At 46.2% G+C, this 62,753-nt stretch overlaps 1 protein-coding gene across 2 annotated transcripts; it reads right to left on the bottom strand.

Moving 5' to 3' along the window:
- Positions 1 to 2,050: 2,050 nt before the first annotated feature.
- ADM2 (adrenomedullin 2) lies at positions 2,051 to 43,261 on the bottom strand. 2 transcript variants are annotated; one of them, XM_029615647.1, is made up of 3 exons: positions 43,240 to 43,261; positions 42,206 to 42,768; positions 2,051 to 2,560 (listed from the first exon to the last, which is right to left on the bottom strand). In XM_029615647.1, the coding sequence occupies exons 2-3, from the start codon at positions 42,325 to 42,327 to the stop codon at positions 2,233 to 2,235; spliced, it is 450 nt and encodes a 149-aa protein (XP_029471507.1). In that variant the 5' UTR covers positions 42,328 to 42,768; positions 43,240 to 43,261; the 3' UTR covers positions 2,051 to 2,232. The 2 variants fall into 2 exon arrangements, with proteins under 2 accessions (XP_029471507.1, XP_029471506.1); XM_029615646.1 differs by lacking the exon at positions 43,240 to 43,261 and adding an exon at positions 43,097 to 43,227.
- Between the last annotated feature and the right edge of the window lie 19,492 nt (positions 43,262 to 62,753).

Below are 62,753 nucleotides of genomic sequence, written 5' to 3'. Positions count from 1 at the left end.
GGAATCTGCTTTGGGAGTGATGGGTAGGTATGAGAGGGAGGTTGGCCTGGGATTGACAGGTGGACCTATGGGGGAGATTGGACTGGGAGTGACGGGTTAGTATGTGAGGGAGGTTAGGCTGGGAGTGATAGGTGCAGGTGTGAGGAGAGATGTCTGAGTGAGTGAGGATGGGCAGGGAGTTACAGATGTGACGGAGGCTGTTTTGAGAATGATGTGTAGGTATGTGAGGGAAGTTATTTATTTATTTATTTGTTTTTATATACCGACATTCAAAAATATATCACATCAGTTTACATGACAAGATAAATATAAAAATAAAACAAACATGCAATAAAAGCAGTACAGAGATCAAAAGTTATCATGGGATTGATAGGTGAATGTGTGAGGGAGTTTGGCCTGGGAGTGACAGATGCTTGTGTGAGGGAGGCTAGGTTGTCCATAATGGGAGTGTGTGTGAAGGAAGCTGAACTGGGCGTGATAAATGTGAGAGAGGCTGGTTTGGGAGTGATGGGTAGGTATGTGAGGAAGGTCGGCCTGGGAGTGACAGATACATGTGTGAAGGAGGCTAGATTGTCCATAATGGGAGTGTGTGTGAAGGAAGCTGAACTGGGTGTGATAGATGTGAGAGAGGCTGGTTTGGGAGTGATGGGTAGGTATGTGAGGAAGGTCGGCCTGGGAGTGACAGATACATGTGTGAGGGAGGCTAGATTGTCCATAATGGGAGTGTGTGTGAAGGAAGCTGAACTGGGCGTGATAGATGTGAGAGAGGCTGGTTTGGGAGTGATGGGTAGGTATGTGAGGAAGGTTGGCCTGGGAGTGACAGGTGCTTGTGTGAGGGAGGCTAGATTGAGAGTGACAAGTGTGTGTGCAAGGGAAGTTAGAGTGATAGTGATGGGTTTGTGTGTGAGGGAGCCCAGGCTTGTAGTGAAGGGTATGCTTGTGAGAGAATTTGGGTTGGAAGTGACGGGTGTGTGTGTGTGAGGGAGGTTGAGCTTGGAGTGACGGGTGGGAGTGTGAGGAAGGCTAGGCTGGGAGTGATGGGTAGACATGTGAGGGAGGTTGGGCTTGGAGTGACGGGTGTGTATATGAGGGAGGTTGGGTTGGGAGTGACGGCTGGGAGTGTGAAGGAGGCTTTGCTGGGAGTGACAGTTGTGAGGGAGGCTTATTTGGGAGTGATAAGTAGGTAGGTAAGTGAGGGAGGCTGGCCTGGGATTTGCTTGTGGATTGTGAAGGAGATTGGGCTGGGAGTGACAGCTGAGAGTCTGAGGGAGGCTTTGCATTTCTCAGAACATTTTGTTGAATTATGAATATGATTTGGAAACACAAAATGTTGCCTGAGAGTGACAAAAGTAGAGAGAAGGTGAGCATAGCAATCTTTATTTCAATTTGAAGGACAGGTAGGGGGTAATGTGTACAGGCTTAGATGTGTGCTTTACACATTTGCCTTCCTTGACAAAATGACATAGCTCTGGAGCAGCTCCAACCTCCCCCAGGCAGATTCCTGATCCAGTCCTGGTGCAGCAATGGGTGATTTTCTGAACAGTCTTGCTCTCAGTCCCTACTGGTTGGGAAGATAAACAGACTGCATCTTTCATAACACCTTCTAGGGCAAACATTCCTTTTTTTTTTCTCTTCCCATCTGCCTCTTTGCCGACCTCTTTAACCTTTTACTCTCCCAGCTTGCCTTACCCTGGCCTTCTACTTCCGAGCTGAGCCTTTCTCCCTGCATTCGTTCCTCACCTCTCTTTTGCCCCCGAGCTATTCTTCCTTTCGGCTTTCTTTTCTCCAAGCCTCTCTCTCCTCCAGCCACCTTTTCCAAGCCTTTCCTTCCTCCTCACCTAATCCTTTCTCCCTCCATGCCTTTCCCCGCCTTCACCTCTCCTCTGTCCCTTCATGCCTTCCTATCGCCTCCCCTCGCCTTCACCTGAGCCCCTCTTGCTCTATGCTTTCCCCCCTCCTTCCATATCCTTCCACCTTTAGTCAGACCGTGTTAGGAACAGGCTGGATGCCACAGCGGGGATGGGATGGAAATAGGACACAGAGACTGGTAAACGGTTTGGTGATTTACTCTATGAGCTATTCAATAAAGACTGAAGTTCAGCAGAGAGGAGCTAAGCATACAGATGGCTGGGCAGCAGGTTAGCACTGCTCCAAGCTCACACAGAAGAGTAAGAAGCTTGACCCCCTGGTCCCTCTGGGGCCCTGCCGGCCTGGGCATGCAGGCCGCGACACTCATCCATAGCTGTGGGGGCTGTGGGGGCTGATGCGGGAGGAGTCCTCACGACCCGACTGCCCCACCAGCTGCCACAGCCGGTGGCTCAGGTTCTGGACCTGACACGTGCCCAGCACACAGGCCACGCGCATCATATGGGGGCGATGGTGTGCGTTTCTCTTCTCTCGGAAGTGCGGCCAAGTGTTGGGGAGCAAGCGCGAAGGCCGCGGTCCGGGCGCTGCTGCCTTGTCCGCTCTTGTCTCTGTGGCAGCCCACGTGTGGTTGAGCAACTGGGTCAGCAGTCTTCCTTGTGGGTGCCCATCCTCCGTCACGTTGCCGGTGGGTTCCCTGAGACAAAGGACAGGAGAGGGAGAGAGAGAGCAAAACGCCGTGACAAACTACTCGCTGCATGCACAAAACAAGGAAAAAACTTTAGTACATCTGGCCCATGCAGCATGCTTAACAGGCGCTATATGCACGTGATCACAAACCACGTTTGTGCGCAGACACGTCGCAATGCGTAAAACGGTGTTTTACATGCAGAAATGGCCTTTTACAGAACTGCGGGGAAAACCAACGCACCTATGTCCTGTTTGCACGTTCGTTTACTGGATTGAATAGAGGCATTGGGAGTGGTTCGGATTTACGAACATGCTTTATAAAATTTGACCGTACACGCGTTAAGTTTTCAGGAAAATGTTGTGTGCACCTAACAGCAGGCGTAACTTGTGTGGGGGAGGGTTTTTTTAGAATAATTTTCATAGCAGATTTACGCATGCTAGTTGACTTTGAACACTGGTATAACCTTATGTGCGATGTTTGGAAATTACTCTCCCTTTGGAAACACGCAGTCGGGACATTCACTATAGCAGGGGGGGTCTCAAGTCATTTGGGCGTTTCAGGATATCCACAGTGAATATGCATGAGCTAGATCTGCATGCACTGCCTCCTTTGCATGCAAATCCATCTCATGCATATTCATTGAGGATATCCTGAAAACTTGGCCTGTTTGTGGCTCTCAAGGACCAGCATTGGCTGCCCCTGGGCTATTTAATCTTTAGGACAAAAAAGCTGAAGGCCTTTTCATTCCCTCAGGCATATTGGTCAGATACTTGATACAGTTTGTGATTTGGGGCTGTTCACTCACATAGGAAAGACAGGATATTGATATATTTGTAATCTAAGCCAGAGGTTCCTAAATCTGTCCTGGGGGACCCCAGTCACTCAGGTTTTCAGGATATCCACAATGAATATGCATGAGATAAAATGTGCATGCTATAGAAGCACTGCATGCAAATTCTATAGCATGCAAATGAGGTTCTCCAGGACAGGTTTGGGAACAACTGTATTAGAGTATAACTAATCTTTTTTTAATAGTTCCACTGTTTATTTATGATGCCAGTTTTTGTACATCATTTTTAACTGAGATTGTATTTTACATTTCTTTTGTACTCTGCCTAGAACAAACTATTTTGGATTGGCAGACTAGAAATTTTAGAAATAAATAATTAATTCAACCTGTTTATATACGTACAGAATTCTCCTGCATACACAGATTAAAAAAAAATTGTTAAAACCTCAATGAATATGTTACAAAATGGAAGAAGAAATGGCACGGAACAAGTTATTTACTGTTAAAAAAAAAAGGTTTCACAACTTCTTTATGACCTTTATTTCTACATATTAAGTGGACTGATATTGCACCTACAATACTTTGTTCACAGAATAGAAGAAAATCTGTAAAGCTTAGGTGAGAATCAAGTCAGTGGTCCCCAAATTAGGAAAGTTTGAAGATCCTCAGACGGGGTAGAGAGGTTTGAGGGTCCTCAAAGAAGTGTGCTGAAGGTTCCTGGGCGTGTGGAATCCTCAGAGCAGTGCACAGAAGGTTTCTGATGCCGTTGGAAGGTAGAAAGTTTGATTCGCAGAGCAATGCATGGAAGGTTCCAGATGGGAACTTTTGAGTTGTGGTCACCCTGATATTGCTGTTGATTAGTGGGGGGAGGGTGGGAGGAAAGAGGAAGGAATAATGCATATCATATAGTAACATAGGAATGTGATGACCTGTCTTGTCTGTCCATCCAAATAACTGCTCAGCTTCACCATCCCTACCGCTTCCTCAGTGATTCCTTGTATTTCTCCCATGCTATCTTGAATTCAGAAACTGTCTTCGTCTCCATTGCCCCCACAGGGAGTTTGACCATGCATCCACTACCCTTTATGTAAAAAAAAAAAAAAAAATGTCCTTAGTTACTCCTGTATCTACCCGCTGTCACCCTCCTCCCATCAACTTTCTCTGTTCCACCTCATCCCTGCTAATCCACACTATCTCTCTCTCTCTGCCGCCACCACCATTTTTCCCCCTCTGGGGAAGGCCCTGGCATTCATCACCTTCTTTCCTCCCTCCCAGACCCCCCAGCACTCTCCTTGCTCCCCATCCCCTTATAAATCACAGCTCAGAAACCTGTGCACCTGCACTCTATTCTCAGCTGAGTCCCACGTCCTGGAATCACAGCAGCAGTTTCTCCCCACATACAGTGTGTGTGTGCTCCAGGCTTAATCTCCCCTACCTGCAGGCTTGCTGACGGGAAGTGACTGGAGCAGTAAACTGACAGGCCCTGAGCCTTTCACGGTTTCCCCAGAGACCAGCAATTGAAACAAATTTCCTGAGTCTCTCTGGGACAAATCCTTAGTGTTCCTAGGTATGAGGATGGGAAGGTTTCGGGATCCTGAGAGCACAGAAGATTCCTGTCAAGGAGGAAGGCAGGTTTGGAGATTCTCAGAGCAGTGCACAGAACTAGGGATAGGAAGCTCCAAAACTGGAGTTCTGGTTTTCAGGATATCCACAATGATTATGCATGAGGTATATTTGCATGCATTGCCTCCATTGATATATGTATATCACATGCATATTCATTGTGTTTGTCCTGATAAGCATAACGGTTTGTGGCACTCCAGGACAGGCGTTACCTACCCCTGGCATAGAAAGTTCCTGACAGGGAACTAGAAGATGATCGCAGATAAGTATCATAAGATCTACCTGGTTTACCCATTCTTGATGCAATACCACAAAACTTGAGAGGGATGGAAAGTCTGACACTCCTCAGCGCGATATGCATGCTGTCAAGACAAACTGACCTCACTACTGTGTTGCGCTATATTCCTTGCAGAGATTATTTAAAGTTAAGATGGTTGAAGTTTTGCCCCAGTCAGTCAGGCACTGTCATCAGACAAGATCACTACTTGCTTATTTTTATTTATTTCAAAAGATGTTTAATCCACACCCTCCAGAAGTTCAGAGCAGGCTACGACCTATTACTTCCATGACTCTGACTCCGACTCCAGGGGCTGGGAAGCCATCAGAGATTTCCTCTGTGATCATCACAGCCAAGAGCCACTGGACACTAAACCAGGGGTGTCAAACTGCAATCCTGGAAGGCCAGTCTGATTTTCAGGATGTTTCTACTGAATATGCATGAGATATATTTGTATACAACTGATGCACAAACAGGCCATGCATGCATATTCATTAGGGATTTTGAAAACCAAACCAGTTTGCTACTCTCAAGGAATGCAGTTCGATACCCTTGTGACTAAGCTGTGCCCCAAGCAGATGGAGGTTCTGTGTCCAAGGTCCAGGAGATCCCATGAGCCGCCTGACTGCCAGAGGGAGAGAAGAGCCTTGGAGGCTCTGTTTGGTTTCTCAGGAGACTCCACCACTGTAATTAACACTGACCTTGTCCCCTCTGCAGAGTCATCCCTCCCTAATGATGGGGCCTGAGCAGCGTTTTCCCAGAGAGGGAAAAGCCCCTGAGGATTTGCGAGGTAACTGTCATGAGAGTGTCACTTCCCACAGGGAGGGAGGAAAAAGTCAGCGGAGGCCACAGTCAAAAATCAAAGCTGAGCCCCGCTGCACAAAATGGAAACATGAACCAGCAGAGCGGCTAGGGAAAGGGAATAACAACCATGAAGCTCGGTATAGAAAAATGTGAAATAAATAAATAAATAAATTATCAGGATGACAAATACTGAAAAACGCAAACTTTCCAGACTTCTGCAGGAGGGGATTCGAAAGCTCACAGCTTTAATCATTGCTTAGCCTCAGATTACGGTGAGCCAGCTGCTTTTAGTGAAGAATAGTTTTTAGCTGGGGTAATTTGGCATTGGTTTAAAGTGAGAAGATTCTGTTCCATGGAACAATGGAATAATTTATTTCATGAGGTGAGAGATCACCCTCTCAAGTGAGGGGAAAAAGTAGATGGAGAAAAAACAAACCTCACTTTCCTCCCTCTTCTCCTAACTCTCTCCTTACCTTTCTTCTCCAACATCCCTCTTTTTCTGCCTTCTCACCTCCTTCCCTCCCCTCTACCTTCTCTTTTTCTACCATTCATAAGTCCCTCATCTCCCTTCACCTCCCTCACCTTCTTCTTCCCTCTCCCTCCTTCCTAACCCCTATCTTCTTTCTTTCTCTCCATCCCGCATCTTCCTCCCTACACTCAGTGCCCCTGGCCAGAAGATGAGTGCAGCCCCTGTGATAGCCTCCCTTCCCTCCCCCCTACCACCAGGTGATACACCCATAGCCCTTGCCAGAGCTGAGTTACATCCCCTGGGAAAGTTCCACCTACTCCCTGCCCCTGATGAGCAGGAGCGCACAGCTGCACTAATAAATAAAGCCTCAAACATGGCCCTACCTGCATTTATCCTAGGTTAGGGATACAATTTGTTCAAAAGTACTTGACTATCTTTTAGTCTTTTTGGAAAATAAACTCTTGTATCTGATTTCTGCCCAGCATTCAAACACATCCAGCACTAGCCCCCCCCTGCAGCCTCGGAGTCATAAGCAGCTTCAGGGTGGCAACAGAACACCACAAGCCGATGCAAGCAAACTCTGACACAGCAAAACTGCGTCCCCATGTGCCAGTGACCACACTGAGGAAGAAAGTGCAGCCAAGAACCCTAACGTCCTACGTGTGGCATGAAGGGCAGATTAGTGCGTGCATGCCGCGTACGTATTACCAAAGAAGGTAGATTAGCATGTGACATTAGTGTGTGTGTGTGATACGTGCCACTCTGTATGAAAGAAAGAAAGGAGACGAGGAACAAGGGGAAAGAAAGAGAGAGAATGAATGGAAGAGGAGGGCCGGTGAGTGAAGCAGGGGGAAGGGAGAGCTGAGGTGGCGCAGACCTGCAGTTCCTCACGTACTCGCGCGATCCTGAGAGCTTTGTGGGAAGCCGGGCGGATTACGGAAAAGAGCTCCTGCCGCGGCCGCACAGGTCGCGCGCTCTGTGTGTTTGCTCTGCCGCGGGAGGAAAGGAGAAAGAATCCCCCAGCCGGCACTTTCCCACCTCTGCCCGTCAGGGGGGCCAGCTGTTCCGACCGTCCCGCAGCATCATTTAGAAGTGCTCGCCTCCCCCACCTTTTATGCTGCGCATCTAAAACCAAACTGGTTATAGCGGGAGCCCCTGGCTGGGCCTGAGCTCTACTCCGGAGAGGTCAGGAGTACACCCGTGTCCATTCCGGGGATGAGAAATACACACGAAACGCCCCCAGCAGCCCGCGTTCGTGCAAAGTCCGTGCGGCACTGTTTACCCGCCGTCTTTGCACCGGTTCTCCAAGGGAAAGTTCACCAGGGCTTGCACTTTGCAGAATTGCCCAGGTTACAAAGGAGGCCTTGCGCCCGCTTTATGTGCGGGGGGCGGCGGTGCTAGAAAAGCACGGGTACGGAATTGAAAATGCCGTTTTACCCGCCTACTCCTTCCCGCCCTAACCACCACCGCCCCCCGGAATGTTGCAGAATGGCGCGCAGATATAGCGCCGTAAATTCCAGACGGCCAATATATACAAGTAAAATGCTTTTCACCCACCTACATAAGTTTGAAAATGGCCATCTGGGAAGGCCATTTTCAAAGGTTTGGGGGTTTTTTTAACTTAGGTTTTATTAAATGTTTCCGTCATACAAAGCAAACAGGCAAACATCTTACACATACAATACAAATTATTACCCCCTAACTAAACAAACCAGTTCTCCACCCCCCCCCCATTCTCTAATTCCCTCCAACCCAAAAGGCATTTCTGAAGGATAAAACAATGTGTTCTTATGTAATGTTTTATGTGCAGAAATGGCTTTTCACAAAATTGCTCGCAGGAAAATGTGCACATATGTTCTCTTTTATGTGAATACTAGCCGTTAAGCCTGTAACAACGCACTACATTAAAAAAAAAATTTCAGTCCATTTCCTTCCCTCTCCCCCCTCTAGTTTCCCTCCCTCTATCCTCCCTCCCCTCAGTCACTCCCTCCTCCCTCCCCTCAGTCACAAACGGAAGATCTCCGGGGGAGGTCCCTCCCTCCCTCGCGCGCGCCGCCGCCACCACTCCTCGCCACCGCCATGTTTTCAAAGAGCTGACGCTCTGCTCTGACCGACGTGTTCGCCCGCACATGCGCGGTAGAGCTGCTCTCTACTGCGCATTTGCGGCACGTCGGTCAAGCCTCATTTATCTAATAGAATCCTAGCCTCAGCAGAGCAGCCCCAGAGGCAAAGCTGGGGAGGGGCTTGCACTTATTCTCTTACATTTAGAGTTTCAAAAGTACATTTTCATAGGAAATCTGTGCAGATGTTTTAGCAGGTGTCACTTTTGCAGGTAGATTTAACATAAGAACATAAGATTTGCATACTGTCTCAGACCAAAGAGCCATCAAGCCTAGTATCCTGTTTCCAACAGTGGCCAGTCCAGGTCACAAATACTTGGCAGGGTTCCTACGTTCAATAGATTCCATGCTGCTTTATCCCAGGGATAAGCAGTGGATTTCCTCCTAGTTATTTTTCCCTGTTTTTTGTAACTTTCTCACATCCTAAATATTGTTATTATACCTGTTAAGTTTCATTCTATATGTGACGTTGAATTGGGAAATGTTTTACTATGTTACTCTCTGCCTTTACTCACATTGTTAATTGTAAACCGGGTTGATGTGATTCCATCATGAAACTCGGTATAATAAAAATAATAAATAAATAAATAAATAAATTTCCCTAAGTTCACCTTAATAATTTAGAAACCAAACCAAACATATTTGTGCCTAACTGTAAACCGTTGTGATGGTGCACTACTAAACGACGGTATAGAAAAGTTTTTAAATAAATAAATAAATAATGGTTTATGGACTTTTTTTTCCCAGGAACTTGACTAAACCTTTTTTAAACCCAGCTACACTACCATCTTTCATCACATCCTCTGGCAACAAATTCCAAAGTTTAATTATGCTTTAAGTAAAAAATTATTTTCACCTATTCGTCTTAAATGTATCACGTAGTAACTTCATTGAATGTCCCCTAGTCTTCATACTTTTTGAAAGAGTAAACAACCAATTTACATTTGCCAGTTCCACTCCTCTCATTATTTTATAGACCTCTATCATATCTCCACTCAGCCTTCTCTTCTCCAAACTGAAAAGCCCTAGCCTCTTTAACCTTTCTTCATAGGGAAATCATTCCATCCCCTTTATCATTTTGGTTGCCCTTCTCTGTACCTTTTCTAATTCTGCTGTCTATTTTTAGATGCAGTGACCAGAACTGCACACAATACTCAAGATGAGGTTGCACCATGGAGCAATATAGAGGCATTATAATATTCTCTATTTTATTCTTCATTCCTTTCCTAATAATTCCTAGCATTCTATTTACTTTCTTGGCCACTGCCGCACACAAAGCAGAAGATTTCAACATATTATCAATGCTGAGGTACATATTTAAAGTCTAAACAGCTAAGTTACTTTCAGGCCGATACACTGTTAACCCACATTTGGACGCACGTTTTCGATGCGCTAGCTTTACCCCTTATTCAGTAAGGGGTAATAGCGCATTGAAAACGCGTGTCCAACCCCCCCGAGACTAATAGCGCCCGCAACATGCAAATGCATGTTGATGGCCCTATTAGTCATTCCCGCGTGATACAATAAGTAAAATGTGCAGCCAAGCCGCACATTTTACTTTAAGAAATTAGCGCCTACCCAAAGGTAGGCGTTAATTTCTGCCGGCGCCGGGGAAGTGCACAGAAAAGCAGTAAAAACTACTTTTCTGTGCACCCAACGACTTAATATCATGGTGATAGTAAGTCGGAGGTCCCAAAAGTTAAAAAAAGTTAAAAATTTAAAAAAAAATAAATTTAAAATCAGCCCGCGGCTCGCGGGTTGAAAACCAGACGCTCAATTTTGCCAGCGTCCAGTTTCCAAACCCGTGGCTGTCAGCGGGCTTGATAACCGACGCCGGCAAAATTGAGCGTCGGCTATCAAACCCGCTGACAGCCGCCGCTCCTGTCCAAAAAGAGGCGCTAGGGATGTGCTAGTGTCCCTAGCGCCTCTTTTTACCGCGGGCCCTAATTTAAATATTTTGTTTTACTGTATCACGCGCACAGGACACTGGCCTGTGTGCACGCCAGGAGAGCAGGCGCTCTCCCGCGAACTTTACTGTATCGGCCTGTAAGTTACGTGGATATTCAGTGGCATAGCTATGCCACTGAATATCCGAATAGAAGTCGCCACTTAGCTGGATAAGTTGTATCCGTCTAAGTAACGCATAACTTACCCAGCTAAATCTAAATATTGCTACTTAGCTGTATAAGTTATCCAGCTAAGTAGTGCCGCCTCGATCCGCCCACTGCCTGCCCACAAAGTTCTCTGGCTAAGTCTAGCAGTCGCTGAACTCATCCGGCTATCTGCTGGCTGAATAAGAGGCCCAATTATGCCTAGATCCTTTTCTTGGATGATGACTCCCAAAATGGATCCTTGCTTTAGGTAGCTATAATTTGGGTTGCTCTTCCCTTCATGCTTCACTTTGCACTTGTCCACGTTAAAGGCGCATTTGCTCTGATGCAGCGAGCAGCCAATTTCTAGCGGAAGGAGGAGGTGGCACAAGCATAGCATGCCACACAACGCGGGAGGTGCTTGCAGGAGATGGCACTGGTCCATGCACCTCTGCCACCTTGTGCTTGCAAGCTCCGCTATTATCTCTTCCTCATCGGAAACCCCACTACATCTTGCTACCAGCAGTCTTCACTGCTTTGCCTCAGAGCCTCTGCTGCAGCCTCCTAGTTTGGAACTCCTCGTACTGTGGCTCGGAATTCAGAAGCCCCCACCATCACTGGGGCCTACGTGCCTGGGAGTCCCCACCACCACTGAAGGATCCCTCTCTCTAAAGCCAGGGCCTGCTGACTTAGCAGCCTCCTCCACCACCATCATCATCACTATGGCCACTGAGGCTGGGGTCTGCTGCCTGCCTGAGAGCCCCCTCACCACCACTGAAGCTGCTTCCCCCCACTGCATGTGTGGCAGCCTCTGCCACCTGAAAGAAAGACTGGGAGACAGTTACAGGTAGGAAATATGTTTTGTATGGCAGGAGGTGTCATGTTGGAGTCTCGCATCCCCCAGAAAAACAATATTACTAATGGTGGTGGTGTCTTTTTTTTTTTTTTTTTGGGAGGAATGAGGCCAAGAAGTGTTTTGGTGGGGACTCATAATGCAAACTGCAGTGCATTACTGAAGAGTAATGAATTGTGAAAACTGGTCGCTTTATTCTTGCTCAGAGTAGGTTGGGTGGAAATATCGGGACAGCCAGCCTTGACTTTTGCCCAGGGTCCGAGAATCACTAAGACTGTCCCTGACACCTAGAGCCTGTTACTACGGATTGGAGTGCTCATTGCTGATTATATTGTGGTTATTGTCTAATTATTTCTGCTTGTATTTGTATCAAATAGTAATTCCTTTGCTTCCCTGCTTTGGTGGAAGGTTCAAGATTGTTTAGTCCCTCTACATAGCAAAACTGAAATTGCTTTTCACACTCTTAGCAAGCAATGGGGTTATGATGCGCAGCTCAACAGAAGCAGATTCAGGGGCAATATTAGAAAATATTTCTTCACAAAAAGAGAGGTAGATGCATGGAAAGGCCTCCTTGGGTAGGCAGTGGAGGCAAAATAGTACCAGGAACTCGAGAACACATGGGACAAGCACAGAGGATCCTTAGTACAGGAACTCGAGAACACATGGGACAAGCACAGAGGATCCTTAGTACAGGAACTCGAGAACGCATGAGACAAGCACAAAGGATCCTTAGTACAGGAACTCGAGAACGCATGGGACAAGCACAGAGGATCCTTAGTACAGGAACTCGAGAACACATGGGACAAGCACAGAGGATCCTTAGTACAGGAACTCGAGAACACATGGGACAAGCACAGAGGATCCTTAGTACAGGAACTCGAGAACGCATGAGACAAGCACAGAGGATCCTTAGTACAGGAACTCGAGAACGCATGGGACAAGCACAGAGGATCCTTAGTACAGGAACTCGAGAACACATGGGACAAGCACAGAGGATCCTTAGTACAGGAACTCGAGAACGCATGGGACAAGCACAGAGGATCCTTAGTACAGGAACTCGAGAACGCATGGGACAAGCACAGAGGATCCTTAGTACAGGAACTCGAGAACGCATGGGACAAGCACAGAGGATCCTTAGTACAGGAACTCGAGAACGCATGGGACAAGCACAGAGGATCCTTAGTACAGGAACTCCAGAATGCATGGGACAAGCACAGAGGATCCTTAGTACAGGAACTCCAGAATGCATGGGACAAGCACAGAGGATCCTTAGTACAGGAACTCCAGAATGCATGGGACAAGCACAGAGGATCCTTAGTACAGGAACTCCAGAATGCATGGAACAAGCACAGAGGATCCTTAGTACAGGAACTCCAGAATGCATGGGACAAGCACAGAGGATCCTTAGTACAGGAACTCGAGAACGCATGGGACAAGCACAGAGGATCCTTAGTACAGGAACTCCAGAATGCATGGGACAAGCACAGAGGATCCTTAGTACAGGAACTGAAGAATGCATGGGACAAGCACAGAGGATCCTTAGTACAGGAACTCGAGAATGCATGGGACAAGCACAGAGGATCCTTAGTACAGGAACTCGAGAATGCATGGGACAAGCACAGAGGATCCTTAGTACAGGAACTCGAGAACGCATGGGACAAGCACAGAGGATCCTTAGTACAGGAACTGAAGAATGCATGGGACAAGCACAGAGGATCCTTAGTACAGGAACTCGAGAACGCATGGAACAAGCACAGAGGATCCTTAGTACAGGAACTCCAGAATGCATGGGACAAGCACAGAGGATCCTTAGTACAGGAACTGAAGAATGCATGGGACAAGCACAGAGGATCCTTAGTACAGGAACTCGAGAATGCATGGGACAAGCACAGAGGATCCTTAGTACAGGAACTCCAGAATGCATGGGACAAGCACAGAGGATCCTTAGTACAGGAACTCGAGAACGCATGGGACAAGCACAGAGGATCCTTAGTACAGGAACTGAAGAATGCATGGGACAAGCACAGAGGATCCTTAGTACAGGAACTCGAGAACGCATGGAACAAGCACAGAGGATCCTTAGTACAGGAACTGAAGAATGCATGGGACAAGCACAGAGGATCCTTAGTACAGGAACTGAAGAATGCATGGGACAAGCACAGAGGATCCTTAGTACAGGAACTCGAGAACGCATGGGACAAGCACAGAGGATCCTTAGTACAGGAACTCCAGAATGCATGGAACAAGCACAGAGGATCCTTAGTACAGGAACTGAAGAATGCATGGGACAAGCACAGAGGATCCTTAGTACAGGAACTGAAGAATGCATGGGACAAGCACAGAGGATCCTTAGTACAGGAACTCGAGAACGCATGGGACAAGCACAGAGGATCCTTAGTGCAGGAACTCCAGAATGCATGGAACAAGCACAGAGGATCCTTAGTACAGGAACTCGAGAATGCATGGGACAAGCACAGAGGATCCTTAGTACAGGAACTCCAGAATGCATGGGACAAGCACAGAGGATCCTTAGTACAGGAACTCCAGAATGCATGGAACAAGCACAGAGGATCCTTAGTACAGGAACTGAAGAATGCATGGGACAAGCACAGAGGATCCTTAGTACAGGAACTCCAGAATGCATGGGACAAGCACAGAGGATCCTTAGTACAGGAACTCGAGAACGCATGGGACAAGCACAGAGGATCCTTAGTACAGGAACTGAAGAATGCATGGGACAAGCACAGAGGATCCTTAGTACAGGAACTCGAGAACGCATGGGACAAGCACATAGGATCCTTAGTACAGGAACTCGAGAATGCATGGGACAAGCACAGAGGATCCTTAGTACAGGAACTCGAGAACGCATGGGACAAGCACATAGGATCCTTAGTACAGGAACTCGAGAATGCATGGGACAAGCACAGAGGATCCTTAGTAGAGGAACTCGAGAACGCATGGGACAAGCACAGAGGATCCTTAGTACAGGAACTCGAGAACGCATGGGACAAGCACATAGGATCCTTAGTACAGGAACTCGAGAACGCATGGGACAAGCACAGAGGATCCTTAGTACAGGAACTCGAGAACGCATGGGACAAGCACAGAGGATCCTTAGTACAGGAACTCGAGAACGCATGGGACAAGCACAGAGGATCCTTAGTACAGGAACTCGAGAATGCATGGGACAAGCACAGAGGATCCTTAGTTGCAGAAAACCAAGGATTAAGATGAAGATTGTTAAAAGAAGAGCGTCCCCTGTGTCTAATTACAGAATAAATACCAGCTTCAGACGGTAATAAAGAGAGAGGTTTATTAATACAGATAAGTAAATAGAGGAAGGCGGATAATTCCTCTAGGAGCAGAAAAATACAGAAAGAATTTAGTACAAGCAAAGGTGTACAAGGTCTGTTTAAAATCTGCTCAGAGCTCTTAACGTGTGCATCAGCTTATAAAGGGTCTGGGGTCTGCTATTATCAGTCATCTGCATAATCCACACCCTTTACCTTTAATAGCCAATCGATATATATTTTAACATGTGTACTTTAGCTTGCTCTCACTATAGGCCACAGGCCTCTTCTTATCAGTTAGAATAACAAACTTAGTTCCATCCTTCCAGGAATGATGTCATCTGTGCTGGATAATTCTCTGGCAAGTTCAGTAATCAGTGCTTCATAGTGCTATAACTACGTATGTGCAGGATATATGCAGTGCACTATTCTACAAGATCCAGAATAATTTGCAGTATACCACAGGAAGAGAAAATGAACAGACTAGATTGGTCATTATCTTCCATCATATTCTGTCTTTCTTTCTTTATAAAATCTCCTTTTTATTGGGAAATATATCCATAGAAAAGAGCATTAACTAGGTTCTGAGGTGTGGGGAGTGATGGAAAGCTCTGTCAAACTGGAGAACACTGGAAACGAGAATGCTAGAGTTTCCAGCAAAATCTTGGAAGTTATGTTTGTGGCTTCCTCTTGGAAGTCACATGTGCCACCTGACCCAGAAGGCTCACCACCTTCTTATAGAGTAGAAAATTATTTAACCTTTAACTCTAAACTTGGACTTTTTAGTGGAGACTCCAGCACTGTAATTCTACTTTCTTTATCTGCCCTGTTTCCTAAACTACCTTTATTGTCTGGGATGTTTTGTCCCAGTGGCATACTTTTGTCTCGTTTCTTTCAATCTTTTGTTTATTAAGACTGAGAAAAATTCAAAACATCAAACAGGAACATTATACAACTAACAAACAATGAATCCAGTTGACAAAAGTACAGAGTGAAAGCCCTTAAATTGATAAATGTAAGAATAGTCAGAGAGATACAACAAGCAACCCAATCCCTAAAAGACCCATAGAAAACCATTTCTATGAACATAAATGGGATTCAGACTTGCAAATGGCCTGATCTAATGTGCAGGTTTAGAAAAGCACTTACAACATCTCAGTGTGTACCACCCATCTTGATATCCAATATAAAATCCTTTATCCCTTTGATTTTACCTTTGCCATTATACCCAGGACATGGAAAGAGACTCCTCATACATGCTGGTTGCACACGTAGGCATATATGGTGGAACTGTGCTCAGATTCAGAGTTCTTGGAAGCAAGTATTACAGGAAGACAGCTTCTGTACACGTGTTCCCTGATGTTGCTTGGTTATAGTTTTGGTCAGTTTAATATGGAGACTTAAAAATATCTACTTTTGGAAGCGAAGTTGGCCAAGGCATCTATGTAGAAGCATATACATCTGCCAAGCCTTGGATTTTAGCATACTAAGATTTGGCATCCTAGAAAGAGAATGCCCAGCTTTCTTAATTAAAGGGGATTTGGCCTCCTTTAATTTAATCTGGTTCCTCTTTTTACGCCAATGCTGAATGGAATGCTTTGACCCTTGCCACCTCTAACAATACATAATATTTATTTATTATTGGCTGAAGAAAACAGAAACAAAAGGAGTTTGAATATAGCTTCTGTTTGTAGCAATGTTTCTAAAGCGTTTAACTGCCTAAGAAAATAATCCTTTTAAGTGTTAAGAAAGTGCTCAAATTGAAGGAAGTAAAAATAACAAAAAAAACAACACCCCCCCCCCCCAGGAATTACCATTTGACCATTCTTAGCTTTAATGGCATTTCTTGAGAGAAACAAAGATCACATCACAAAATCCATAGCTCTACGCGTGCCATCGTCGGTGAACCACTGGAATCTGACTGGACACTCAAATCCGGGGCCAATAAAAGATTGTGGCAGGAGATAAGGAAGCAGGGACCTTTCGAAAGTGACAAACTTTCTCCCAAACAGAAAGCACCATCTGAGCCAGTGGGATTGAATACAAGAAAGATCTTAAGATGATCCCTTATAAAAAAAAAAGAGCACTACCCAGCGTGGAAGGATGAACAGAATGATTTTCAATCTCTGCTCAAAAAGAGGAAAACTAGGATAACCACACTCAGCTGGGGAATCCCAAACAATACCTTTTAAAATTGAGTAAAGCTAAGTTTGGGGAGCACATAACAGCTTATCTGTTAGTCTAGCACATTTACCATTGCAAGTATGTAGAAAGAGGATCCTATTTAATTCAGCAAAGAAGCAATCTGGTGTCATACAGAGACACATGGGAGATACATGTAGCAGTCTCACTGTACATTAATCCTTGTGTTTAGCGATTCATAAGGACCTTCATTTTCATTTTTTTTTCCCTTGTAATTTCAATGTTAGAACAAAAATCAGTGGAAAAAAATATGATTTTGTTATATAAAAACCATGAGAAAAATAATTTTTCCATTGATTTTTCTTTGCTACAGCATTAAATTCCCATGAATAAGTAAAATACAAACTGGAACTGAAGGTCCCTAGAGGTCCTACAATGCATGACCATCCCTTTTCAGGTGAGCTATATAATAGGTGGGAAATTCAGCTTATACAGATCTTTTAGCTGAGTGGGGTATGTTAACCCCCAGAATTTGGAAGCTATCACACTGCCCAGAAAGTTGGAGGGTATATTCGACATCCGTGCATCTAGTAAATTAAAAGGAATCAAAAGAGATTTAGAATCACTGAATTTGTAACCAGAGAGGGGTCCAAATTCTCTGCAGGGAGTTAACTAATGAGGTAGAGACACTGAGGGTTTTCTTTAAAAAAAGGAAAGCATCATCTGTGAAAAGTGCAATTTTATGAACTGGATCTCCAGTTTTAATACCAGCTATATCTTTGCTAGCATGAACTGCCTGAGCCAATAATGCTAAGGATAATGTGAATTGCAGCAATGGGAGGGGACATCCTTGTCAGGTCAGTCATCCTTCTGTCTTTTTTCTGCTTTCATTCTGTCTTCTAATAACTCCTTTTCCAGGTTTTCTTGCTTCATCCTTCATTCTGTAACACCCCCTTGACCGCTTACAAGTGCACAGTGTTCCTGGGTCTGGGACCGACCTGGCAGGAACCCTGCCAGGACAGACTCCGTCACTCCTTGCGTTCTTGGCCCCTGGTGCCTCAACCTGGGGAAGAAGGTGCTAGTGGGTGGGATTTCCCTCTCTTCACCCCAGGAAAACAAATGGGCCTATGAACAGGGCTGGCAGTATGAACAAATATATACAGGTTTATTAGACTATATGATTATATACACTTCTACATGACTGTATATCACTAATAGGATTTCAAACAGCAGACTTATCTACTCACGGTTATTAGTCTCAGGCCATTCAACTATACACATTTCTACAAGTCAGAAAGAACATTAATATTTGGCTATTTGGGGGTGCTGGTTTCCATAATATACCACCATATAGAATAGGAGGAACCTTTTGCGTTCCCACTTAATCAAGTATTATTATTATCCTCTCCCCTTTTATCCCAAGTCTCACCCATCTGTTAAGATGGTGGGACGTGCTGGTTGAGGGAAAAGTCTATTGTGTCTTAACCGCTGCCGTCTCCTCTACGCCAGTTCCACTCTGCTGACAGGTCCGTGCCTTCTTTAGGAGACTTAATGCCACCTCCCAGTCTGCCGCTGAGGTCCGCATCCTCTAGGGAGGGACCTAGCTTTGTCTCCTGGTACGTGCCCTCCTGGGGTACCTGATTCCGCCTCCTGGTCCATACCCGCTGGGGGACTTGACTTTGCTTCCTGGTCCACAGCCTCCTGGGGGAATCCAACTCTACTTCCTTGTCCACACCCTCCTGGAGGACCTGACTCCAACTCCTGATCTGCCAATGGAGTCCACATCCTCAAGGGGGGAACCCAACTCCACCTTTGGATTTGCAACTATCCTGAGGCTCTTCTTCCTTGATAGGAAAGTTGTCTGTTGTTTGGGTTCACAGCTCCACTCAGCTCATGGCTTGCATATTACTCATAAAGTCAAGCTTTCAGCAATTCTAGCTTGGTTAAGCTCATAGCCAATCACTTGCTGTTATCCAGCCTGGAGAGATCACCTCCTCTCAGCCAAAAGGCCAAGATTCAAGCAAGGCTGTGGAAAGAAAATATGTGCAAGTGCTTCCAACCTGCTTAGATCTTTTTTCTCTGTTGTCTGAGAACTAGGAACCCAAGGTTTCTGACGCCCCCTTGTTAGTCAGGGTGAGAATCTGTTTGCTTTCTAGGACTGTTTTTCAATACATTTCTCTCACCAATCCCTCTCTCAGTGAGAATTCTGCAATGCAAGACTTTTTCAGTCAAAGTTCTGTAACTTAGGATTTTGTTATCGTTTGTTTTTAAAGTGATGTTTCACTGCAAGTTACCAGCAGTAGTCAAGGGGCTGTGACACGCAAATCTCCTGAGTTCTGACTCATCTATTCAATAATCATTTAAGCACCTTCACAGTAAGGGGTCTGGCAGCCTTTTCAATCTCACTCTGGTTTTTCTGGGCTGGCGGCTCATGTTACAGAGCTGCATTGTCCTCTTTATTTTCTCTGCTGCAGTTCGCTTAAATGGTAGCATGCTCTTTAACCTCCATCTCCCTTGGTGTGTGTGTGTGGGGGGGGGGGGGTTCACTTCCATCTGTCTTTGATGTGTGGTTTTCATCTCATTTCCCTTTCCCTATTGTTCTCTATCTTCACCATCTCTTTCCTCTCCATCACTTTTTCTTCTCCCTCACCATGTTTAGTGTCACTCTTCTATCTCCTCTTTCTCCATCTCTATCTTTCTCACTCTTCCACCTGCCCATCTCTCAACCCCATTGGCCCTCCATTTCCCCCTCTTTGGCTTTCCCTTTCAACTTGCCATCTGTACCGCTCTTGCTTCCCCTCCCCTTTCAGCTCTCCATTCCCCGAGTCCACCATAACACCTCTATGACCTTCTCATCTTGCCTCCCTGTTTCTCTATCAATCTTCAGCTATCCATCCCCCTCTCTGACTCCTCTGCAGCTATCCCCCCTCAACTCCCTTCAGCTCTTTGTCCCACTAGCTGGCTCTCCCACCTCCTCTTTACCTCTCACAGCTCTTCTGTGATCCATTTAAGTTCTCAAGCAGCTCCCCTGATCACCTTTCAACCCTCATTGCCCCTGGACCTCCCTTGCCCCAACTCCTCATGCTTGGTGATGGCAGCACAGGGTTCGAGACCAACCTAAGAGCTGCATGCACTTTTCCTGCACCAGCAATTCTGCACTCTGTCATATGATGGCCCTGTCTCCTCCTCCCCCCCACTTTAGATGCATGCTTAACTAAGACCCCGCCCCCTTCCCCCCACTGGCGAGAGATAAATACAGCTGGGAAATGTTCCCACAGTTTAGCCAACAGCGGGACCTTCTGCTGGCTCATGAGTGGAGCTGATGTCCCTAGACTACAAGGTTAAAAGCTCTAGTGGTCCCACCTCAGTTACTTTCTCATAGTGAGGGGGAGGAGAGGCAGGAAACAGAAATGAAGAACACAGGAAAAAGTAGGGGAAAATATGGACAGGAGGAGGGGTCGGGGAGGGGGGAGAAAAAAAAGAGCAAAGGAAATGAAGAAAAGGCAATAAATCAGAACCAGAGAAGAGCAGCTGGAAGGCTTTCACTTTCCAAAGGTTTCATGGGATCTGGTGCTGTCTGAACTTAAAGATTGTTTTTCAGAATCATGATTGGTTTTCCCCATCCTTTTCCTCCTCCTCTTTTGGGTTTTCAGCTCTATCGGAATTGGCCTCTGCTGAGCTACAGGGCCTATGAGCTTTCATTTACAGTTAGCCAAGGATGTACCCCTATTTTTGTATTCCCCCCTCCTAACTTGGCCCAGCCTTTGTGGTGTCAGACTTTGGCCGGGTGGGGGGGGGGGGACGGGAGTCACAAACAGTAGCTCCCTCCAGAAATCAGCTGATATGGCCGTTAGGTGTCACTTCCAAGCTACCGCTGAGATTCCCTCATAGCAATTGCCTCCGAGTCAACTCCTCGACTCATGCTTCAAAGTTATCTTTCAAAATCATTTTTTGGGGGGTGAAGCGTGTTTTGGTTTTTTTTTTACTGGTCACCCCCTTAAATTTGCTCAGTGAAACACACCAGGTCTTTAGCACTTGTAGAAGCTGTGAAGGGGCCATGGGTTCTGGACACTCTTTTCCCTTGTAGTGGCATTAACAGCTTGCAGATATTGTTGGCATGTCGGACGCTTCCGACTGTTCTGATGATCTTCATCAAGACTTTCCAAGCGGCGCGCATCCACCTGCGCACAAAGATGTGGCTACTTCAGATACTTTTCGCTGGCTGGTTCTTAGGTACCACTCTTAAGAACAGGATCTACTCTCCCTCTCTCCAAGGCCTGCTGTTGTTCATCCCTTAGGGCTGCGAGTCTCCACTTCCGGAATCCATCTTTAGTTAAACCTGTCTCCTGCTTACTTCATCTCTCTGCTTGTTTCCCAGCCAACCCACCTTCTCCCCTTCCCTATCGGTGTTTAGTGAAGAGGAAGGGAAACAGAAAGGCCCAATTCCAGAGGCAAATATAAACAGCTGGTGTGCTGGAAAAGCTGACATCTTCACTCCATGTACGGGGCTTAGAAAAAGAGAGGCCTGTTCAGCACAAGCTAAATACCAGTGAACTCCAGTTACCAACAGTCAACAGACCACACCAGGCAATTACTCCTCAGCAGACAACCCATGCATTACTGCACTCTCCAGTCCTTACGTTCACTGTATCAGCACATCCCGTGCTTAGCAAGCACTCAGCATGCACTGCTCAGTCACACCATATTATTAACCTTACCTCCATATCCAAGGTCCAAGCAGTGAACGCCCACAATACACTACTGCTACTCAGTTGCATCATATTAACCACCAGCACGCCACACTGAACATAATATGGGTTTTTGTGGAATATAAGAGAAGCTAAATAAATAAAAATGAACTTTCAGTGCACAACCAGCAAACATCCTCAATACACAGCTCAGTTACTCCCTAATAACTTAACCTATACGTCTAAGGTACAGCATCATTGTGTATTTGTTCTTTGTTTGCTGTGTATGTTGGTTGTTACTTGCTCAGACTGGTGGATCAGCAGGCTATAAATATTTAAATAAATAAACAAACAAACATACATAATCAATCACTTCTTATTAGCTTTACCTGCACATCCAGTACAATAATGCACTGTTCACTCTTCAATCAGTAAACACCTACAATGAATCGCTTCCACCCACAAAAAAGTCATACAGCTACCCACAAACCACCAAATCCTGCTCAACCAAAGAAATACCCAGAATACACTACTTCTTCCTACTGTATTACCATTATGGAAAATATATTAATAGGATCACTTTGTATAAGGGGCATTCCCAGCGACTGTATTCTGTGGGACCAGGGAAACATCTCAGTCAGAAAGAATTTCCTGCTGTCAGCTAAACCTCCATTAAACAGCTTTTTTTACCACAGTAAATAAGGCAATAAACTTGAGTAAGAAACCTACATTAATGATAACCCTGAGTGTTTTTGTAATGCTTTCAGCCTGAGCTCCGTGCGTCACGGCCATGCACAGGAGCGGATTGCAGGCAAATAACAGCCTGGGGGATTTTTTTTCCCCCAAAACTAGCCCACGGGATATCTGACTCTCTCGTGCACTTTCTGTGTGACATGTGCCTTAAAAGCTCCCAAAAGCACACTGAGCTAATCACTGAAACGTACACCATGTGACCTGAGCCTGGCAGAATTTGGAAAAAATTTCCAACATAAATTTCATATTTTTCTTAAACTAAGCAGAGCACATCCTGACCAGAGGTGAGGAAAGTGAGCTGCAGTCCCCCTTTTCATCCAGGCAATTGGTTGGGCCCCCCCCACCCCCACAAGTCTGGTTACATCTCTCATATATCCTGGATTCCTGGTCTGGTGTTAGTCTTTTGCCAACCAATCAGCTCTTGAAACAGTTGCCAAGTAGTGAGACAACCACACTGCCAGCCAGTGGTTCAAACACACACAGACGTTTGCTGTTGTGCTGCTTCTCTTGGGTTCATTCAATGAGTGTTCCCCTGCCCCCAGCACTGCTGCATCACTGTGTAAAAGTTGATGCTGAGACGGCTGAGAGGGGATATGATAGAAGTGTTTAAAATCATGAGAAGGGGGCAAGATGGCCGCCGTGGTATAGGACCGCTGGAGATCACCGGAGGAGAGGCTTTGGTGTCTTATTAAATTCTTTTTTTCTTCTGCTAAATAAATAATGCCGCATACAAAAAGAAAGGATAGACTAACAGGTGAGAATATCAACTCACTCATAGTCGATCCCCGACAGCCTCAAATCTCCGGATTCTTCGCGGAAGCTGCATCCCCAATGCCGGGGAGCTTGGTCACTGGGGGAACGGCTCAGGAGCGTGCGCCGTCCCCTCTTGACCCATGACGCGACTAAGCCCTGGAGCGCCGTGCAAACCCGCTCACCCCGGAGACAGCGTTCCACCTTGCCCTGCCTCGGTCGAGGCAGGAGCGGCCATGGTGATGGCCAGGGACAGAAGCATCGGAGCCAAGCGTGTCGGAGCCCTGGGAGAGGGCAGTGAGATACAGCGGCTGGAGGAAATGAGGCCAGGAAGATTGGAGAGACCTGCAATGGCCTCCACACCGCTAGCGCAAGATGCAGCTGAACATCTGTCGGTTCAAGGTACAGGGTTGAGTGGGGAAACTGTTGAGGAGGAGGGAGTAAACCAGCTAAGAGATCTTTTAGTGAGCCTCCCAACAGTTAGACCTGATATCATAACTTTGGATGGGATATGGACTATGCTTAATTCAATTGAAAGCGCCATTAGAACTTTATCACAGGCCACAGTTGATATAAAAAAAATCAAACAGTGATAAATAATAACTTAATAGTAAATTTTAGTAACAAGGTGGAAGAATTCGACAGGAGGATGACATTGGTTGATACCAAGCAAATAAAACTGATTGACTCAGAAAGAATTATATCCAAAAGATTGGAAACAGTGGAAAATGCCCTAAGGGCACATAACCTCAGAATTTGAACTTTCCAGTAATAAAATCAATCTCGCCTCTTGAGTTATTTAAGACTTAAATGAAACAAATATTGAAAATTCCTGAGCCAGCCTTCTACCTCCAGCAGAGTAATCAGGTGGAAGAACAAAGCCCTCCTTTGGACTTGACTAATATTTTGGAAATGTCCTTAGAGCTAGGGATTAATCATAGAAAACCTTTACTTGTTTCTTTTGCTTTTCTTTCAGAACGAAATCATATAATGCGCCTTTTTTTTCAGAAATAGACAAGTTTCCTTTTATGGTAGTCCTATATGGATATTTCCTGATGTTATTAAAACTACCCAGACCCGTCGAAAGGATTTCCTGTTGATGCGTCCTGAGGTACTTAAATTGGGAGCAAGGTTCATATTAAAATATCCCTGTAAGGCCTGTATTAGGTATTTGAATGTCAATTCTATTTTTCAGGAGCCTGAACACTTAAAAGCGTTCTTAGTGGGACGCTCCTCCACTATAACCTCATCAGGCCCGGCTTAGAAAATAAAATAATTAGGTTGTAGCATACCCGGCGAGTCTATCTTATTATTGTATTTCTTATAATTTTCCAATGTAACTTGTTCCTTTCCGCCTCCCAAGCCTTCATTTTCTTATAATTTAAATGTCTGTAATTTACATATGGAATGGAATATATATGTATTCTATTTGAGTGAAAAGTGCTCAATTGCTAATTTAAATGTCTGTAATTTACATATGGAATGGAATATATATGTATTCTATTTGAGTGAAAAGTGCTCAATTGCTAATTTAAATGTCTGTAATTTACATATGGAATGGAATATATATGTATTCTATTTGAGTGAAAAGTGCTCAATTGCTAATTTAAATGTCTGTAATTTACATATGGAATGGAATATATATGTATTCTATTTGAGTGAAAAGTGCTCAATTGCTAATTTAAATGTCTGTAATTTACATATGGAATGGAATATGTATGTATTCTATTTGAGTGAAAAGTGCTCAATTGCTTGTTTGCCTGTTTTAAGACATTGAATTTTCTGTATAGGATTGTTCCTGGGATCATTTAAAAAACTGAAAATAAAGAATTAAAAAAAAAATCATGAGAGGTCTAGAACGGGTAGATGTGAATCTGTTATTTACTCTTTCGGATAGTAGAAAGACTAGGGGGCACTCCATGAAGTTAGCATGGGGCACATTTAAAACTAATCGGAGAAAGTTCTTCTTCACTCAACGCACAATTAAACTCTGGAATTTGTTGCCAGAGGATGTGGTTAGTGCAGTTAGTGTAGCTGTGTTTAAAAAAGGATTGGATAAGTTCTTGGAGGAGAAGTCCATTACCTGCTGTTAATTAAGTTGACTTAGAAAATAGCCACTGCTATTACTAGCAATGGTAACATGGAATAGACTTAGTTTTTGGGTACTTGCCAGGTTCTTATGGCCTGGATTGGCCACTGTTGGAAACAGGATGCTGGGCTTGATGGACCCCCTTGGTCTGACCCAGAATGGCACGTTCTTATGTTCTCGTTGCCAGCCCTTCCTCAGGCTGCAGCAGCCTCTTCCCTTTCTCATTCTCACCCCTTCTTGGCACCCTCACTCTCCAGGAGACTCACTAGATCAACAGCCAGCCAGATGTCCCTCTCAAAATTCAGCCCAGCCACCTCAGACAGCTGCCTCACTAACACCGCGCAGGCACCTCCTTTTCGCCCCCCTTTTCTATTGCCTCAACTTCCCAGGGCTTCCCACACTCCTACACAGTCTGCCTTTTTTTTTTTTTATAGTTCCCTAGCCTCTGTTCTGCCTATTTGCTCCTGGGGAGGGGGGACCAGAGATGATCCCTACTGCCTGCTTCCTCCAGGGTTAAAAAAAAAAAAAGAAAATGAAGCCATGGCCAAGACTATACCCATCACTGCTGCTGCTGAGGCTAGGGAGACAGCACAGCTACAGATGAAATTCTGCTTTCCCACATGCAGCCAGAGCTGTTACAAGGATATTAGGCGTCCAGCAAAGGTTACAACCTTACATCCCCCAGTCTCACTTCTCCCCCCCCCCCCAACATACACAATTAAAATGAATCCATTTGTAGTAAGATTTTGCATGAAAAAAAGAACATTCAAAGTACAGTCTAATGAAGTAAATATATCAACATGTATACTTTCTTTACATGCACTGCTGTGGTGCCAACCAGTAAACCCTGAAAAAGTTAAAAAAAAATATTGGAACTCATATGGTATTAGGGCTATTGTAATATGCGTCAGGTTTGGGCTTAGCCCTCAAAGTCATAAGCAAACTAAATTACAATTATTATAATATACGAAACCTCTCATACCAAAAAAAGCACTAACTGCCAGCACTTAAAAGTAACAACCTACTCATGAAAAGGCAACACTGCAAATAGTACACAAAGCCCTAAAACATCAATACACTTTTATTAGGGAAACGCAAGTAGTCAACCTGTTCTCTATATATCCCTACACAGAAACCATACCATATAATATCTTGCCTTGTTCTGACACAGGCAGAACACAGACAAATACAGAATACATATATATAACTATAAACATATAAATATATATAAGTATAAATAGAAACATCCACAAAACTGAACTGGAATCCACAACAAGCCAGATACTGTAAGTGAAAAACAGAAACATAACTATTCTTCATAAAACATCAAATAAAACCAAGAATATAAAACATAATAGTAAAAGCATACTAAACAAAAGAACAAATACTTAAATATAGCAGATGAATAGAATATCTAATAAGTAAAAACTCATTTTTTAAAATTTGTTTTGGTGTTTGGGAGACACATCAGAATACACCCAATTAAACCTAGAAAGGATTTAAAAAAATCCCCTGCTTATCTGGGAATGTTTGATTTCCAGTCATCCTAAGATTGTCATGGATTAGCTGGAGAGAGGGGAGTGCACATATTTTCTCCTTCCTCCTTTACTCACACACACACACCACGCACAAGCAGGCTGCCTCTCACACACACACACACACTGCCTCACACGCACACGTGCCTTTTCCCTTTCTTTGACCTGCCGCTAGCTTGGACTCCGGCAGTGGTCCGTTGCCTCGTTTTGTCTTTCTCGGCCATCACTGACCCAGGCTCCGATGACAGCCCATGGCTTCTCTTCCTTTTGTTCAACTGCCGCCGACCTGAGCTCCAGCAGCAGCTCGCAGCCTCTTTTCCGTTTCTTCAACCGCCGCCGGCCTGGGCTCCAGTAATGGTTTCCAGGCCTCTCTTCTGTATCTTCAGCTGCCACCGGCCTGAGCTCTGGCAGCGGCTCACAGCCTCTTATTTTTCTTCAGCTGCCGCTGGCCTGAACTCCACCGGTGGATCGTGGCCTCTCTTCTCTTTCTTCAGACACGGCCGGCCTGAGCTCTGGCGGTGGATCGTGGCCCCTCTTCTCTTTCTTCAGCCTCAGCCAGCCTGGACTGCGGCTCCTCGTCTCATTTTATGCCCGCCAATAAAATGAACTCCTATGGCTGCTCTTCTGGACTCTTCTTACTAGAGCACGGGGAACACAGCAAACACAGGTCACGTGGCCAATTTCAGCGGCCCACCGGGGCATTCCTAAAGCCCCGATAGGCCAATCCACCCCTGGCCATGCAGGCCGATTTTAGTTAAGCCCCAGGGCAGGGGCGGTACAGGACTCAGGCACAGGGCCAGTTATAGGAAACTACCAAGCAGGAGCAACATAGGAACAGGGCAGGTTATAGGTAGCACCCAGGGCAGGAGCAGCACAGAACTCATGAACAGGGCAATGCAGGGTCTTCTGCCTGGCCGTCCTCCTCCCCCCTGGGTTGAACCCACAAATTCTGGTGGCCAGCAGGACTTAGCTGGAGGTGCACTCCTAGAACACAGGGATACAGGATATGGAAGAACTCCTAATGAGGCAAGGCAGGGCTGCAGAATGCTAAGAGGTGTCTACAGAAGTCGAGGAACAAAGAATGCACTAAAGGACAGACAGACAGACAGGACAGAACAAAGCTGAAACAGAGTACAAGGCAAGGCAGGGACAAGACTAACAATAGACTAGAAGGCCAAACAGGCAGGACCCAACACACAAACACGGACCAAGAAGGCCATTAGACAAGCCACACAAGGAACAATAGCAAAACTAGGAAACTAAAGGGCTAAGGAAACCAGAAACAAGTGAGACAGGAATTAGGAACAGGGATGCACAGAGCAAGAAAGCCTCCTAACAGAGGCCAAATCCAAGGCAGGAAACCAGAGGACCAGCATAAGGAGCAAGAAGACTCGAAGATGAGGTGGGGGATCCATGAGCAAAGCAGGCTTTTAAGCTCAGACTGCGGCCCACTGAGGGCCCATGCAGGCAGGGCCGCCCAGTGGCCAGGATCATTTCACCATGTCAGAACGGCTGTTGGGAGCCTAAGCCTCTCCCCAGACCTTAAGGAGCAGGGAATCAGTTTTGGGTTTTCCACCCTAGCCACTTAAAATACCAGATTTATACGACGACTCTGCAAGAGGGTCTCATGCAGGCTTACAGAACCATGGCAATGGAGCGCTCCTCAGCCAGGCAAAAAACAACACAACTCCAGCCTGCTGCTTTCAAAGGACACATTACAAGCCATGGATATGTCTGACTTACAGTACTACACCAAACCCACTGGAATTTCTAATCAGTCACAAGAGAAATAAGGTAGGAGCATAGTAAACGAGGGCAGATAAAGACCGATTGGCCCATCCTGTTTAAGATGAAGAAGCTCAACAATAACTAACCAAACTAAAAACAATGAATCACCAATGATCGTAAAAGCCCCAGTGAAAAGAACTGGGTCATGGATTTTTCTGACCGTAAAATAGCCCCAGTTGAACTCGTGGTACGCTCCAAAGCACGCACATGTTTGTGCCCCGCCAATCAAACTCTGCAAAGAGCTGGATGAACAACAGAAAATCAATGTACAATTCAACAGCCCCCGAATGGAGAGTCATAGGATCGTTAAGGCATATCCAGGACCGTGATCTGTTGGGAATGGGGGGCTCCTGGAAGCCCTTTGTTCAATTATTTTGTGAAAATCAAGTGTCCCGCTGTCCCTTGATAAGGGATTGGCAATGCCCCACTATCACTGGAAGTAATCATCAGCCCATCGGAGAAGCCAGCAGCTGTGGTTATTGTGAATATCACTGACTACCTACAAGCAAAGGAAAGAAAACACCTCACATTGAAATGTAGAAACATGACAGCAGAAAAAGACCGTAAGTCTGCCCATCTACACCAACGGCTCAGCGTCACAATCCCTCCCACTCAGAATCACAGAAACCTGACCTGCTCCAGGCCCTTCCACAATAAACACCGGACAGGAATATTTGCTCAGCAGTTTTGCTTTTCCCCTCAGTCTCTACACATTCCTCCCCTTTGAGACCTTTGAGTCTCACAATGCCACTTTGCACTTCCTTCTATCACTAACTTATCTAACAAAGCCTTGTCCCCCCCCCATTTTACCGTATTTGCTATTTTTTCTTCTATTTCAATTTTCGCATTCCTGACTACCTTCCCCGCTTCTCTTAATGTTTCCACATACTGTCGCCTGCCTTCCTCTTTCTGCAGTCTCTTGCAGTCTATGAATGCTAACCTTTTCTCCCTTACGTTTTCAGCTATTTCTTTAGAAAACCATAATGGTCTCTTTTTCCCTCTTCCCTTTATTTACATTTTTAATTAAAAGATTAGTTGTCCTTATGATATCTCCTTTTAGTTTTGCCCACAGCCCTTCCACTTCCCCTAGATTTTCCCATCCAGCTAACGACTCCTTGAGTTACTGCCCTCATTTTGAGAAAGTGTGTTTTCCTGAAGTCTAGGACCCTCGCCTTAGAATGAACCTTCATCTCTTGCGTCCTAATATTGAACCACACACCATTCGATGGATCTGTTCCCCCCTCCTCCTTTTTGAGTACTCAGGGGTAAAGACAATTTTTTAAAGCTGTGTACATCACTGATTCGCCACCCCAACCTTTCTCTATTAGCGTTGCTTATTTTCTTTTACTATGAATATGAGTATGTTGGTTGCCCTGACTAACAGGCCTTACCCAGTGTTATTTTTTTGCATTGTTTGATATAAATAAGATTTAATGTTCTGGTTGGATTTACTGTCTACTTGCACAATACTAGTAAAAGGGTGCACCCTGACCCAAACACAAAATTGTATGGAAAACAAAACAATCAAGAACATTAAGAAGTCCCTCCTGATGGTGGAACTGACAAACCAACTAGGTAAGCACTGTGGTGTTAATTATTGTTTTATTCTAGTGTGATGATTTTATCTGATTGGTGGTGCCACCGGTGAGAGGTTGTTTGGGAAGGGCACAGAATTGTGGAAAGGGGGTGACTGGGACCCTGACTCATCCCCCACTCAGGCTATGAACCCAAAGATAAATCATATTAGTAAATATAATTTCTCATGTGGTACTCCCCAACCTAAGCACAGGGATACTTCATGGTCCGGACCAAGGGGCGGGGACCACATTAGTATCTGCTCTTCTCTGGGTTTCCTACTCTATACCGTTCCAAAAATTTGCCTCCTGCTCTCATTCTATGCCACATGCTTCATTCCTCAAGCTGTTTTCATCTTCCACCTGCATTACTGCATCAGTGTCCTGGCTAGGTTCCCTGTTTCCTCGCCAACATTTCTGAAACTCTGTTATGTGCCTGCTATTTGAGACACCTGTCAATTCCTCTGCTACCTCTTTTGTATGCCTGCACTGTTTATTCATCCAATATCTATCGTCCTTGAGTTTTTCGAGGCGATCACCTGAGTGCCAGTCCTGCAAACAAAAATGACAGTGAGAGCTTTCCTAGGCCTCATGGGATATTACAGGAGATTTATACCCAATTACTCGGAGAAGGCAGAACCTGTTACCTGGCTACTTGATGAAAAAAGCCCCAGAGAAGGTTCAAAGGTCTGCCGAAGCAAAAAAGGCCTTCCAGGCTTTTTGAGAGACATTATGCTCCGACCTAGTCCTGATAAGGTTGGATGGAATTCACTGAACCCTTCATGGTGCAAACCAATGCCTCTGAGGTAGGCTTGGGAGCAGTCTTAGTCCAAGAGAAGGATGGCCAAGAACATCCCATCGCATACATTAGCCAGAAGCTGATGCCACGAGAGAGGCTATAATCGATAATTGAGAAGGAAGCATTGGCAGTCAAGTGGGCATTAGAGGCCTTTCAGTACTATCTGCTAGGATGGCAGTTCACGCTAGTGATGGATGGATCCTATGGATCAACAGAAACAAGGAGTCCAATCTGAGGGTGATGAGGTGGTTCTTGGCCCTATAACCTTTCATCTATGAGGTCTGACATAAGGCAGGAAAGGAAAACACCAATGCAGATTTCCTGTCTAGAGTGGTATCCCTATTGCAGGCAGATGCTCATCCCAGCAAGCCTGAACTGAGGGAGAGGATATGTGAGGGAGTCTACAGAAAACTCCCTCAGAACACCTTAAGGGACTGGGCACGGCTATCTGACCCATTCCTCCTTAAGAACCAGCCCTGCAAGGGATTCTGGGTGGAGGGAGGCTCCCCTCATCACAGTATAAGGCTTCGGGGGGCCCAGAAGAGTTAGACAGGCTATGGGGAACAGGCAGGAAGCCAGTGTACTGCCAGATGACTTATGTTTGATGCTTTTGGCACTACAAGGAAGGACTGCTGAGGTAAGCAGCTTTTGGAAGCTGTTTATTTTCTGTTTTGTAAATACTGTGTGTCATGTGTGAACCAGAGTCTGCCGCCTCCTATTCTCCAGGCTGGTTCCTCAGCCGTGTCAGCTCGCAGCTACCACATGCCCACTCACTCAGTTCGGTGAGAGCCCTTTGTAGCTCTTCACCATCAGCTTTGGTTTTGATTATTCAGAATAAGTTTGAATCATCAGCAGACATTGTTCTCTCCCTTTTTGCGTATTGTGTCTGAATATCTCAAACAGTACCGGATCCGGCACGGACCTTTTCAGGACAACTTTGTTTAACTTCCTTTGCTGTGAAAGCAGACCCTTCCATCCCTGTTCTTTGTTTTTCTTTCCGGGCCTGGATTTGCCAGTAGGCACACTAGACCCATGCCTAGGGCAGCAAACTTTTTTTTTTTTTTGGGGGGGGGGGGGGAGCAGCAGACCATTTGAAGATTTGCAACCTACCATCTTGTGCTTAATCTCACTCTGCAGAGAACAGTTCTCTGCTTCCTACTCCAGCCCCTACCCTCCAAGTTCAGAGAACATGAGGGGAGAGGTGAGGCTAGAAAGGACAGATCAAAGAAAAACTGCTTTACTCTATTCCAGCCCTGCCTCTCCCCTCCTGTCCCGTTCAGGGAACAGAAGGAGAGGGGCGACACCAGAGCACACACGGGCCCGATACAATAACCCGCCATTGGATGCGCGTTTTCGACGCGCTAGCGTTACCCCTTATTCAGTAAGGGGCCGAAAACGCGCGTCCAACCCCCCCCCCCCCCCCGAACCTAATAGCGCCCGCAAAATGCAAATGCACGTTGATGGCCCTATTAGGTATTCCTGCGCGATTCAGAAAACAAAATGTGCAGCCAAGCCGCAAATTTTGCTTTCAGAAATTAGCGCCTACCCAAAGGTAGGCGCTAATTTCTTCGAGCGCCGCAAAAGTGCACAGAAAAGCAGTAAAAACTGCTTTTCTGTGCACCCTGCGACTTAATATCATGGCGATATTAAGTCGGAGGTCCCGAAAGTTTCGAAAAGTAAAAAAAAAAAAAATGTGAAGTCGGCCCACGGCTGTCGGGTCGAAAACCGGACGCTCGATTTTGCCGGCGTCCGGTTTCAGAGCCCGTGGCTGTCAGCGGGCTCGAGAACCGATGCCGGCAAAATTGAGTGTCGGCTGTCAAACCCGCTGACAGCCGCCGCTCCGGTCCAAAAGGAGGCGCTAGGGACACTAGTGTGCCTCCTTTTGCCTGTTTTTACCGCCGAGCCTCTTTTGAATAGAGAATCGCGCGCACAGGAGAGTGGCCTGTGCGCACGCCGGGAGAGCGGGCATTCACCCGCTCTCCCGCGGACTTTATTGTATCGGCCCGACAGGGAGCAAAGAAAAGCCACTCTGCTCCCTAATCCAGCCTCAGTCCTTCTATCATTCAGGGACTTGAGGGGAGGAGGTGAGACTGGAAGGTTATGCCTTAGACCCTCTTGTCTTTTGTTGCTGGTCTGGGAGGGGTGGGATGGGGGAGGCTGCACCAATATTGCCTAGGGACAACACAATCCTAAATCTGTCATAGGGGCAGCACAATCCTAAATCTGTCACTGTTCCTTTCAACCAGATTTTGATTCAGGAAAGGAATTTCCCCCCTATCCTCTGACAGCTTAGTTCCATTAACAGCTTTTGGTGAGGAACTGTAACAAAAGCTTTGTGAAAATCCAAACTGGTTCCCCCTTATTCACACACTTGTTGCAACCCTCATGACTGTCCTTTACAGAAACCATAATGAACTTTCCCCACTGTATCATTTTTACCTATGTGACTAATGATTCTGTTTTTGTATTACACATTCAACCAATTTGCCTGAAACAGAAGCTAGACTTACTGATTATAGTTCCCTAAGTTACTTCTTGAGCCCTTTTTAATGATGGGTGTTACATTGCCAATCCTTCAGCCCTCTGGCTCAAAGATTGTTTTTAGTGATAGGTTATGCACTATTGTTAGAAGCTCTGCAATTTCATCTCTATGTTCCTTCAGAATTCTTGGGTGAGTTCCATCTGGTCCTGGTAATTTGCTACTGTTTAATTATTCATTTGATCTAAAACCTCCTCTGCTGTTCCCTCAATTTGAACCAGTTCTTCAAATGTGTTCCCTGAAAAGAACGAGCCTGGGTGGGATCCTCCTAATGTCCTCTGTGGTTCCTATTGCCTTTTTTTTTTTCCTGAACACCAAGTAGCCCGCTGACTCTCTGGCAGGTTTTCTACTTCCAAGGTATCTAAATTAAAAATATTTATGGAGCAGCCTGATGGCTCAAGGAAATACTGTGCGCTGCAAATGCAGTTCCTAGGAGATTATCCATACAGCGTATGAGGTCTGCTATCTTTCCCCTGAATCAACAGACATGTTACCGTGTGTTCTTCGTAGACAATGCAACCTCAACGATCTGTAGTCCTAATAACTGAATCCACAACTCCTACTCCCTGTCTTTCTCTGTTGAGGTTCCTTCTATTAGAGGGGCATCAGGAGATCATGATATCACCTGGAGGCAGATCCCACGTATAGGGTCATTTTCCCTCTTCCCCAGACTGATACACTCCTGTCTCAAGGCTGGCATTTTCCTCAACAGCACAGGGAGTGCTAGAGTGGAAGTGGAAATGCTCCGCTGTGTCTATGAAAGTCTTGAGCGCACATTTCTCCGTCAATTTTAGCCTCCCTGGCTTTGAGGGACTGTATTTGTTCTTTCAGGATCTGTATCTCATTGCACACATATGGCATCTGCCCACGGGGGGGGGGGGGGATTAATCATGCAAGATACAATCAGTATTGCAAAGCAGATAGCCCCACACTGCTACTGGACTTCTAGCTCTATTTTATTAAATCTTAATGTATGGGTGTTTGGGGGGGGGGTGCAGAATTTGTTTTTGATTGTCATAACTCTAATTTAGGAAATACATATTGGTAGAATGGCTTTCCTTCTCTTATTTACCAGTTGTATGGGGTTTTTTGAAAGTGTAATAGAATAATGGAAAATGAAACTGAATTTATCATTGCCATCCTTTGAGATTTACTCAGGGTCCTAAGCTGGTTTTACACTTTCCTACAAACTCCCTTCCCCTTCCAAAGGCCAGATGCCCCCCCCCCCCCCCCCTGTCATTAAGGCACAGGCAGCACATCCCACAAGACTCAGAATACATCACGGAATAACAACTCCCAGCCTCCACCACTCTGAAACAGCAAACAAACATTTGTAATTCACTACTAACCAGCCAAAATGGGACCCACGAACATTTTTTACATTTTCTCACATTTCACAACTATAAAACTGCTCTTTCCAAAAACTCCTGACAAACTACCTTGTTCTCCTCTCCTCCCTTCACAAGCACCCTCTGTTCGCTGAGAAGCTGCGCATTTTATTCTGGGCGAGGCTATCTTGGCCACCTTGCTCAGACAGAGAGCCCTTCCCTTCTGCTACATAGTCCTTGCACGGCTAGGCTGACCCTGATCCATAGTCCGGGCTGGCGGTGAGGGGTGTGAGATAATGTCCTGGCTGCCACTGCTCTGAGACACTCTTGCTGTGAGTCCCTTGCTGCTGACTCAGTGCATTAACTCACTCTTTACTAAAGGATTTTTTTACTGCTTTGTCATGCCGATACAGTACAGTGCGCTCCGGTGGAGCGCACTGTTAGCCCGCGTTTGGACACGCGTTTTTGACGCGCTAGCTTTACCCCTTATTCAGTAAGGGGTAATAGCGCGTCAAAAACGCACGTCAACACCCCCCCCCCCCGAAACTAATAGCGCCCGCAAGATGCAAATGCATGTTGATGGCCCTATTAGGTATTCCCGTGCGATTCACTAAGTAAAATGTGCAGCCAAGCCGCACATTTTACTTTCAGAAATTAGCACCTACCCAAAAGTAGGCGTTAATTTTTGCCGGCACCAGGAAAGTGCACAGAAAAGCAGTAAAAACTGCTTTTCTGTACAGCCTCTGACTTAATATTATGGTGATATTAAGTCGGAGGTCCCAAAGTAAAAAAATAATTTAAAATTTTAAAAAAAAAAATTTTAAATCGGCTCGCGGGTTGAAAACCGGACGTTCAATTTTGCCGGCATCCGGTTTCTGAACCCGTGGCTGTCAGCGGGTTTGAGAACCAACGCAGGCAAAATTGAGTATCGGCTGTCAAACTCGCTGACAGCCGCCGCTCCTGTCAAAAAAGAGGCGCTAGGGACGTGCTAGTGTCCCTAGCGCCTCTTTTTACCGCGGGCCCTCATTTAAATACTGAATCGTGCGCACAGGAGAGTGGCCACTCGCCCGCTGTCCCGCAAATTTTACTGTATCGGCCTGAGTGTCTGGCAAGTGATCTGCTGGTAATACTGTATATAACCAAAAAACACCAACTTTCTTCCGTATAATTAGTCGTGAGGTTAAGTGGAATATTGTAATGACAAATATAGTAAGTAAGTCCTCCCCTCTAATTCAAAAGATTTTAAAATCTCAGACGCTAGTGGAAATGCTTTCATTCTAGGCATCATCGGTACGTGTTAGCCTATATATCATTTCCTGCTTGACACCGTTATGGGCTTAAAACGTTATTGCAAACGCATGCACAAGATTGCTCCTTGAAGAAGAACTATTAAAGTTGGAAACACGGTCCCGTGTTGGGTATTTTGATCTGCAGCGGGCAACTGATTTCACAGCATTTCTCGGCGTTTTTTCAAGCCTCAAATAATTAAGGTAAGTTCTTTTTCATTTGGTTCAATTGGACAATTGAGTTTTAATACTTTAATTGCAATCCAAATAAATCTAAAAAAATATGTAATGAACATACAATGAACTGCCATCATAGTATGACTGATGATTATATATAAGGCTGAGTAAGAGTGTGATAACACATATTGATGATGCCTAGTATGAAGATCATTCCACTAGCGTCTGAGACAATATAGACTTATGAATTAAAGGGAAGGAGGACTACTATATTTGTGAATACTGTATGTAAGACACTCCTCTGGTGCAGTGCAGGATTTCCTCCTGAATTACTACAGAAAATACATGCCAGCAGAATATCTCACCTTGGTCCCAAATGCAAAAAAATAAAAAAGAGAGACCCTCATCAAATACAGCCTAAGTGATCATAGACTAGAAACAGAAAGATGCAGACTAAAACTGAACTGGAAACCCCAAGAAGCCAAACTCTGTATCAATGCAACACTGGAAAAATAGAAACGTTTTTTCTCCTGTGGGTGCAAAATACCAAGATATAAAAGATGCACATTTCCCAAAGCTGTCAGAGAAAATCAAAGACTTCCCACTAAAGAATGAGTAAGAAAAACTCTTTGTAATCCTGTGGGGAAAGAGGAGAAACCACAGTTATAGCAGCAGAATCTGTGGTATCCTGCCACCAGGCCAGAAATGAAATCTGACCAGGGACAATATGGACGAGCATCAAAACCCTAACACTGTACTTTGCATAACCTGTAACTTTACTTGACGTATTATTTTGCAATTTGTTCCTTTTTTTGCTTACCCCTTTATTTTAATCATTCTCTCTCTCTCTCTCTCTCTATATATATATATATACATGTATTGCTAAATATGAATGTAAAGGCAGTGTGAAAAGAGCAAGAACACTACCATTTAAGAAATTAATATTTAAAAATCGAACAAGCCTTGTGCAAAGGAGTTTCCTAAGAAAGATACTGAGAGGAGAGAGAAGGCAATTAAAATGACTGTAGAGGGGAGACTGGCTCATGGCAGCACTGTGGCTGCATTCACAGCCCCTTGGGGGAGGGGGGGGGGAGGGAGGAGGCAGACTTGGTCACATGCAGTGGCCAGACTCTGGGTACATCTCACCAGGTTCTGAAATTAGTCTGGCCCCTGGCTAAGGATATCACTGCGATGGCTGGGAGAGACGGGAGGAAAGGTTAGAAAATGAGGTTAAACCCCCCCCCTCCCAAAAAAAAAACAAAAACCCTGGGGTAGTTATGAATGAATGCTCATAGCACTGTAGCCTAGTTCAGACTGATTCTGATTGAGCTATAAGCCCAAAAGGAGCAGGAGGACGCTAACGGGCCAAAAAAAAGGGGGATGGTAGAGGAAGTCTGGTAGGTCTGCACATTTACTGAACAGAAACATAGCAATAAAGCATAGAAGGGCATAAGATGATCGTAGCTGGAAGGATGGGAGATGCCACAGCAGTGCAGGGAATGCAACCGAAACTGAATTATCAACCAAGCATAAGGGTTAAATGAAAGAACTATGAGAACTGTGTCTTCCTTCTATCCATTCCTGTTCTATTAGTTGTCCCTGGACCTCAGGGAATAGATATCACCTCCTCAAAACTATCAGCCTTCAACCATGCATTGTATATAGCACTTAATTTGTATATTGTTTAACCGCTACTATTCTATCCTTTCTCTTCCTCCTTCTCCCAGTTCTGCTACCCCTGTTATATGTAACTGCACCTTCTGACACACAGTTCCAGTTTGATGTATATACTGCACCCCTGTTTTATGTAAACCAGCAAGATATGTTGTCATGATTGCCGGTATATAAAAACCTTAAATAAATAAATAAAATAAAAATATAACAAGAGGTGGTCCAGGCATGTTGTCAGTCCCTCAAGGATTGGGGAGGGGCTGTGACCTGTTCTGAAATTCTCATGCCATTAAAGTTATCTGAAGCTGAAGAGAAGTTATTGATTCAGGTACAGATAACTTTATTGGCATGACAATTTTTAATTGCCTTCTTCTCCTCTCAGTATCTTTCTTATAAAACTCCTTTGCACAAGGCTTGTGTTGCGGTCCCGGTCGCAGCTCTTGCGACCGGGACCTTACCTTCTTCTCTGGGGTTTCGGGTCCGGAAGCTCCGCCGAGGTTCGCCGGTTCGTGGGCCTGGCTCCTGGTGGCAGTCTCCGTGCTCGGGTGGGCCGGCATGGCCTGCTCTGCGGCGGCGTCTCCACAAGGGAGACGCCGCCGAGACACTGAGTGCAGCCCCTCTCCTCCTAAGCGCGCGCGAGGAGGGTGAATTTAAAGGGTCTTTCCCGCCACAAGGCGGCTGCCCCTTTCCATAACGTCAGACGCTGGCCAATACTTAAGGCCGGTGTCTGCCTCTGTTTGTCACCTTGCAACTAGGTTACCTTCTGGTGCCTAGTTGCTGTGTGCTTCGAGGCTTTTGCCTGCTATTCTGCTTGTTCCGGTGGTTCCAGTTCCAGTGGTTCCAGTCCCGGTTGCTCCAGTTCCTGCCATTCCAGTTCCAGGTCTGGATCTCCTCTCGTGTTCCAGCACCCGCTTCAGTTCCAGCTCCAGTCCTCCGTGTTCCAGGTTCCAGTTCCTGCTTCTGTTCCGCTTCCGGATCTTCCCTGCCTGTCTCAGTACTGCTGCTCTGGTTCCGACTTCAGCCTGCCTACGACTCTCCGTGTCTGCCGCCTGCATCGAACCCGGACCGTCTCTACTGGTTTCGCTGATCGCCTAAGCCCCAGCAGCCCGGGCTCCTCCCGGGGGAGCCTCGGGCTTCCAGGGTGAAGTCCTCGTCTTCAGTCTCCTAAGACCCAGCGGCCCGGCTCCTTCGGGCTCCTCCCGGGGGAAACTCTGGTCTCCAGGGTGAAGATCCATCTCATCATCGCTCCTACCAGGTGTCCACCTCCCGGCCTTTGTCCCATCTACGGAGACCCCTCTTCCTACCATCTTTCCTCTCCGTCAGGCCGGCCCAAGGGTCCACCAAGACAATTACAACAGCTTGTTCGATTTTTAAGTATTAATTTCTTAAATGGTAGTGTTCTTGCTCTTCATACTGCCTTTACATTCATATTTTAATCTCAAATGCAATTCTTGCATTGTAACTGGAGTGAACTGTTGCATCAATCTCTGAGGCCCTGGTGCTTCCTTTCCCTTCAAGCTCTGGCAGTAGGCTGAAATGGGGCAGGCCCTGGAGTAATGTCAGGAAAGTGGTGAAGGCAGGGAGCTGCCTCCAGTGAGGCGGAACAGGCGTTGGAGTCCAAGAAAGCCTGGAATCGGCACAGAGGACCCTTAGGAGTCGGGTAAAGCCCAATAACAAGTAGGATCTGCAGTAATGCAGCAGGTTGGTGAAAGGGGGCTGGCTTCTTAAGTCTTTATTTGCTGTTTTATTTCTAGCTCTGCATTTTGTGGAAAAGTATCATACCATCACAGGGCACTGTCTCACTGTATCATCTCTTTCTGATTAGATTGTTTAAAAAAAAAAACAGGTCTCACCAGTGGCCTTCATTAATTCATTTTTCTTCTTCATTCTTTTCACATATTTGACCCTGTTTTTAATTCTGTCCCATGCTGCAACTGTTAAAGTAGGTTATTTACACAGTGCTTTATAGAGCCAATGAAGCATACCTAGCAATCAGATCACCTTAAGCTGTTATTGCATCATGTCCCCTTGCGCTATGACATCAAATTTCACGGCATTCACATGGCAGAACGAATTGTCTCGTGCTACAAAGCATTAGAAGGCTTTCAAACAAACTGCTGGAGCGGCTGACACTCCATGCCCCCTCCCCATCCGGCACTGGTGCCAGGTCAGCGTCTCCCTAGAATGACAGGGGCGCTGAAGAATATAACATGCAGGGCTTTTTTTTTCAGATAGAAAAATGATTCTTAACAAACACCTAAAATGTTGACTTATAATAAAACCCCTACAAACGTTATGAGGATTGCTGCCAGCCTGTCTTATTGTTTAAGACTGGTGAGGGAATTCACGTTGTGTGCTGTGTTACTGCGTCTGAAAGTTGCATCGTGTTTGCATCGTACTAGTGCCTCGTGCTGTTTTGTCATCATGATGTGACGTGGCGCTGGGGTTGTCGCGTCATGTTGTGCGTCACATTTTCACATTGCTCTGTGTTTCCTGCCCAGCTCCGTCTGCCTAATGACAGGACGCGGGGGCTGTGAGAAGGGAAGCTCTGCAGCAGTGTGAGAATGGACGGGCTCCTGCCGGGAGCCCGCGGACGGGCAGCGATGAACGTTTGCCTGGGCCCTGCCTGCCGATTGGCTGCAGCTCCAGACTGCGCCCTCCTCCCACCGCTCTCTGCCTTTAGCTGCAGCTGCCTGGCTGCCCCCTTTGTAACCCGCCCCACCGTGACGCCGCAGCCCCATCCTTCAGGATCTCCTGGGGGTCTCCCACCACGAGACAAGTCTGTGTGTGCCCCTCCTCCTTCCGCTCCAGGTGATCTGGTCATCCCCAGCCTTTCCTCCCTCTCCAGGTGGTCAATCCCAGACTTTCCTTCCTCTGCAGGTGATCTGGTCATCCCCAGCCTTTCCTCCCTCCCCTCAGGTGATCTGGTCATTCCCAGCCTTTCCTCCCTCTCCAGGTGGTCAATCCCAGACTTTCCTTAGGTTTTCTGGTCATTCCCAGCCTTTCCTCCCTCCCCTCAGGTGACCTGGTCGTTCCCAGCCTTTCCTCCCTCTCCAGGTGATCTGGTCGTTCCCAACCTTTCCTCCCTCCCCTCAGGTGATCTGGTCATTCCCAGCCTTTCCTCCCTCTCCAGGTGATCTGGTCGTTCCCAACCTTTCCTCCCTCCCCTCAGGTGATCTGGTCATTCCCAGCCTTTCCTCCCTCCCCTCAGGTGATCTGGTCATTCTCAGCCTTTCCTCCCTCTCCAGGTGGTCAATCCCAGACTTTCCTTAGGTTTTCTGGTCATTCTCAACCTTTCCTCCCTCCCTCAGGTGATCTGGTCATTCCCAGTCTTTCCTTCCTCTGCAGGTGATCTGGTCATCCCCAGCCTTTCCTCCCTCCCCTCAGGTGATCTGGTCATCCCCAGCCTTTCCTCCCTTTCCAGGTGGTCAATCCCAGACTTTCCTTAGGTTTTCTGGTCATTCTCAGCCTTTCCTCCCTCTCCAGGTGGTCAATCCCAGACTTTCCTTAGGTTTTCTGGTCATTCTCAACCTTTCCTCCCTCCCTCAGGTGATCTGGTCGTTCCCAGCCTTTCCTCCCTCTGCAGGTGCTCAATCCCAGACTTTCCTTAGGTTTTCTGGTCATTCCCAGCCTTTCCTCCCTCTCCAGGTGGTCAATCTCAGACTTTCCTTAGGTTTTCTGGTCATTCTCAACCTTTCCTCCCTCCCTCAGGTGATCTGGTCATTCCCAGTCTTTCCTTCCTCTGCAGGTGATCTGGTCATCCCCAGCCTTTCCTTCCTCCCCTCAGGTGATCTGGTCATCCCCAGCCTTTCCTCCCTTTCCAGGTGGTCAATCCCAGACTTTCCTTAGGTTTTCTGGTCATTCTCAGCCTTTCCTCCCTCTCCAGGTGATCTGGTCGTTCCCAGCCTTTCCTCCCTCCCCTCAGGTGATCTGGTCGTTCCCAGCCTTTCCTCCCTCCCCTCAGGTGATCTGGTCATTCCCAGCCTTTCCTCCCTCCCCTCAGGTGATCTGGCCATTCCCAGCCTTTCCTCCCTCTCCAGGTGGTCAATCCCAGACTTTCCTTAGGTTTTCTGGTCATTCCCAGCCTTTCCTCCCTCCCCTCAGGTGACCTGGTCGTTCCCAGCCTTTCCTCCCTCTCCAGGTGATCTGGTCCTTTCCTCCCTCCTCTAGTCGTTCCCAGCTTCCAGACATTCCTGTGCATGAATCGGGAGTTTACCTGGATCCGGGTAACGCCAGGTCTCGCTGCCCTGAGGGCAGAAGAAGAGTCTCTGAAACGGGCAGCCGTGGCAGACACAGCAGGCTGATGCAACCCAGTGTAACTATCCTCAGCGCGGACATCCTGGAGGACAGGCAAGCGCAGTCAGTGCAGGGCGCAGAGGCAGGAAACCCCAGCACAGGCAGAGAGAGCGAAATCCCAGGGCCGTGCCGGGAGGGAAGAAGCAATGCGGAGCAGGTCCTGGGCTTGTGGTGTGACCGGAGGAGCAGCTGCAGATGGGATGCCCCCAAGAGGAGGGAGAGCAAGTGTGAGGAGGGGGGATATGATACCAAGGGAGGAGAAATAGTAGTTCCTGATGAGGTGATGCCCCCGCATAAAGTACAGGGGATCCCGGGCAAGTAAAGTCAGAGGACAGTAAACTTTAGGGATCCTGAGGCTGCGATGGCGGAGGAGAAGAATGCGATGCCTTATGGAGAAGAGAGCGCAGGTCCCGGGGAGGTGATGCCTAAAGAAGGAGCGGCAACAGCTCCTGGTGATATTTTTCCCAGAAAGATCAGGTGTAGCTGAAAAAAGAAATACATAGAAAATAGTTTAAACAAGAAACGAAAAATTGGACAGGGAAAATGCCAGAAATTAAAAGAAAGGAAAGTGAGTGTAAATCATGTAACTGAGTGCTCTGCAGAAGGGAATGGGCGGCCGGGAAGCCCGGGCTGTTGCTCCCTCCTGCCCTCCTCCTCCTCCTCCCCCCAGCCTCGGATGTCTCTCTCTCTCGCTGGCTCTGGCTCTGTACAGTGAGGGAGATGAGCAGAAACTTCCCTGCTCAGTCCCCAGGCAGCGTGCATTGGGCAGGGTCCGTCCGTCCTTGCTGAGTTGTCGCCACAGCCTCGGTACCTGCGGGAGCGGCCGTCTGTCTGTCTGTCTGTGCCTGCGTCCCCTTTCCTCAGCCCGACCCCCGTTCTCTCACTCCCGCAGACTCTGTCTCTGGGTGTCTCTCTCCCCCTCTTCCTCCCTGGAGACACTCCTGCTCTTTTTACCTGTTAAAAGATTTCTCTCCCCTCCGCCGCCTGCCTTCAAGTTAAATATTCCCAAGTCCCTGGGAAGGGAGGAGCCCGACTGTCCCATCCCTCCTCCATGTGCCTCCTCCCGCCCCTCCTCTACCTCAGACCCCCTCCTCCTCCTCCTCCTCTCTGCATCTTTCTGCTCTCAGCCCTTTCCCAGCCTCCACCTCCTTCTTCCTGCTCACCATCCTCTTTCCATCTGCCTCCTTCTCATGCCCCTTCTCCATCTTCCTCCTCTTCTCCAGTTCCCCTCTTCCTCCTCCTTCCTCCTTCTCTGTCCCCTCCTCTTTGCTTCCACATATCTCTGCCACCCCCTCCTCTCTCCTTCCCCCTCTTCTCCATTTCCATACTCCCTTTCTCTATATTCCTCCCTCTCCCTCTCCCTCTGTCTCCCCTTTCTCATCGCTTCCTCTGCTTCCCCATCCCTGTCCTCTTCTTCTGCTCCTTCGCCTTCTCCAGATCCTCCTCTTCTTAACCATCCCCATCTCCCCTTCCCCTTCCCTCATTTTCCTCCCCTCTCCATTTCCCGCCTCCCTCTGCTTCTCAAGCTCTCCTTTTCCCACTCTTCTCCATCTCGCTCCTCCTTTTCTGTCCTCCTCCCTCCCCATCTCTGCCTCCTTTCTTTTGCCTGACATTCTCCATCCCTTCTTTCTTCATCCCCATGTTCTCCCTCTCCCTCCTTCTCTTTCCCCTTCCCATCCCATTCCTTCTCAGCTATCCCTCGACATTCCCCCTTCTCCCCAGTTTTCTCTCTTCATCTCTCATACCTCATCCTCACCCACTCTCCTTTCCCACATCCATTTTCCACCTTTTTAGCTGTCCCTCACTATTTACCTCCCCAGTTATCTCTCTCCTCACCAGGTGTTTCCCTATTTAATCTCCTCTTTTCTAGCGATCATCCCCTTCGCTCTCTTCTTCCTGTCAATTGTTTCTCTCCATTCCCTCTTCATCCTCAGCTCTCCTCCCCTTTTCTTTCTCATATCCAGGTGTGCCTCCTGTTCCACTTCCTCAGTTGTCTTCTAATCCTCCCCTTCCTCCTCTTTAAACCCCTTCTCTAGCTTTCCTCCCATATCCCCCTCCTCCTCCTCCTCCTCTTCCTTGGTTAATCCTGTCCATCTCCCATCTCCTGCCACCTGCCATCTACGTTTCCTTTTTTCCAATCCATATCCCTTCCGCTTCTTCTTCATCTCCATCCTCCTCCCCATTTCCTTCCTTTTCATTCAGTTAGCCACACCTCTACTCTACCCCACCTCTCCCCCAGCTGTTACTCCTCATGCTCCATCTTTATTTCCTCACCATCTCTCTCTCCTCACCAGTTGTGCCTCCGATCCCTCTCCCTCTCCTTCTCCCTCTCCTTTTCCATCTCCTTTTCCATTTCCTTCTCTTCCCCAGCTGCTGCTCACCATCTCCCTCCTCTTCCTCCCTAGCTTTCTCTTCTCCTTTTCCATTTTCCTTCTCTTCCCCAGCTGCTGCTCACCATCTCCCTCCTCTTCCTCCCTAGCTTTCTCTCCCCTTCCAGCTGCTGCTCACCATCTCCCTCCTCTTCCTCCCTAGCTTTCTCTCCTCTTCTCGCTGCTGCTCACCATCTTCCTCCTCTTCCTCCCTAGCTTTCACTCCCCGTCCCTTCCAGCTGCTGTTCACCATCTCTTGTAAACCGATATGATATGATTGGTATCATGAATGTCGGTATAAAAAAGCACTAAATAAATAAATAAATAAAATCTCCCTCCTCTTCCTCCCTAGCTTTTTCTCCCCTTCCCTTCCAGCTGCTGCTCACCATCTCCCTCCTCTTCCTCCCTAGCTTTCTCTCCCCTTCCCTTCCAGCTGCTGCTCACCATCTCCCTTCTCTTCCTCCCTAGCTTTCTCTCCCCTTCCCTTCCAGCTGCTGCTCACCATCTCCCTCCTCTTCCTCCCTAGCTTTCTCTCCCCTTCCCTTCCAGCTGCTGCTCACCATCTCCCTCCTTCCTACCTAGCTTTCTCTCCCCTTCCCTTCCAGCTGCTGCTCACCATCTCCCTCCTCTTCCTAACTAGCTTTCTCTCCCCTTCCCTTCCAGCTGCTGCTCACCATCTCCCTTCTCTTCCTCCCTAGCTTTCTCTCCCCTTCCCTTCCAGCTGCTGCTCACCATCTCCCTCCTCTTCCTCCCTACCTTTCTCTCCCCTTCCCGCTGCTGCTCACCATCTCCCTCCTCTTCCTCCCTAGCTTTCTCTCCCCTTCCCTTCCAGCTGCTGTTCACTATCTCCTTTCTCTTCCTTGTTTCCCCCACCCCCCTCCCTAATGTCTTTTCCCCTGTATCTGTGAGCTGGATGAGCCTGGGACAGACAACGAGACTGAAGCTTTGCCAACGGCGATGCTGCTTGCATGTTTTAAAGTTGTGCTGACTAAACCATTTTCTGTGTGCTGTCCTGTGTCCAATAAGTACTGTGTATTGTTAAGTCCTCCTAACTATATAATTATCCCCTTTTACTCTTTTTTTTCTCTTCTCTCCATCCTCCTCCCACCTCAGCTATACACCCCTCATCCCTCGCTACTGTGGGCTCTCTTTGCTTCCACTCCTCAGTTCCACTATCTTTCCTTGTCAGTTCTCCCTCTCCATATCTGTTCCTTTCTCATCCTTTCCTGTTTCTTTTATTTGTCCCATCCCTCATTACAGGCAGCAGAAGGAAATTCTACACTCCCACCCACTACCAGTAGAGGGCACTTGTGTACTCAGAACCACAGCACCGGCCAGGAGCATGGCATAATAGAGGCCTGTCCTGCAGATTAGCAGAGTCACTGATACATAATAACAGAGGTTCTATGAGGCGCCAGGACACAGTCGCTGATACAGGATAATAGAGGCTCTAATACACACCAGGGCACAGGCAGTCACCATACATAGAGACTTTATCACACTCCAGGGCACAGTAAGTCACTAATTTGGATAACGGAGGCTCTACCAGGCATCATGGAACAGTCGCCGTTACAGGATAACAGGGCATGGTGAAGAGTGAATTAAACCATAAAACTGAAATGTCCACATTCACAGCTCCGTGCTGTATTCTGTACTATCAAATATTCTGCACTGACATATATATATATATATATATATATATATATATATATATATATATATATATATATATACACATACACACAGCCATATACATACAAAGAGATATATACATATATGTCTTTATACATATTTGTATAGACGTGAATATACCTATAAATATAGATAAATTCATACATAAACATAGATAAATGTGAATAGAGCTAAATAGGCACACATATTCGATCATAGAAAGAGGAAGACAGACAATATCTGGAAAAGCTAAGAGAAGCTTGGAAAGTATTCAGGAGAGGGAAAATACAATCAGAAGAAAACATAGCAAATAAGGTAAAACGGGGAGACAATACTTTTTTAAGATATGTAGGTTCCTTCGTTTTCAGTTTAAACTAGTTTTCATCCATAAATTCCCAGATTTTCCAAAGGTGACAATCGGTTAAAACCGCTATTCACCCTAAGTTTTTTTTGGCTGACTAAAGAGCAGCTCTAGAGCTGAAGATGCAGCATTTCAAGGCCTCCAGCCCCTGCTAGATAGCTAAGAGTGGGCCAAAGCACATGCTGAGTTTCAAGTCCCACCCCTCACCAGGGAAGGCATTCACCCTCCAGTGCCGCCCATGCCATGTTTCAAGTCTCGTCCCCAAAGCAGCCAAAGTGCCTGCTGTCCACTGTGATGAATGCATTTGAAGCAGGCCATGGCTGTTCACCAGAAGGACTCCTTGGCAGGCACCCTGACCCGAAACAAAAGCAGGATTGCAATGTTGCAGAGCGCGGGAGCCTCAGCAAGCTGCCGTAGGAGAGAGGAAAATCTGGAAGCCACTGCTGGTAAGGATGAATGCTGGTGCACTTGAGGGAGATTCTTGTTGGCAGGGGAAGAAGAGAGATTCTCTTTGGAAGTGGGGGAGCAGGAGAGAGGATGACATGCTAGGCAGAGATAGGGAGTACAGACGGAGAAGCTGCTGTGGCTGGGTGGAAAAATCTACTTAATATTGTTTTACTGTCATTGCTTCTCTCCACAAAAATAAACTCTGATATTTACCTGGAAAAATAATGAGTAATTTTTTTTTTCAACAGATTGATTGTTTCCTGTTTTTGTTCTTCTCATAATAAACCCTGATAAATTCCCAGGAAAAATATAGAATAATAAAAAATGATAAGGAAAGCCCCTAAGTATCCTCTATTTTAGCAGCAGTGTCATTAATTTGTCACCCCAGAGGTCAGACTAACTGGCCTATAGTTCCCAGCCTCCTCCATACTTCTACTTTGGTGAAGAGGAACCACAGCCACCTGTCTCTAGTCCCCTGGAGCTACCATCAACTCTAAAGAAGCTTTGAAAATGTCAGCTAGTAGAGCCACCAGAGCTTCTCTCTTAATACACTCGGATGTATCCCATCTGGTCCCATCGCTTTATCTACTTTGAGTTTGGCTAGATCCTCATGAACACACTGTTCCAAAAATAGTTTGAGGTTTAACTCCCTTCCAGTCCTACTCATGTCTGTATTTTATGGTCCCACTCAGGGCCCTTCCTCAGTGAACACCAACCATACATATTGGTTAAGCAATTCTGCTTTTTCCTCTTCAGCCTCTATATATTCCTCTCCAAGCCCAGCGGTAGTGGGTGTGCATACCATGCAATTGCACGGGATGGCTCATGGTGGGGGCAGTGGCGGCAGCAGAGGAGAGGCCCGATGAGGCTATGGTGGATCCCATCCTGCCATGGCCTGAAGAGAGGCCCAGTGGGGCTGCAGCCCGAAGAAAGGCCCAGCAGGGCCATAGTGGAGCCGATCCCACCATGGCTAAATAAGAGGCAGCAGGCCATGGCAGAGCTCATCCCACTATGACCCAAAGAGAGGCCCTGCAGGGCCAAGGCTGAGCCCATCCCATCACAATCTGAAAAGAGTCAGTAAGGCTGCAGCAGAGCCCATCCCACCATGGCTTGAAGCAGAGTCCATCCTGCTGTGGTCTGAAGACAGGTGGAAACCCTGAAAGTGAGTGGATGTGACAGAGATAGAGCCTATGTATGTGTGTTGTATGAGAGAAAGCTTGAGGGTATGATGAAAGCCTGTGTTTGTGTGTGAAAGAGAGTGCCTGTGTACATATGTGAATGTGAAGGAGAGAGAGGAAGAGGGAGTCTGTGTGAGAGCATGGATGTTTGTATGAGAGAGGGAGTGTGTGAGTGAATGAACATATATGTGTGTGAGAGTGAGAGCCCGTGTGTGTATATATATGTGAGAGCTTTCTCCCTTTCACACATACATGCGTATAGACCTACACTTACATATTGTGTGTGTGTTTATGTATAAGAGAGAGGGAGTGTGTATGAAAGTATGGGTGTGTGAGAGAGGAAGTGTGTGAGAGAATGAACTTGTGTAAACATATGTGTGAGAGAGTGGATGTGTATGAGAGTCTGTTGCATACATGTACGAGCGTGTATGTGTGAGAGAGTGGATGTGTATGAGAGTCTGTTGCATACATGTACGAGCGTGTGTGTGTGAGAGGAGAGAAAGTGTATGTGAGAGAGAGGGCGTATATGAGATTATGAACATGTAAGTGTGTGGGTGTGAGAGAGAAGATAAAGTTTGTGTGGACCCATCTTTCTCAACTCACAACAATCTCAGGGTGACTGGAAATCAAGAGTTCCCATGTATAGAGATCAGGGGATTTTTAAATCCTTATTAGTTTTAATTATTGGGTGTTATTTGATGTTTCTACTGTTTTGGAATATTTTATTTGTGTTTTGGTTAATTTATAACATTTTTAAATTATTGGATGTTTTAGTCATTAGATGTTTTGAGATATTTCTTCAAACATACAATAGGAAAGTTCCGGACAGGAAAAACTTATAAATCAAAAAACCAAAACCTTTCCTAAATCATTAAATAATTGAACTGGAGGTGTCTATTTCTTAAATCAAAAATGTATGTATTTAAATGGAGAAGGTATAACCATCATATCAACAGGCTAAATGCTGCAATATTTTCTGCAACATCTTTTGTATGCTTGAATATTGATTTAATAATCAGTTTGTGCCTCCTTCTTACTTACCGTCTTTTTACATTTTTATATTTGGTGAGATTATAGTGAAAATTAGTGAAAGAACACTTATCTTAAATATCTGTGATGAGTGCTCAATTGCATGTCTCGGTGAGTTTCCAAAAGGGAGAAGGACCAAAACCAACGCAGTTGTTAGCTTCGTGGACCCTTGGGTCGATCGGAACCGGAGAGTGGAGCGCTGTGGAGATTCACAGCAGCGGCCCGACCGAGAGGCGGCTGAAGCTGACTCGTGGGTGGTTCGGAGGGCCCTATGCGACCAAGGGCTCGAGAGAGAGAAGAAGAGAAGGCTGACCTGGTGGAAGGAGGTCTTCACCCTGGAAGCCGGTACTCCCCCGAGAGGAGCTCGTAAGAGCCCGGCCGCTGGGACTTAGGCGATTTCACCCTGGAAGTCGGTGTCCCCCCAGGAGGAGCCCGTAGGAACCCGGCCGCTGGGACTTAGGCGATCCTCGGAGAAGGGTTCGTCACTCACCAGGCCAGGGTCGAATACCAGAGGGATGCCGTCAGCCAGTCCGGGTCAGAAGTCCGAGAATATCCGTCAGCCAATCCGAGTCAGAGCCAGAGAAACACCGAAGCCAATCCGAGTCAGAGCCAGAGAATCAAGAGACGAGCAGGAACGCAGCAACTGGAAGCAGGAAGCAGAAGCACCTGGGAACCTCGTTGCAAGGCCCTGAGGGATTCCAGAAGCAGGGTATAAATACCCTGAGGGCGTCTGACGTCAGCAGAGGCTGGCCTGCCGGTTTCCTGCACTGCCCCTTTAAATGTGAGCCCTAGCCGCGCGCGCGCGCGCCTAGGGGGCGGAGTCAGCCGCGGCCAGACGCCGGCTGCTCCGTCGGAGCGGAGGCACGGTAGCAGAAGCGGGGGCAGGCCCCGCCGCAGCGGCAGAGCGTCGGGGGAGGCGCGGCAAGGGTCCCCGGAGGCCGGAGGGGAACCGAGAAGGCCCGTAGGACCGCGAAGGTAGGCGGCGCGGCGGGAGCCGATCTGAGGCCGCAACAGTACCCCCCCTCCTACGCCCCCTCCCGGGGGGCCGCGGTCGGTCCAGATGCTGGAGATGAAACTGCCTAAGGAGGTCCTTATCAAGGATGTGGGACGAAGGCTCCCAAGAATTCTCCTCCGGCCCATATCCCTCCCAGGAGAGTAGGTACTCCCAGCGGTGGCGCCGGCATCGGACATCCAATACGTCTTTTACCGTGTAAGTACCCTCAGGCTCCGAGGAGACATCGGAGGGCTCCGGCGGGGATGCCCGGAATCATGTTTCGGAAGTCACCACGTTTCCTACTTCAGGGAATGGCCTATTTCTTATTTATTTATTTATTTATTTATTTATTTAACACTTTTTTATACCGGCATTCGTAGGACACATCATGTCGGTTTACAAGTAACTGAGAAAGGAAATTACAATGAACAAGGGAAGGGCTAACTGGGTAATATGCGAAATACAAAGGAGGAGAGTCAACGAGCAGAATTACAGCTTTTTGCATTCAAGTTAGGGTTAAATATGCAAAAGAACTTATAAACAAAGTTAACGAGGCATGTACACTTGAGAAATTAGCATATGAGGGCTTATTTACAGTATGAGGAGGCAAGTGTACATATGTATAGTTAAATGCTAGTGAGGGGGGAGTAAGGAGGGAGGGAGCAGGGGGAAAAAGGGGCGGGTGGGGTAGAGTGAAAAGGGGTACATTAAAGCACGGGTACTTTCAGGGAGGGGTTGCTAGGGGGTGAGAGGGCGGGGTAAGGGGGCTGAGGATTGCAAGGGAAGGGAGCAGGAGGGGTGGTGGGAAGGAGTGGGGGAGGACAGGGAGGAGCGATAAAGGCTGAGCGTGAGCTGAGGTGGTTCAAGGACAATGATTAGGGTTGAGAGGAGTTGGGGTATGCCTGTCTAAAGAGCCATGTTTTGATTCCTTTTTTGAAGTGGCTCAGGGATGGTTCTAGGTGGAGTTTGACGGGGAGGGAATTCCAGAGGGTGGGGCCCGCAATGGAGAAGGCTCTATCCCTGGTATTGGTAAGGTGCCCAATTTTAAGTGAGGGAATTTGGAGAGTGCCAGCAAGGGAGTTTCTCGTGGGGCGATTAGCTTGACGGAATTGTGGCATATTTCAAGCCAGGGAGAATTGTTATTGTATAGTGTGTTGTGGAGGATGGTGAGTGTTTTGTACTGGGAACGGAAGGCGATGGGGAGCCAATGGAGGTCCTGGAGTATGGGAGAGATATGGTCTGTTTTTCTGGTGTTTGTTAAGATTCTTGCCATAGTGTTTTGGAGGATTTGGAGGGGTTTAATGGTAGAGGCTGGTAGGCCTAAGAGGAGGGAGTTGCAATAGTCGAGTTTGGATAGTATAGTGGTTTGCATCACAGTGCGGAAGTCGTGGGCGTGGAGGAGGGGCTTCAGTTTTTTGAGGATCTGAAGTTTATAGAAGCCCCCTTTTAGTAGTGAATTAATGTGGGATTTGTAACTTAGTTGATTATCCAGGGAGACTCCTAGATCTCTGACACTGGGAGGTAGTGTGTGAGCTTGTGAGGCATTTTGAATCATTTGATGGATTGAGTCGATTGGTTGATTTGCTAGGATAAGGATTTCAGTTTTAGAGGCGTTGAGTGCTAGGTGTAGATTGGAGAGGAGAGAATTGATGGATGTCAGACAAGATTCCCAGTACTGAAGGGTTTCATTGATGGATTTCTGAATGGGAATGAGTATTTGTACGTCGTCTGCATATAAGAAGAATTTTAGTCCAAGTTTAGAGAGGAGGTGGCATAGTGGGAGTAAGTATATATTGAAAAGGGTGGACGATAGAGAGGAGCCTTGGGGTACGCCTTGTGTGAGGGGAATGTGAGTGGATTCAATGTTATCAAGCTTGACTAAGTACTGTCGGTGGTCGAGGTATGAGGAGAACCAGGATAGGGCTGTGTTTGAGATTCCTATCTCTGCTAAGCGTGATATTAGGATTTGATGGTTCACTGTATCAAAGGCGGCTGAAATATCAAGAAGGGCAAGTATGTATGATTGGCCGAGGTCCATGCCTTTGAGGATGGTATCCATTATAGCAAGAAGGAGTTTTTCGGTACTTCGATCTTTACGAAATCCATATTGAGCGGGATGAAGAATATTGTTTTCTTCTAAGAAATCGGTGAGTTGTGTGTTAACCACTTTCTCCATGATTTTAGATAAAAAAGGCAGATTGGAAATGGGCCTGTAGTTTGCAGGGTCATTGTGGTCGAGGGTGGGTTTTTTTAGTAGGGGCTTCACGATGGCAAGTTTAAGTGGGTCGGGGACTTTCCCTGAGGTGATGGAGCAGTTTATGATTTCTGCTATTGGTTTCGCTATGGCTGAGGGAATAGTGAGGAGGATTTTTGATGGGATGATGTCTGCGATATGGGTGGCTGGTCGCATCTTTTTGAGTATGGATTCAACTTCCTTCACGGAGGTGGTGTCAAGGGAGTCTAGATTAATTTTGTTGTCGATAGGTAGTGGGTCGGTGGGGGCGGGGTTGGAGGGGAGTCGAGTAAGAATTTTGGATATTTTACTTTTAAAGTAATCGGCTAGTTTTTCACATTTCTCTATACTATTTACTTCTTGGGAGGATGGAGTGGGGGACTTTGTGAGTTCTGCAACGAAGGAGAATAAGGCATTTGGATTGAATTTATAGCTATGGATTTTTGCTGCGTAGAAATCACGTTTGGCGTGGAGGGTTGCTTGTCGGTATGTATGCAATGTATGTTTGTAGGCCATTTTGTGTGTGGGTGTCGGTTGTTTGCGCCAGGTACGTTCCTTGGTTCGTAGGTCTTGTTTCAGTTTTCTTAGTTCAATAGTGTACCATGGCTTCCCTCTGGTTGGTCAAACACTGTCCACGGAATTTTTTTCAATAGCGTTCATGTTATTAAAAAGACGCCGGGTGGTATTCACCTCTCCATCGAAGCATAGTATCAAATGGCGTTCATCTCTTCAACATGGTGCTCGATATGTTAAGATAGTATCTGCTGTTCCCTGAGGTAGGAAGCGTGGTGACTTTCGAAACATGGACTGCATTGGTTTTGATCTTCTCCCTTTTGGAAACTTACCGAAACCTCAGGCCTGGGCAGGAGGAAGAGAAAAGGATTTGTGGCCACCGGTGGAGCACAACCCACCAGTAGAAGGAGGAAAGAAGAGACCTAGCAGCGATAGAATAACAGGCCCCTGTCTGCCTGCTGAGCTCATCCCTCTCACCACTACAACAGAAAGGGGAGACTGAGCCTGATGGACAGCATGTGTGGGTGTGTATGTGATAGAGCATGGGTTGCATGAAAGAGAGCATCTGTATGTGTATGAGAGAGCATCTGTGTATGTGTGTATGAGAGCATGTGCCTGTGTGAGCATGTGTAAGAGCATCAATGTGTATGGGGAAAGCAAGTGTATGTATATGTATGAGAGAGAGGATCTGTGTATGTGAGAGCATCTGCGTCTGTGTGAAAGAGAGTATCTATGTGTATACCTGAGAGCATGTTTTATTATTTATTTATTTAGTATTTTTATATACCGATAATCGTTTGGAACATCTAATTGGTTTACAGGGAACAACAATTCAGCAACAGGCTATACATATAACTTCGGAAACTTTGTAATTGATAGTTATGAGAGAGATATATACTAGATCGAACTTAGTTAAGATTATATGGTCATTATATAACAAACAAATACATACATACCATAACTGAGAAGGTAAAAGGTGATTAATGGGAGAGTGGTAAATAAGAACATGGGAGGGGGGGTATGGGTGACTAAAAATCCAGGGGGGGGGAGGGAAGTAAAGTGGATAGTTCAAGTGAATGCTTGCTTGAAGAGCCATATTTTGAGGTTCTGTTTAAATTTCTTATAGCATGGTTCCTGACGCAGAGTGGAGGGCATGTTATTCCAAAGGGTAGGACCAGAAGTGGAGAGAGCACGGTCAGCGGTGGACTTCAGTTTCATCATTTTGTGGGAGGGTGTGTGTAAGGTGGCCATATGTTGTTTTCTGGTAGGTCTGCCAGAATCGTGGAAGTAGAGGTGTTCGTTGAACCAGTGCATATCCTTGATGTGGAGAGATTTATGAATGATAGGGATGTATAATTAATTTCCTATGTATTGCAAGTAATTATCGGTGTTGGGTAATTGGTTTGGGTCTATTGCTGTGTTATGCACTGCGTCTGGTTAGATTTTAATGAGTGTATGATGTGATTGTATGCATGGTTAGTTAGTATTTATTTGTTTAGACAGGTGTTTAGACAGGTGTTTGTTACATCTTTAAAATAAACATTTTTGTATGTTTGTATATAAGTGTGATGCGATATGATATGTAGTGTTCTCTAGCAGTGTGGTCAAAACTAGGGAAAGGTGGGAGACAGGTCTTAGGGTTCCTGGGAGTAAGGCAGATTTGCAAGCTTCCTAGAAACATTATCACTCTGCCACTGCTCTGGGAACTCTGACCCCTTCTGTTCCCCTTCTGCGATGTTTCAAATCACTAAAAGGGCCAGACTGCAGACAGACTCCCCTCTTGATGATTTGACCTGTGCGGGGTGAGGTGGCGAGGGGGGGGGGGGGCGTCATCCCATCCCTCGCCTCAGGCAGAAGATTCTCTTGAGCCGCCCCTGATCCAAAAAGTGGAAAAGAAGGGAAAAATGTTCCTTGTTGAAGATTTTAATCTGCCGGATGTGGATTGGAGTATCCTTTCTGCAGGATCTACAAGAAATAGATAGAGGATGCTCTTCAAGGGGCTTAGCTCAAACAAATGGAATGGAACCCATGAGGGGAGGGTGTGAGCCTCGATCTGGTGCTCACTAATGTTCAGGTAGGGGCTCCCCTGAGCACTAGTGATCATCAGACAGTATGGCTCTATGCCGCGAATAGGATGCAGAAAAGTCACATGAAGACCCGAGTTTTGAATTTCACAAATATGGACTTTGCCAAAACGGGGACGTACCTGGAGGAAGAACTGGAAGCCTGGGAGAAACTGGGTAAAGTGAAACAAAGTGGGCCAAATTAAAAAGAGTTAATACACATGCAACAAATCTACGTGTTAGAAAAGTAAACAAGAGTAGGAGGAAAAAGAAAGCGATCCGGTTCTCTAAGGAGGTGGCTGAAAAAATAAAGGCAAAAAGAAAACATTCCAGAAGTATAAAGGATCCCAAAAAAGGTAACACAGGGAAGAATATCTGTTAAAACTGAGGGAGATGAAGAAAGAATTAAGGAAAGCAAAAGGCCATGCAGAAGAAAGGATTGCTAAAGAGGTAAAGCGAGGTGACAAAACATTTTTCAGATATATCGGAGAAAGAAGGGAGGTCCAAAGAGGTATAGTGAAATTGAAAAGTGATGAGGAACAATGTGCGGTTAGAGACAAAGAAATGGCAGAAATATTACACAAATACTTAGGTTCAGTTTTCACTAAAGACCCTAGAGAAGAACCGTTGCTGGTTGACAAGACTGTAGATGGGGATGGGATAGCCAAAACTCTGTTTACAGAAGGGAATATATGGGAAGAGCCAGGAAAACTGAAAGTGGACAAGGCCATGGGGCTGGATGAGGTACATCTTAGGAATCAGAGGGAGCTCAGAGATGTGCTGGCTGGTCCGCTGAAGGAGCTGTTCAGATCTCTGGAAATGGGAGTGGTGCCATGGAATTGGAGAAGAGCGGCGGTGGTCCCACTTCACAAGAATGAGAGCAGAGAGGAGGCTGGAAACTACAGGCCGGTTAGCCTCACCTCTAGTGGGAAAATTAATGGAGACTCTGGATTCACCAGGGGTAGGTCCTATCAGACAAATCTGATTGATTTTTTTTTTGATTGGGTGAATAGAGAATTGCATTAAACAAGAGCGCTCAATGTGATCTACTTCGATTTCAGCAAAGCATCTGATACAGTCCCACATTGGAGGCTTGAGAATAAAATGAGAAGCTTGGGAGTGAGAGCCAAGGTGGTGGTGTGGATTACAAACTGGTTGCCGATAAATGGAACCTACTCTGAAGAGAGAACCATGTTAAGTAGAGTTCCACAGGGACTGGTATTGGGACCAGTTCTGTTCAATATCTTTGTGAGCGACATTGCGGAAGGGATAGAAGGTAAATTTTGGGGTTGATACTAAGATCTGCAATAGAGTTGACACGTCTGAAGGAGAAGAGAGAATGAAAAGTGATTTAAAAAGCTTGAAGAGTGGTTGAAGATTTGGCAGCTGGGATTCAATACCAAGAAGTTCAGATTCATGCATCTGGGGTGTGGTAATCCAAAAGAGCTGTATGTGATGGAGTTGGGGAGGGTGAAAAATTGCTGTGCAGGGACCAATATAGGGATCTTGGAGTAACAGTGTCTAGCGATCTGAAGATGGCAAAGCAATGTGACAAGGTGATAGCTAAAGCCAGAAGAATGCTGGGTTGCATGGAGAGAGGAATATCCAGTAAGAAAAACAAAAGTGATAATCCCCTTTGTACAGGTCTCACCTGGAGACCTGTGTTCAATTCTGGAGCCCGTATCTCAAAAAGGATAGAGACAAGATGGAGACAGTTCAGAGAAGGGTGTGGGGGTCTGTATCAGAAGACCTGTGAGGAGAGGCTGAAGGATCTGAATATGTACACCCTGGAAGAGAGGAGGTGCAGGGGAGATATGATACAGACCTTCAGATACCTGAAAGGTTTTAATGATGCATGAACTTCAAACCTTTTCCATTGGAAAGGAATCAGTAGAACTAGGGGTCAGGAAATATTGATGCCTGGAATGTCCTTCCAGAGGAGGTGGTGAATACAAAAATAGTCAAAGAATGGTGGATCCCTAAAGGCTAGAAGACGAAAATGAAGAAAAGCAGGCATGGGTGTAACTTGCTGGTGCGGCAGTTACTACCCTTGGTAGACATCATGGAGATTACTACCTTTATCCAATAAGCCTTGATGCTTTTAATGCAACTGCAACATCACTCTCTGCTTCAACGGCAGGGGGAAAAGGAGAATTGGATTCAGGCAACAACCAACGAGGGCCTTAACTTTTACAGTATGGGGTACTGATAAACATGAGGGTAACCTGCACAGAGCGGCAATTACTACTCTTACCAGAAGGCATGGGGATTACTACTTGTAACCAATAAGCCTTGATGCTTTGATGCAACTGCAACATCGCTTTCTGCTTTGACGATAGGGAGGGTGAAAAAAGGGGAATGGATTCAGATGACAACCATCAAGGGACCTGACTTTAACATTCTGGGGAACTGATACACAGACATAAGGGAAAAAGCACAGGACTGCTTCTATGGCCAAGTCTATAAGCAAAGCACATCAAGCAGCACTGTCTGAATTTTCAAGAAGGCTCATCATCAAGTATAAATGTTGCTGGCAGTAATTTTTTATGGGTTATCATAACTCTTAGGGATAACTGATTGGAGCAGTTAAGCAGTTGCGCTTAAGGGCAGTTAGTACTACCCTTAAGCGCAACATGGGGGTAACCTGCATGGAGCGACAGTTACTAACATATGAAACTTGCTGTGCAAACTGGATGGACTTTTCTGCTGTCATTACTATGTTACTATATGTCTGCACATTTCTATTTATGCTTTATGGTCTCTTTATTCTGTATTTGTCTCCAACAGTTAACTGACACCTGTAGGTATATTTTGTGTAATCTATGAGGTGTTAAAGATCATCAGAATAAGATCTTGTACCCATTGTCTAAAATTGTTTATACAATGCTGTCAAATTATTTAAAAAATGGGTTTTCTAGATGGCTAGAACTGGCCAGGGCTTTCTTCATTGTATCTAGACAAGAATGAGTGTGAGGAGGCAGCAGGGCTGGTGCAAGGGTATGAGGTACCCTAAGCAGACCGGCATCTCTCTCTCTCATCAACCACAGTTTGGATGACGCTGCAACATCTTACAGTGCGTGGGCCCAGCACTGCCCTGCCTCCTTCCACCCCCATGGCTGATCGTTGTTCGGACTGCGCCAGCCCCAACATCATCTATTTTGCCTCTAGCACCAGTGGGAGCTCTAGGCCACTGCCCCCTCTACGTAGCCAGCTTGTGCTTCCACTGGCCCAGGGAGGCAGTGAAAGAAGAGAACAGAGTGAGTGCTGGGAGGGGCAGTGATAGAAGAGAGCAAGTGTGTGTGTGTGTGCTTGTGTGTGTGTGTAAGGGAAGAGTGGGAGAGAAAGGAAAGTGAGGTAAGCAAAAGGAGAAACAGGAATAAGGGAGGGGAGTGAAAAGGGATAGTTAGAGGAGATAGCAAAAGAGGGGAGAGAGAGAGAAAGGTGAGAACAAGACTATTGGGGAAAGAGAAGGGAGAGCAAGATGGGGGAGAAGGCAATAAGGAAGAGAGAGAGTTGAATTAGGGGAAGATGAGAATAAGGGGGAGCTGGAAGAAAAGGTGGGCAATGGGGAGGAGGAAGAGAAAGGGTTGAAAATGAGATAACAGGAGAAGGAAGACTCTGGGTTGGAGGAGGATTCCAGGGTGATAATGTAGATGGAAGGGGATGAGGAATGGAGGAGAGCGAGCAGGAGAAAGAGGAGGAAGAACAGTGAGAGCAAAGCAGGTAGGATGAATAGGAAAACTGCAGGAGAAGGGGAGAGAAAAAAAGGAAGAGAAAGTATTAACGTATCTGCTGTTGAAGGAAAGCAATAAGGAAGAAAGAGTGAGAACGGAAACAGGAAAGACAAATGAAGGAGGACCCCAGAGAGGCAGAAAACAGAAAAGTAATTGAGATTTAGACAGAGAAAAAGACGCTGAGCCAGAAAATCAAGCCAGAGCCACCAAAGGCTGGAAACTATTTTATTATCTGATAGAGAATATAAATTAAGGAGAAAGTAGTTCTCTGAGGTGGGGGAGGGGATCGGAGAGCTGCTTAAACTCATTCATCTCTTTCTCTTGTACAGATCTGTAACAAAGATTTTATTTATTTATTTAGCCTTTCTACCAAAGTGTCCTTGATGAAGATAAAAATAGTGCAATATTTCAAAGACAAGACAATGGGTTAAAATCTGTTTAACTGGGGAGAAGTTTATCATAGGGCGGTTGTCTCCCCCTGGTGGTTAAGCTGCTGTAATAACAGGCAGTATATGCAGAAGGAAGAGTCTGCCACACTGAAACACAGGGACTGACTTACTGAAGGGGTGTTTCCTATTTTGGTTCTATGGTAAAAATACTTAGTTTGTCTGGATCATACATTCTTTTTTTTTTTTTTTTTAATCAATTTTTTTTCTTGCTTTTAACACATTTTACAAATCTAAATAAAGAAAATAGGAAAAAGCCTAAGCACTGGCAAGATTTAGATGTAAAACATTAATAAGGCAGGCCAAGAAAGAATTTGAGGAGAAGCTTGCCACAGAAACCAAAATGATTAAAAAGGCTTTTTCTTTTTTTTTCTTTTTTATTTATGCAACTTATACAATTTTAGACAAAAATCAAACTTGTCAATGACATGGCATTTATGTATATATAGTTAGCCCTTAACATTGATCAATACAATGAGAGAACAGAAACAAGAAGAAAGAAAAATATTTATGCATATGCCTTTATAAAGAAAAGAAGATCCTAGTTCAATTAAACTGGAGCAAATTAAGGAATAATTTGTAATTAGAAACAGGTGAGTTTAAATGCTATTTCTATATATATATACCAATGACCAACCTGGTGGAAACTATCATTTTTTAACTCTTGAATCCAAGAATTTTTTAAGCTCTAATGATTCTAGGAATACATATTGTTGTGTCCCGCGGCCGTGGGCGACCACGACCGCGGTCCCCTACCTTGTCTGCGGCGGCGACCCATCGCGGCAGCTTCAGGGGAAACCCCTGACCACGTGCTCGGTGTCCTGGCGCGGGTTCCTGGCCTGACCGTCAGGGGGAGAGCCGTCCCTGCTCTGCCCCCGCGCCGTTCCTGCAGCCGATCCTCCGCAGAGGAAATCCAAGATGGCCACCGCCATCTTTAGGCACGAGGCCACGCCCCCTTCACAAATTTAAAGGGACCTGATCCCTTTAACAAGCCTCACCTGTCCTTGATCAGCCTGAGCAGGGGAAGTATATAAGGAAGCTTCCTCTGCTCATTCTCTGACTTGGCAACGTCCTCCAGCGCTGTCTAGTCTGCTTGCTTCGTGAGTTCCGGATCCTTGTTCCTGTTACGTCTTGGTCTTTTCGGTTCCTGACTTCGGATTGGCTTACGGTGATTCTCTGGTGTGTGACTTGGATTGGCAAGCGGTGATTCTCTGGTGTGACTTCGGACTGGCAAGTGGTGATCCCTCGGTGTATGACCTCGGACTGGTAAGCCACGACTCTCTGGCACTTGATCTTGGACCCCTCCTGGACTCAGTCTCCAAGGGCCCGCCTAAGTCTCAGCAGTCCGGGTCCCTACGGGCTCCTCCGGGGGGGACTGCAGACTTCCAGGGCAAAGCTCCAGTCAGCCCTTGCACCGATACCGCGACTCCTTTGGGTCCACCTAAGTCCCAGCGGTCTGGGTCCCTACGGGCTCCTCCTGGGGGGACCACAGACTTCCAGGGGTGAAGACACAGCTCCTCTTCTAGCCTCTTCATCTGCCTGCAGTCGCCTCCATCTCCAGTGCCAAGGGTCAACTGCGCTTCTCTTCTGTTCTGCCTCGCCACCCGACGAGAGAACCTACGGACCCTCCGCAAGGTATACCATCCTCTCGTCGGCCCAAGGGTCCACAAGCCTGAGCATAACACATATCGCTCATTTAAATATTTTACAATACATTTGCAGGGAAAATAAACTGTCATCTGGGCTCCCAGCTGTTTTACTTCTGGGCCCATCTGAAGAAAATGTTTCCTTCTTATTTGTGTATTTTTAGTAATGTCTGGGTACATCCAGATTTTTTCAGTGAGATATAGTTTTTCACGATTTCTTAGAAATAATTTTAAAATATGATCTCTATCTTCTATCTTCTGAAACCTCACACATAGGGTACCTCTTGACTCAATTTGATTTTCCATTGACTCTTCTAAGAAATTTGTGAGGTTCGCTAATGGCTGGATTTGATTTAAAGCATTAAGATTTTCTTGCTTTTTTGTTACAATATAAAAATTTTTTTCTATTAAAGGCATATTTTCAGAAGAAATTAATACATTTTCATTCAAAAATCTTTTAAATTGTTCCAAAGGAGGTATGAGTTTTACAGAGGGAAAATTCAGAATTCTCACATTTTTATAAGGAAAATTATTTTCCAGCACCTCTAATCTTCTAGAATTCGCAGTTTCTCCTTTTATCAATCCAATTTGTACCTCTTGAATCTGTATTAGTTGTTTTTCTAAACTCTCACATTTCTCTGATTTTTTTTTTTACTTTTTCATCTATTATTTTCCCTTGTGTTTGTACCTCAGACATTTTTACTTCTAAGTTGTTCATAGATGTTTTTAAATCCATTAAGACTTCCCAAATATTTTCAAGGGTAAACCCACAATTGTCTTTAAATTGAGGATTCTTCTTCTTAACGGTATTTCCACCAAGTTGCGGATAGTTATTGATCCTCAATCCTGAGGATCCTACCCCTTCTTTTATGCCTTTTGGTGTTGATGTTGAGGGGTCCGAAGATATAGATCTTTCTCCGTTGCTCTCCTCTACCACTAATAACGGAATATCTCCGGAACTTCCTCGAGTACCCACACTAAATCCGTTTCCTCCCCCGATGTTAGGCAATAGATCCACATCTTCAGTAGGATTTATCACCTCCGGATTCAGATTATGTGAAGACTTAGGCGGTTCTGGAGTCAGAGGAGCTCCGGGGCTTAAAGAGATCTGAAACTGTTCCTGAGATAATAGAAGCTGCTCCTGCTCCATATCTAATTTGGAACCTCCCGGAGAATTTGCATTTAAAACTCTGAGAAAGTTTTCAATTAATGGTTGAGAGGGAGCTGGATTGAGAGCAGTCGGGGTCACTGGACGCAATCTGCCCTTCCTCTTTGTATGCGGCATATTCCACAATACACAAGTTATCTTTCTCAATACTCACCAACTGTAACAAATCTAGGACCTGCGATGAGGGACAGAGAGAGTTTCCAAGCAAAAAACAAAACTTTAAACTTACTTAATAATGATATTTTCTTCTTCTCTTTGGTTTCCAAATTTCACATTTTCGAAGTAAGCCGCGCGTCCCTTTGGCACGCATGGCTTTGGCAGCACGCCGGCGACAACTGCGCGCCGCAGAGGGGGCCAGTTTTGGCACTACCGGTCCCTCCCCTTGATGACGTCAGGCGCAGCAGAACAGGAAATGGCCCAGGAACCTCCGTGAAAGAAGAGCAAGCAGGTAAAATTCCAGGGGAAATTCGCCCAATTTCAAGGGGCCGGGATTCACCTTACCCCTCGGGCTCTGTCCTCTCTCCGTCCCCGACTGCGCGCTGCAGGGGGGGGCCAGTTTTGGCACTACCAGTCCCTCCCCTTGATGACGTCAGGCGCAGCAGAACAGGAAATGGTC

The sequence above is a fragment of the Rhinatrema bivittatum genome, chromosome 9 (genome assembly GCF_901001135.1).
Source record: "Rhinatrema bivittatum chromosome 9, aRhiBiv1.1, whole genome shotgun sequence".
NCBI lineage: Eukaryota > Metazoa > Chordata > Amphibia > Gymnophiona > Rhinatrematidae > Rhinatrema > Rhinatrema bivittatum.
Note: the sequence above shows the minus strand (reverse complement) of the source record. Positions and strands in the feature narration are given on the sequence as shown.

What these genes read in the sequence shown, in the direction of transcription:
- ADM2 (XM_029615647.1), bottom strand. Translation starts at nt 42,327, where the DNA reads ATGTCCGCGCTGAGGATAGTTACACTGGGTTGCATCAGCCTGCTGTGT. An exon ending in CTGGCGTTACCCGGATCCAG is followed by an intron (nt 2,561 to 42,205) that starts GTAAACTCCCGA and finishes CCTTTGTCTCAG; the next exon opens with GGAACCCACCGGCAACGTGA.